We start from the raw sequence: 72,089 nt of genomic DNA on the forward strand, positions 1-72,089 counted from the left end.
ACTTTTATAAACCAATCCCCTTTGAAATAAAAAACACAAAGTTCATCAAGTTCAAAGTTCAAAGTAAATTTATTATCGAAGTACGTACATGTCACCATATACAACCCTGAGATTCATTTCCTTGCAGACAAACTCAATAAATCCATGATATAATAATAACCATCACAGAATCAATGAAAAACTGCACCAACTAGATGTTCAGCCAATGTGCAAAAAGCAACAAATTGTGCAAATACAAGAAGAAAATAACAATAATAATAAATAAATAAGCAATAAATATTGAGAACATGAGATGTAAAGTCTTTGAAACTGAGTCCATTAGTGTGGGAACATTTCAATGATGGGGCAAATGAAGTTGAGTGAAGTTATCCCCACTGGTTCAACAACCTAATAGTTGAGGGGTAATAACTGTTCCTGAAACCTGGTAGTAAGAATCCTGAGACTCCTGTACCTTCTTCCTGATGGCCGTAGTGAGAAGCGAACATAACCTGGGCAGCAAGGGTCCCCGATGATTGATGCTACTTTCCTGCAACTGTACTCCTTGTAAGTGCACTCAATGGTGGGGAGGGCTTTACCCATGATGGACTGGGAAGTATCCACTATTTTTTGTAGGACTTTCTGTTCAAGGGAATTGGTGATTCCATACCAGGCTGTGATGCAGCCAGTCAATATACTCTCCACCACACATATTTAGAAGTTTGTCAAATCTTCACCAACTCTGAAGGAAGTAGAGATGCTGCCATGCTTTCATCATAATTGCACTTATGCGCTGCCTGGTGAACCATGGTGCCATTCCACAGGCTACATACAATAGGAAAGGTACGTCGCATCCAGAGTTTCTCCAGTTAGCGGACAATTTCCCTCCACGCCTCTCTGACATAGTACGAGGCAAGTTACAGCAGTGGTTTGCCATTGCCTTCTGCCGGATGCGTTTCCAAAGAGATCACCAGCTCGTAACCCAGCACGGATGGAAAGTGTGTGGGGGAGCCGGCTGGATTCAAACTTGGGACCTTTCATCCCGAAGTCCGGCACTGATGCCACTATGCCACCAGCCGGGTCCTACGTACAATAATTCCTAATAAAAACTAGTATCAGAATCAGGTTTAATATTACCAGCATATGTCGTGAAATTTGTTAATTTGCTAACTTTATGACAACAGTACAATGAAATACATGATAAATAAATATAAAGAAAAAATAAATAAATTTTTTAAAAATGTGTATGTATGTGTGTGTATATATATATGTCTATTAAGTAGTTAAATTAAAGTAAGTAGTGCCAAAAAAGCAGAAATAAAAAGTCATGGGGTAATGTTCATGGGATCAATGTCCATTTAGAAATCGGACGGCAGAGGGGAAGAAGCTGTTCCTGAATCGCAGAGTGTGTGTCTCAGGTTTCTGCACCTCCTTCCAACAGTAACAACGAAAAGAGGGCATGTTCTGGGTGGTGGGGGTCCTTAATAATGGACGCCACCTTCCTTAGGCACCGCTCCTTGAAGATGTCTTGGATACTATGGACGCCATGATGGAGATGACTAATTTTACAAGTTTCTGCAACTTACTTCAATCTTATGCAATAGTTCCAACCCTCCCCCACCATACCATACAGTGATGCAGCCAGTCAGAATGCTCTCCACGGTACATTTGTAGAAATTTTGGAGTGTTTCAGTTGACAAACCAAATCTGCTCAAACTCCAAATGAAATATAGCCACCATCTTGCCTTCTTCATAGTGGCATCAATACGTTGCGACCAGATTAGGTCCTCAGAGATCCTGACACCCAGGAACTTGAAATTGCCCACTCTCTCCACTTCTGATCCCTCTATGAGGATTGGAATGTGTTCCCTCATCTTACCCTTCCTGAAGTCCACAATCAGCTCTTTGGTTTTGCTGATGTTGCATGCAGGGCTTTTGGTGCAACACCACGCAACTAACTGGTACATCTCACTGCTGTATACCCTCTCATCGCCATCTGAAATTCTTACAACAATGGTTGTATCATTAGCAAATTTACAGATGGCATTTGAGCTATGCCTAGCCACACAGTCATGAGTGCAGAGAGAGTAGAGCAGTGGGCTAAGCACACATGCCTGCGGTGCACCAGTTTTCATTGTATTTCATTAGATTTCCCAATTACCTGCTGTAGCCGTACACTGGCTTTCGGAATCCCGAGTACCTTTGAGCTGCAGTCTTAAGAGACTATTTAAATAATCAGCTTTTAATCATTCTCTTTTCTAAACCAAACAACTTCATGTTTTCCCACATTATTCTTCCTGTGCCAAAATTTTGGCCCCACTTAATTTATCTCTGTAAACTGATTCCTTCTCACAACACATGATACGTGTGCAATAGAACAGAGAGGGTGAAGAAGAGGAAGATGTTAGCCATAATTGTTTCACTGCAATGTATGAGAAGAACCCATGAGAGGGAGATGAGGCCAGAATGAATTCTATTCAGTCTAGTCACCTTCTGCCTCATCCCTATATCCAATTCACACCTAATCAATTGCTTCTCCATTCTCATGCACCAGTCATATTACTCTTGCCCAGTGCAGCCAGGAATATTAGTAAGTATGTTCCACACATGGGCCCATGAACCGCGTGATTCTAAGGAAAATAACGCTACCATTTCAAGGTGGTGCAGAATGCGAGAGGAATGGGCTTGGAATGAGGATGTTGCATATTCTGGATCAGCACCACTGTGACTCATCAAGGAATTATGAGCCAGGGGATTTTTTTATGGCGAGTGGTTTCAAGTGAGTGTCACCATCTCCCTGGATCTGTCCTGGGGCCCAACATATTGATGCAATTACAGAGAAGACACAATAGCGGCACCATAGAAAGCATTCTTCTGGAGTGCATCACAACCTGGTATGGAAGTTGTCCTGTCCAAGACCAGAAGAAGCTGCAGAAGATCGTGAACACAGCCCAGCACATCACACAAACCAATCTTCCGTCCTTGGACTCACTTTACACCGCACGCTGTCGGAGCAGTGCTGCCAGGATAATCAAGGACACAACCCACCCAGCCAACACACTTTTCCTCCCTCTTCCCTCCGGGAGAAGGCTCAGGAGCTTGAAGACTCGTATGGCCAGATTTGGGAACAGCTTCTTTCCAACTGTGATAGGACTGCTGAACGGATCCTGACCCGGATCTGGGCCATACCTTTCAAATATCCGGACCTGCATCTCGGTTTTTTTGCACTACCTTACTTTCCATTTTCTATTTTCTATTTATGATTTATAATTTAGATTTTTAATATTTACTATCGATTTGTACTCCAGGGAGCACGAAGAGCAGAATCAAATATCGCTGTGATGATTGTACGCTCTAGTATCAATTGTTTGGCGACAATAAAGTATAAAGTATTTCATTTGGAATTGATACGTCATCATAGGTCCTCACAGATTTGCCGTGGAGAGCATTCTAACGGATTTCAGCACCAAATGGTATAGAGGGGTGACCACACAGCATCAGAGAAGGCTGTATTCAGTTGCAAACACAGCCAGCTCCATCATGGGCACTGGCCTCTCCAGCATCAAGGAAACCTTCAAACGGTGACGCCTCATAACGGCGGCCTCTGTCATTGAGGACCATCAACCAGGACGTACTCTCTTCTCACCATTCAGGAGGATGTAGAGAAGCCTGACGACACAAAGTCTCTTTTCAGGAACAGCTTCTTTCCCTCCGCCATCAGATTTCTGAGTGGACGATGAACACTTCCTCAGAATGTTTTTTTTTAACTGCCTTTTGCACAACCAATTCAATTATTTTTAATGTATACTTCTCACTGTAATTTATTGTTTTTATCATTTTGTATTACAATATACTGCTGCTGCACAACAACAAATTCCTTGAAATATACCAGTGATATTAAACCTGATTCTGGTGCTCACCTTTTAACCTACTCCACAATAAATATAACCCTCCCCTCCTATGCAACCATAATCCTCGGGTTTTTTTACATCCATGTCCATATCTAATAGTCTCTTAAGTGTCCCAGTTCTATTAACCCCAACCACCAGAGCTTCATTGCAGTGGCATGTTTGCAAAGAAATTCCTGTTCCAGTTTTTCTAAAGTGCCTTTGCGGGGGTAGTCCCTGTCACAGACCCGACCCTGCATCCATGATAAATGCTGGGATTCCAGGCTCTCAAAATGTAAAGGATCTCCAGAGCAATTTGGACTACCAGAAATACTGGAAACACTAAGCAGATGGCTCCTGATTTAAATGAAGTCCATGAATGCCAGAAATTAATATTTTGACGAATTTTCTGCAGTCTAAAGACTTATTCAAGACATAATAACCAGATTCAACACCACATGACTGGAAGAAGAAAATAATGTTACAGAAGTATTAAACTTTTGCATGGGAGACTTTTTCCTAATGTCCTGACTATTAACTACCAACATCAGTAAAACAGTTCACCTGGTCATTCCCTTGATGTTTATGGGAGTTTGTAATGCATGAAGTCTTACGTTACAGCAATGAATGTAGTTCATAAAGTACCAATTAGCTAGAGGGCACTTCAGTTCGCTGGAATTGTGTATAGTTAGAGATTCATGCTGCTTTTTCACAATTAAATAACAGATAATTAAATGAATGTAAGCTATACAATTAATAGAATTAATCTTTCACTTTAGTGGGTTAGAATTTTCCCTGGTGAATGTTTTGAGCCAATAGCTTCCAGAGTGTAACAGCAAGCTGCCTGGCCCTTCCCTCCTTAAGAACATGCTAAAATTTACCTTTGGGATCACCTTTAGCAGTACCTCAATCTAGAAGCACGTGCAATCTAGAAACAGTCTGCATCACATTGACCTAATGAGTGGGGTACTTGTATAACAGAGAACCTCAGTTTACAAAAGGGATTTGATCAGACACTCTGGGCACTCAATCACAGGGAACACTGCTGTGTCCAGAGTAACAGGTCCATGCGTAATCCCACCCCTGAAAGAGAGCTACATGAGTGATCTTCTCTCTCTCATTTGAAATCAAAACATGTTGGTTTAGTCTAATGTTTGCTAAACCATGACTGATAGTCTTGAGTCAGGTGTTTTCTGAGAAATCTAAAACATGCCCTTTAAACAATTTTGTTGAAATGAAGATCTTGGAGTTTACAGCTCACTTCTCACAAAGCTGATGAATAGATCTGTAGCACAGGTGTTCTGAACTGCGCAAATAAGCATGGTGTTTGATGCTGCAGTTTTAATGATATCTTAATTTTGCAGAGAAGGCTTTTGGAACCTTGTCACTTGCACCTAATACCTCCCAGCTTCTGATACTATTTCCACTCTTCTTTATCACCCTCCACGGCACACTTTCTGTATCCACCTATCGTCTTCCAGCTCTTGCTCCATCCCTTCCCTCCACCTCTTTGTACTGGCTATTTCCCCTCCAGCTTACAGTCCAGATGAAGGGTCAAAATCCAAAATGTCCACTGTCCACTTCACTCCACAGCCCACTCGATCCACCAGGTTTGCATGTGTTACTCCAGATTTCAGCATCCGCAGTCTTTTCTGTCTTGATGTTTTCAGAACCTCTGACATAGGAAAATGTGATTTGCTTTTCATATGACTTCATATTATGTCACATTCTGAAAAACTCTTGGAGTTTAAACTGAAAGTGATTGTGGAGAGTCACAATTTATAATTAGCCTTCACTTACAGATTACAATGTATGCACCATGCCAAATTTGGGCTGCCTTCTCATGTAAGTGATTGTCTTAGTATAGCCATTCTGTCTGTAGAATAATTGATATTCCTGAAACCACACCATACCTTTTAATTGGAAGGTGCATTGTGTCTGCACCAAAAGCAGACATGCATTCTGGAACTTATTCTAACAGTTGAAGAAAGGTAAAATAGGAGCTATGGTTTTATTACGTGACTCTAATGCAGGAGAGCAGACAAGTAGTTATTCTTGCAGAGGGCTAGCAGGCAAGTGTGGAGATACCTAGAGTATCCAGTAGATCCAAAGGCATTTATTAAAAGTTGAAAACTGTTTGACATTTCAAAGGCATCACAAAATCATATTTTAATACCACATTCTGTCAACTGCAGCACAAGTCCCAGGTACAAGCCAAAGTACATACAGTATATCCCATATATCGGCTACCAACAATCTTGATCAATTGTTTCTCTTATTCTGCATTCATATGTTCCACCATATTTTACAACTTTCATGTATTGTCAGTTATTCAACACTGGCAGGCAAACACTCATAGATACTTTGGTGTACTTACTTAGAGACTTGTGTCAATCCTGTAGAAGAAGCTAACAGCAGATCGGGCATCAACATAACATTGCCATGAATGTCACTGTGTTCACTATCATCTGCATCCTCAAAGTTCAAAGTTCAATTACTACAATAGAATCAATGAAAGACCACACCAGCAGGGTGGACAACCAGCATGCAAAAGATCATAAATTATGCAAATACAAAATTAAAGAAAAAAAAATAATAATAGGTTAATGCCTGGCTCAGAGTTGGAGACCTCCTCCCAGAAACAGAACGGTATCCTGTGGCAGTACAGGACCAGGTGGTTAACACCAAAAAAAAATATCAAAAATACATAATAAAAGATCAACAAATTCAAGATGATAAATGTATAAAATGCCAAGAAAAAAACAGAAACAATACAACACATTACAGGATCCTGTAGTAGTTTAACACAATCTGATTACAATGAAGTGGCAAACATCACTCAACAAAATCTTGCTTTAAAATACAAATTCATAAATGAAATCACACCATACCATAAATGCACAACTGATCCAGTTACAGAGTCAGAATCCCACAAATTATATTATGATAGTTCTGTTACTACGGGTAGGACAATCTATAATAACCATCCGGATATAATATTGCAGGATAAACAAGCAAGAAAGAATTACTTAATAGATATAGTCATTCCAAACACACATAACTTACAGAAATAAGTAAGTGAAAAACACCAGAAATATGTTGAATTAAAAGAGGGAATTGAAAGTCTTTCAATTATTAACAGGGTATACACAGTCCCCATATTAATATCAACAACTGGTATCATCCCAAAGGTACTACATAATAGCATTAAACAATTAAGGCTACACAGTTATATCTATGTGAATCTTCAGAAAACTACAACACTAAACATCACTAGAATTGTCCAAAAGTTCCTAGTAATTGAAAAACGAACATGCTTGGCCATATCTGTACCATAGGTTTTACCAGCTACAGCTGAGAAAAATAAATAATAACAATGAAAAAAGGAATAAAGAACATGAGATGAAGGGCCCTTGAAAGTGAGTCTGTAGGTTGTGGGCACAGTTCAGAGATGGGGCAAGTGAAGTTAACCCCTCTGGTTCAGGAACCTGAGGATTGAGTGGTAATAATTATTCCTGTACCTGCTTGTGTGAGTCATGAGGTTCCTATACCTTCTTCCTGATGGCAACAGCGAGAAGAGAACGTGAGCTAGGTGGTGGGGATTTCTGATGGATGCTGCTTTCCTGCGACAACTCTCTGTGTAGAGGTGTTCAAAGATGGGAACAGCTTTACCCATGATGGACTGGATCATATCCATGACTTTTTGTAGGATTTTCCATTCAAGGGCATTGGTGTTTCCATGTCAGGTTGTGATACAGCCAATCAATATATGCTCCACCACACATCTATAGGAGTTTGTCAAAGTTTTAGATGTCATGCCGGATCTTTACAAACTTCTAAGGAGGTAGAGGCATTGCCGTGCTTTCGTCATTATTGCACTTACATGGAAGGCCTAGGACAGGCCCTCTGAAGTGATAACACTGAAGCATTTTAAGATGCTGACTCTCTCCACCTCTGATACCCTGATGAGGACTGCTCATGGACCACTAGTTTCCTCCTCCTGAACTCAGTAATCAGCTCCTTGGTCTTGCTGACATTGAGAACATGGTTGTTGTTATGGCACCACTCCGCCAGATTTTCAATCTTGTTCCTACATACTGATTAGTCACCACCTTTGATTCAGCTTTCAACAGTGGGGTCATCAGCAAAAACTTAAATATAGTATTGGAGTTGTGATTAGCCACGCAGTCATAAGTGTAAAGCAACCAGAGCAGGAGGCTAAGCACACAGCCTTGTGGTGTACTGTACTGATGGAGATTGTGGAGGAGATGTTCTTGCCAATCCAAACTGACTGAAGAAGGAAATCGAGGATCCAATTGCACAAGGAGGTACTGAGGCCACAGTTTTGAAGCTTATTGATTAGTTTTGAGTGTATAGTAGTATTGAATGCCAAGTAGTAGTCATTAAAGAGCATACTGATGTATGCACCTTTCCTGTCCAGATGTTACAGGGTTGAGTGAAGAGCCAATGAAATGACATCTGCAGTGGACCTGTTGTGCCAGTAGGGCAATTGGAGCTGATCCAAGTTGCTTCTCAATGTCTCATCACCAACCTCTCAAAGCACTTCATCACAGTGGATGTACGTGCACCGGACGGTAGTCATCGAGGCAGGTTACCATGCTCTTCTTAGGCATCGGTATAATTGAAGCCTGCTTGAAACAGATGGGTACCACATATGGCTGAAGCGAGAGGTTAAAGGTCTTGGTGAGAACTCCAGCCAGGTGATCAACACAAGTCTTTAGCATTGACCAGGTAGCCCATCCGCTTTCCATTGGTTCACCACCCCGAAGGATACCTCAGAGACTGAAATCGCAGTATTATCAGGGGCTGAGGGAGTTTGTGATCGTTCCTTCATGTTTTGACAGTCATTGAACTCACCTGGAAGTGAAGCCCTGTTGTCACCTATTTTGCTTGAATTCACTTTGTAAGAGGTGATAGCATTCAAGCCCTGCCACACACAGCCATCGAGCATCCTTCATTGATTCAAGTTTAGTCCAGAATTGCCATTATGCCTGTGAGATGGCTTTCCAGAGATCAATCGTGGACCTCTTGTAACTTTCTTGGTCACCAGACTTGAATGCCTTTGACCTGGCCTTCAGCAGATCGCGGATCTCATGGTTCAGCCAAGGCTTCTGGTTGGGGAAGACTTTGAATGATTTTGTGGGGATACGTTTGTCTATGGCATGCTGGATTCATGCTTAATTCTACTCCTTGCGTCTAACTCTTCCTGAGACAGCATTTTCTGCTTTTATTTACAGATCTATACCTTGGAATAAATTGAGGTATTAACCTGTTACAAATTTATCTGTCATGAAATAAAGACAGAAAGTGCTGGGAGAGCTCAGCCAGTCAGGCAGCATCTGTGAAAAGAGAAACAGAGTTAACATTACAGGTCAAAGACCCTTCTTCAGTACAGCGAAAGGAAGAAAGTAAGTTGTCAGGTGTAGAGAGGGTAATGGTGGTGGGGGAGGACAAGTACAGAGCAAACGATAGAGCTGTGAAAAAATGACTTTTGGATTGCCTGGGCTTCAGAGACATCTAGTTGATAGAGTCCTAAAAGCAGGAACAGAGAGAGAAAACAGGCAAAGGAGCATGTATAGCTGTGAAATGTGGATTAGAGTTCTTGCCGATCCTTGACACAAAAAGGGAATTGCCTAAAATTCCCATCAGATCAGAAACTGTCTGCAGAAAGAGAAAAGCAGAGTTAATGTTACAGATTGATAACTTTTCCATAGAACTGACTAGTTCTGATACGTGTAAATCTTGAATTTAATATTGTATTTCGAAGGCTCCAGCATATCCAAATTGAAGATGAGGTGCTATTCCTTTAGCTTAAACTGGGATAACTGGGACATTAGAGGAGGTAGACAGGTCAGAGTGGGAATGCAACAGAGAATTAAAAGAACTATTGGCTATCACAATCTTCATCAATTGGATATGCTATTCAGCATTCATCCACGTTCCTCCATATCTCACAGCTTTCATGTATTTTCAGTTCGTTTATCTGATTATGTGTATATATATATATACATACAACTAAACAAAACAACGTTCTTCCAGACCCCCATCGTGCACCTACAAAACATATAACATACATAGCACATAAAGCAAAATATTACCATCAATAAGTTAATAAAATAAAATTCAAAATGCATGCAGTGTACAGCACAGGTAAAGAGTAAACACCTCGTGACAAGACCTCGGTGGTGGCGGGGTATCCATTAGTCTCACAGCCTGAGGGAAGAAGCTGTTACACAGTCTGCCAGTTCTAGTCCTGCTGTTTCTGTATCTCCTTCCTGATGCTAGTAGGTCAAAGGGATTGTGAGATGGGTGATAGGGATTCTCAACAATGCTTTGGGCACTTCATCTGCAACGCTCCCAGTAAACATCACAAATAAGAGGAAGGGAGACTTTGGTGATCCTCTTGGCAGTTTTTACTACCCTCTGTAGCATCTTGCAGTGTCTGTACTAAACCATGATGCAGCCAGAAAGGACACTCAATGGTGCTCCTATAGAAAGTTGTTAGAATGGGGCAGGGTGCCTTGCATGCCTCAGTCTCCTCAAAAATGTAGTCACTGCTATACCTTTTGACCAGTGAGGAGGTGTTGAGGGTCCATATGAGATCATCTGTTATGGGCACACCAGGGAACTTAGTGCTCTCCACTCTCCCCACGGTAGAGCCATTGACGTGCAATGGAGAGTGGTCGACCCATGCCTTCCTGAAGTATACAATCATCACTTTTGTCTTGTCCATGTTGAGACTCAGGTTGTTCTTGCACCATCTAACATGCCTCTCTACCTCCTCTTTGTATGCCAACTCATCATTGTTGCCGACGAGGCCAACCACTGTAGTGTCATCAGCGAACTTGATGCTACGGTTTGGGCTCAATCTGGCAGTGCGGTTGTGAGTCAGGTGGGCACCAATGCTCACCGTGATAGAGCTTGAGATATTGCTGCCAACTCGGACAGACTGGGGTCTCTCTGTCAAGAAGTCCAAGATCCAGTTACAGAGAGGTGTGTTGAGTCCCAAAAGGAACAGTTCACCCACCAGCCTCTGAGAGATGGTCATGTTAAATATCGGGCTGATGTCGATGAACAACATACCTGTATATGAGGATTCATTTTCTAGGTGGGACAAGACAGAGGGGAGAGCCAGGGCTATGGCATCATCAATGGATCGGTTTGAGTGGTAGACAAATTGGAAAGGATCCAGTGTAGCTGGAAGGTGGCATTTTGTAAGATCCATTACCAGCTGCTCAGAGCACTTCACAATTGGTGAGGTAAGTACCACTGGGCAGGAATCGATTAGACCAGTTACCGTCACCCTCTTAGGCACCAGGATGATGGTGGCTATTTTGAAGCCTACATGGACTGTGGACTGTATGAAAGAGATATTAAAGATGTCCATTAAGACCTCTGTTGGCTGGACAGCACAGTCTCTCAGCACCTGACCAAGTACGTTGTCTAGACCCGCAGCTTTGTGTGGCTTTACCATACCTAGGCTTTACCCTCCCTAGGCTTTACTCTCCCTAGACTTTACCCTCCCTAGGCTTTACCCTCCCTAGGCTACCCTTCCAAATAGAAGCTCAAGAATCCTCCTCTACACTGATAATGGGTATTCTACTAGGTAGCCATCCAATCTGTACATGCTTCTCCAGTGTAGAAGAGACCACAGTGTACTGTAGATTGGAAGAGTGCAGGTGAATTGCTGGCTCATTTGGAAAGACTGCTGGAACATTGAATGGATGGGAAGTAAGAGATAAAAGGGCAGGTGTTGTATCTCCTGAATTTGCATGGGAAAGTTCTGCATGAAGTGAGAAGGTAGGGTGGATCACAAAATTGGAGAAAGTTTCTTCAAAACAATGAAAGAGGAGGGGAAGGGAAGTCAGGTCTAGTGGTAGAATCTCATTGAAAGTGATTTACGAGGAACTGGGAGAATGGAATGCTCACATGAGATCTGATGGGAGGAAGTTTACATAGAAACATAGAAAATCTACAACACCGTACAGGCCCTTCAGCCCACAATGTTGTGCCAACCATGTAACCTACTCTAGAAGTTGCCTAGAATTTCCTTCCCGCTTAACCCTCTATACTACTGTGTAGTGCAGACAGCAGTGACAGTGTGGGCTTATAAGATTTAAACAAAGAACAGCAGTTAACAGGACAGGCTCTTTGGCCCACAATATTCTGCCAATATTAAAGTAAGAAGGCCCAAGTATACTATTCCTTCTGCTTGCACACGGTCTCTGTCACTCCATTGTTATTGTTAGAGATACAGTACAGTAACAGACTTTTCCTGCCCTTCGAGCCCGTGCTGCCCAGTTACATTCATGTAACCATTTAACCTACCAACCTGTCCATCTTTGGAATGTGGGAGGAAATCAGAGCACCGGAGGAAATCCACGTCGTCGTGGGGAGAACATACAAACCAGGGTGGCTGGCACTGCACTGCAGGTTGTCCGTCGATTTCGACGATGACAATAGGAACCTAGGCAGAAAAGCTCTTAACATGGAAAAGCTGGAGCGCTGGGGCAGTTCCAATCTCTCAACCTCAGAAGCCCTATTCCAGTGGTATAAATGATCATTGCAACCACACCTCTTTGGCTGCAGTGGACAGAACATAGAACATAGAAATCTATAACCTTCGGCCCACAATGTTGTTCTGACCATGTAAGCTACTCTAGAAACTGCCTAGAGTTTCCCTACTGCATAGCCCTCTATTTTTCTAAGCTCCATGTACCTATCTAAGAGTCTTTTAAAACACTCTATTGTATCCACTCCTACCACCACTGCCGGCAGTGCCTTCCACGCACCCACCACGCTCTGTGAAAAAACTTACCTCTGACATCCACCTTGTATCTACTTCCAGCACATTAAAACTACTCCCCCTCCTGCCCTTGACAAAGTCATGCTGACTGTCCCTAATCAGATTATGTCTCTCCAAATGCTCAAAAAATCCTGCCTCTCTGGATCTTCTCCAAAAAATTGCCCACCACTGAAGTAAGACTCACTGGCCTATAATTTCTTGGGTTATCCCTACTCCCTTTCTTGAACAAGGGAACATTTGCAACCCCCCAATCCTCAGGTACTTCTCCCGTCCCTATTGATGATGCAAAAATAATTGCCAGAGGCTCAGCAGTCTCCTCCCTCGCTTCCCACAGTAGCCTTGGGTATATCTTGTCTGGACCTGGTGACTTATCTAACTTAATGCTTTTCAAAAGCTCCAGCACATCCTCTTTCTTAATGACTGTATGCTCAAGCATTTCAGTCTACCGTAAGTCATCCTCACAATTACCAAGGTCCTTTTCTCAGGTGAATACTGAAGCAAAGTATTCATTAAGTACCTCCACTACCTCCTCCGGCTCCATGCACACCTTTCCACTATCGCACCTGATTGGTCTATTCTCACACAGCTCATCCTTTTGCTCTTCACATACTTGTAGAATGCCTTGGGGTTTTCCTTAATCCTGCTCGCCAAGGCCTTCTCATGGTCACTTCTGGATCTCCTCATTTCATTCTTAAGCTCCTTCCTGGCAACCTTGTAATTTTCTAGAGCTCTAACTGTATCTAGTTTATTGAACACTTTGTAAGCTTTTCTTTTCTTCTTAACTAGATTTTCTACATCCTTTGTATGCCATGGTTCTTTTACCCTACCATCCTTTCCCTGCCTCGATGGAACATACCCATGCAGAACCATCGCCATGATATCTTCTCCTTCACTCCTCACGGAGCATTGCAAAACTGCCTTCACGGCCACTGGACCTCACTGGTGATCTCATCCACCCAGTCCACCAAAACTGACTTTCCATGCTAGGACAGGCGTATCCCTGTCTCACCAGCATCTGAGGCAATCTGGCTAACCTCACCTGCCTGTTGAAGTGGTGTTCCAGGGTATGGCTGTTGTTGCAGGCGAACAGCTATTTGGAGCCACGGGTGAGAGCTGAGTGTCAGGTGAGGACTAAAGGTAGATGAGCTGTCCCTTGAGGGACACGACGTGCCCTCTCATCAGAGGTTCTACCCATACATTCCAATAGTGTCACACTGTCGTGGTGTTACACTATTGTGCCACCCACAAATGTGCCTATCTAAGAGTCTGTTAAATGCCTCGGTCTGCCTCCACCTCCATCCCTGGCCGCACCTTTCAGGCACCCACCAGTCTCTGTGTAAAAAAAGTCCCACATATATCCTTTCATTTTACCCCCTCTCACCTTAAATAAATGCCCCCTACTATTAGGCATTTTAATCCTGGGAAAAAGTTACCCACCGGCTCTTGAACTCAATTCCTCGACCTATCCCTTAGATGGAAAGATCCAGAAAAGGAAGTGAAAGGACTGTGTGCAAGTGAGAATGGGGTGTGGCTGGTGAGTGGAATTGGTGGTGGTAGTTGGCAGCACAAGCAATGTCATTTGTGAATTCTGTATAAGCGCAGAAAGCAGCACTGATCCATTTATCAGTGCACTGAAACAGGAGCTGAGGGAAGTGGTTTAAATAGGACTGAAACTAGGACTGTTTGATATATCTCATGAAAAGACAGGTATAGGGCCATGTGCGTTCCCTGAACCAATTAGGCTGTAAAAAGGGAGGGGAGTTAAGTGAGAAGATATTCAAAGTGAGGACCCCCTGTCGGAGCGGGAATATTTGTTGGACCTCTGTTCAAAGAAGAAGTGGAGGCTCTCAGACCATCTTGGTGTGTGATGCTGGTATGGAATGATTGTAGTTCCATGGTGAAGATGAAGTAGCTGGGGCTAGGATAATGGAAATTCTCAAAGCGTCAGAGAACAGCAGAGATATCTCAGACGTTCAATGGAGCAAGGGGCAAACCTGAAAGAAACTTTTTTTTCTGTTCTGAAACACAGTTATTCCCAACTCATTATACTTTGTAGATCAAGAGCATTGATTCTCACTTTAAGTAAGAAAACAAAATTAGGAAAAGAGGAATCTAACTACAGGTTAAATATTATGTGTTCGGTAGACATCAGTATGAGTGAAATGGTTAAAGATTGCTGAGATGCTGTACACAGTAGCTCTGGATGCTCAAATCTTGTTATCTCTGCATTTTCTTCAGCCTCAAAAACTGTACCGAAACCACAGAGTTGGCTTGTGGTATTAATGCAATGGTCTGCTACACATTAAAAATAAAACTCCAAGAAGACAACTGAAACAGAAAACTACCAAGCGATAAGGACTACTAGAAACCATGTTAAAAAGAAACACCACTTTCTCCCCTTTCCTTTTAGTTCAGTGCAACCCTCAGCTATCAAATTTGTCCTGTTTACAGAATAAAGATGGGCACAGCCTTAGCGCAGTGAATGCATCTGAATAATTTTATAGTCACATTTCATTTTACCTTCAGTTTTCTGTGATCTGCACAAGCATGCATTCTATTGAATCTCCTATCCCCAGGACATGCCCGTTTATCTACCCCAGAACCAGAATCACAATCATAATCAGAATCAGGTTTATTACCACCGGCATGTGTCATGAAATTTGTTAACTTAACAGCAGCAGTTCAATGCAATACATAATATTGAAAAAGAGGGAAAAAAATTAAAAGTAAATCAATTACAGTATACGTATATTGAATAGATTAAAAATAGTGCAAAAAAACAGAAATAATATATATTAAAGAAGTGAGGTGGTGTTCACAGGTTCAATGTCCATTTAGGAATCGGATGGCAGATGGGAAGAAGCTGTTCCTGAATCGCTGAGTGTGTGCCTTCAGGCTTCTGTACCTCCTACCTGATGGTAACAGTGAGAAAAGGGCATGCCCTGGGTGTTGGACATCCTTAATAATGGATGCTGCCTTTCTGAGACACCGCTCCCTAAAGATGTCCTGGGTACTTTGTAGGTTAGTACCCAAGATGGAGCTGACTAGATTTACAACTTTCTGCAGCTTCTTTTAGTCCTGTGCAGTAGCCCCTCCATACCAGACAGTTATGCAGCCTGTCAGAATGCTCTTCATGGTACATCTATAGAAGTTTTTGAGTGTTTTTGTTGACATACCAAATCTCTTCAAACTTCTAATGAAGTATAGTCGGTGTATTCTTTATAACTGCATCAATATGTTGGGACCAGGTTAGGTCCTCAGAGATCTTGACACCCAGGAACTTGAAACTGCTCACTCTCTCGACTTCTGATCCCTCTATGAGGATTGGTATGTGTTCCTTTGTCTTACCCGTCCTGAAGTCCACAATCAGCTCTTTCGTCTTACTGACATTGAGTGCAAGGTTGTTGCTGTGGCACCACTCCACTAGCTGGTACATCTCACTCCTGTATGCCCTCTCATCTCCATCTGAGATTCTATCAATGATGGTTGTATCATCAGCCAATTTATAGACGGTATTTGAGCTATGCCTAGCCACACAGTCATGGGTATAGAGAGAGTAGAGCAGTGGGCTAAGCACACACCGCTGAGGTGCACCAGTGTTGATCGTCAGCGAGGAGGAGATATCATCACCAATCCGCACAGATTGTGGTCTTCCAGTTAGGAGGTTGAGGATCCAGTTGCAGAGGGAGGTACAGAGGCCCAGGTTCTATAACTTCTCAATCAGGATTGTGAGAATGATGGTGTTAAATGCTGAGCTATAGCTGATGAACAGCATCCTGACATAGGTAAACACAAAATACTCTGCAGATGCTGGGGTCAAAGCAATATGCACAACACACTGGAGGAACTCAGCAGGTCGGGCAGCATCCGTGGAGAAGGGTCTCGGCCCAAAATGTTGACTGTTCATTTCCACGGATGCTGTCTGACCCGCTGACTTCCTCCAGCGTGTTGTGCGTTATCCTGACATAGGTGTTTGTATTGTCCAGGTGGTCTAAGGCTATGTGGAGTTCCATTGAGATTGCATCTGCCATTGACCTATTGTGGCAATAGGCAAATTGCAATGGGTCCAGATTCTTGCTGAGGCAGGAGTTCAGTCTAGTCATGACCAGCCTCTCAAAGCATTTCATCACTGTAGATGTGAGTGCTACCAGGCGATAGTCATTAAGGCAGCACACATTATTCTTCTTAGGCACTGGAACAATTGTTGCCTTTTTGAAGCAAGTGGGAACTTCCGCCCATTAGAAGTGAGAGGTTGAAAATGTCCTTGAATACTCCCACTAGTTGGTTGGCACAACTTTTCAGAGCCTTACCAAGTGCTCCATCGGGACTTTCCGCCTTGCGAGGGTTCACCCTCTTTAAAGACAGTCTAACATCAGCCTCTGAGACAGAGATCACAGGGTCACCGGGTGCAGCCGGGGTCTTCACAGCTGTAGTTATTTTCTCCCTTTCAAAGCAGGCATAGAAGGCATTGGGTTCATCTGGTAGTGAAGCATCGCTGCTATTCATGTTACTGGGTTTCGCTTTGTAGGAAGTAATGTTCTGCAAATCCTGCCAGAGATGTCGTACATCTGATATCGCCTCCAACCTTGTTCAAAATTGTCTCTTCGCCCTTGAAATAGCCCTCCACAAATCATACCTGGTTTTCTGGTACAGACCTGGGTTGACAGACTTGAATGCCACAGATCTAACCTTTAGCAGACGATGTCCCTCCTGGTTCATCCACGGCTTTTGGTTTGGGAATGTACAGTAAGTCTTTGCGGGCACACACTCATCCACACGGGTTTTAATGACTGTAACTGCATTGTATTCACAATTGAATAGAACTATTATGGTTTCTCAAAGATCTTCTACAATTTAGGTCAATGCATTCCTTCAGGATTTTGTTTTACAATATGTGTGAATGCGGTGTTGTAAGTAATTACAGTGAATTATTTTGTATTCACTGGCAGTTTCACTGGATGTTTACTATCTACCCAGGCCGCTAACCCTCCATCCAATAATTACTTTCGTTCCACTGGTACTCTGAAGCTCAAACTGCTGGCAATTAATGATCTCTCCAAGTCTTCAACTTCACTTTCAATTTTCCCGTTTCCCTGAAGGTGAGCATGTCTCTGTTTGTCAGCTACACTGACACAGCTAATTGACACAGCAGGTCATCTGTGGCAATAGAAAGAACATTAATGTTCAGAACTGGGGGGGCTGACCACACAACCTATCTCACTATGACCTTGCACCCTCTGGTGTACCTGCACTGCATTTTCTCTGTAGCTTTTTATGCTTTTCAGTTATTGTTGTAACTTGTACTACTTCAATGAACAAGTGTAATGAGTTGATCTGTATGAACAATATGCAAGACAAGCTTTTCAATGTACCTGGGCTCCCAGCAGCTTGTTACTAACTTGGCTCTCCCCTTAGCAGACATCCCACCTCTCCCGGAAGTTCTGGGAGTCTCTGATAGTGGTTCCCTGATGCCCGCAAATTAATACAATATCCCGGAAATCAATTTTTTTGAGAGCGTGCGAGCGAGAGAGCACGAGAGTGAGAGAGAGAGAGCAAGAGAGAGCATGAGAGAGAGCGAGAGAGCAAGCGCAGCAGTGACCATGAGAGAGAGAGAGGGAGAGAGAGAGCACGTGCGCGCGAGAGAGAGAGAGAGAGCGCACCATGGCAGAGTGTTCCAAAAAAATATATAAAATGTACATCACCCCAGACTACACTAAAGTGTACCCCTTCCTAATAGGGGTCAAAAATAATGACAGTGTTGCTCACCGCACTGTTTGCAACAGTGACTTTTCTATTGCCCATGGTGGGTTAAGACTGTAAAAGACATGTTGAGGTGAGTTTAACAGGTGTCATTCGTTCATTAGCATAGCTAATGTTATTTAAACTAGCTGGCTAGTTGCTAAGGAGCTACTCTATTGCAGACATCCCACCTCTCCTGGAAGTTCCGGGAGTCTCCCGCAAATTGATGGTGCTACCTCCCTGAAATGAGTTTTTGCAGGGTGGGATGTCTGCCTTAGTTAAGACCAGATGTTCTGCAATCTTCTGTACTATCCCTCCATTTTAGCCATTCTCATATCGATGTCTTATTCCCAAGCTATCTTCTCTGCATTTCTCATACCGACCTCTGCAAGCCTCGCTCATCTCAGTACCTCTTGGTCTCATTATGCTGACATTACTTTGGACCACACAATAGTTTTTACAGGCTTGCCAATTGTTTCCTTTCCATCATGGTTACTTCCATCAGTGTCACAAAAAAAACACCCATACTTCCTCTGATTGTTAGCCAGACTAGCTGCAACAATAGCTTCAATACCACCCTTTAATTTCAGCCGGAATTTCTCAATGACATACTTCTGCAGTCTTTGATCAAGAGGACTGGATTTCCGAGTTAGCCATAGCTATGTGTTAATGCGACCATTTCTGTAATGCAGCCTGAGTGAGCACTAGCTGTGAGTCACTGCCTTATGCAAAAATTTACAAGGAATTACCAGTGCTAATTTTCAGGATTCTTGGTAATTACATCACCTGTGTGAGATCACACACTCATTCTGAAATGTTCACTCTGCTTCTGTCCCTGCAGCCTCAAAATAAGGGATTTGCATTTCGGATAAAACTGAAGAAATTTCTTGACTCTGAATATACTTTTTGCTTGGATTTCTCTACCCAAGAAGACTGGAAACCAAGTATATTCAAGAAACAGATGAATCAATTTTTAGGTGGCACGGGAGTCAAGGGTGACTGTAGGAGAGTGGTACAGAGGAAGAAGATCATGCATGAAGTCAGCAAAGAGCACAGCAGCCATGAGAAATAGAATGGCCAACGCCGCCTTCTTTTGCTTATGTCACATCATTTTATGCTCTCTACAGATGTCATTCAAGAACTTTCATTATTCTCCTTAATGTGTAATTTTCGATATTATTGTCAACCACGTTACAAGAATAACATCTTGGCAGGATAGACACACAGCACCATCTAGTGAATGCACTTTTTTCCAACATACTGTCTCCTATTGTCTGATCTGAGCATAGGACATTGAGGGTGACTTTATTAAGTTATCTAAAATCATGAAGGACATAGATAGGGTGAATGTTCACAGTTTTTCCCCACGGTAGGGGAATCTAAAACAAGAGGGCAGAGGTTTAAAATGAGAGGGGAAATTTAAACAGGTTCTGAGAAGAAAGCTTCTTCATACAGAGAGTGGTGGTAGGCCTTTGGAATGAGTTGCCAGCTTAAGTTTTAGAGGTGAGTATAATTACATTTAAAAGACATTCAGACAGGACCATAGATAGGAAAATTTTAGAGTGATATACAACAGATGCAGGCAAATGGGACTAACTCAAACCTGGCACTTGATCAGCGTGGACAAGTTGAGCTGCTTCAATGCTGTATAATTCTGTAATTCACAATGACTGAGCCTTTTGGTGAAATTGAGGCTACCATCTGCACAGCTTACAGATCCGCCCACACAAGGTCCCAAAGCAACATCAGGAATCCAGTCCATAGTTTCCCCTTATTTACTCAGCAGTTCTTCTTCAGGCACATGCACAGGAATGGTTCTACTCTCTCCAATAATTCCTGATCAGCCATGCCAACTCATTGATCTGCCATCTGAACTGACCCAAAACCCATTCCCAGCAACTGACAGTTCCCCAGGTTGTTAATCCCAATTCTCAACTGCCAGTTGCACCCTCCCGAACTACAACACCTCAACCTGCTCATAACACACCAAGCTGTAACTCAGGAGCCCCATCAAATACTTGTCACTTGCCGAAAGGGCAGCTCCAGAAATACTGAAGAAATTCAATCCCTTCCAAGAAAAGGCAGCTCATCCAATGATCTCAGTATTCATTCGGCCCTTGGCTTCAGAGTACATTCATCGGGTTTGTTTTTCCAAGGCCAGTATTTATTGCCCATTCCTACTTGATCTTAACAAGTGGATGATGAGCCAACTTCTTGACTTGCTGCAGTCCTTTTTGTGGCAGTGCTCTTATAGTATTCTTGGGCAGAGTGTTCCATAATATAGATCCAATCATGATGAAGGATTGGCAATGTATTTCTAAGGTACGTGACTTTGAGAGGAACCTGCAGATGGAGGAACTCTCATGCGACTGCTGCCTGTGCCAAATCTAGTGGTGGAGGTTGCAAGTTTGGTAGGGGACTAGTCTTGACTGGAGTACTATTCGGGTAGTGGGGTGGAGATACGTCTCTGCCAACTGAGGTGTAAGGTGCTCCTTCCCTCCACTAGCCTACAGGTCACTCTTGGGCAGGATGTAGCACCTGCTGAGCCCCCCCCCCCCGGATCGGGGTCACATGAAGCCACGGGAGCAGGTGCTTTTCACAAGTCCTGGTTATGCAACCACTGAGCCAGGCAGACAATCTCTGAAGAGTATTGACAATGGCTGGAGCCACCCATCTTGTAAAGCCATTGCCCAGAAGGCAATGGCCAATGACTTCTGCAGAAAAATTCCCCAAGCACACTTATGGTCATGGGATCACGATTGCCTACATCATACAACACGGCATACAATGATGGTGATGATGATGACAGACTAATAGAGCATGCTGCTTTATCATGGATGGTACAGTGCTTCTTCAGAGCTGGCTGTGTACTAACTCAAACAAATGTATAATATCGCTTCACATTACTGAATTGTGCCTTGGTGGAAACTTTTTGGGGCGTCAGGTTGCCCATCACTCAGCACTGGATACATGGCCTTTGACCTGCCTGGTTGCCACGGTGACCGGTCTCAGTGGAGTTTGTGATAGATGATGATACCCAGGATATTGGAAATACTCAGCAATGGAAATACTTCTGTATTCTGAAGGCATCTCTTAAATCAGTGATGTTAATGTTCAAGAATGGCATCAGGGTCATGGGACCAACATCACTACCTGCAGGTTACTCAGTGTTTTGACCTGGAAATGTTTCTCTTTCCCTTCATTGTTCCGGGAACAATCAGAGGGGACAATGCCTGCATTTGCTGCATATGGCTACACAGATGCTAACTCTACAGAAGTATGATGGGCAAGGACTATAGACATTTTGGACTGGTTCAGTCAACATACTCTTATACGTGTCTTGATGTGTTATATATGTGTGCCCTAAGAAGGTGGCATCTAGCATTAAGGGCCCTCAGCATCCGGGACATGCCCTCTTCTCATTACCACCATCAGGGAAGTGGTAAGGGCTGAGAGCCCACTCAACATTTTGGGAACTACTATACTGCCCCCTCCCCCTCTGCCATCAGATTTCTGAACAGTCCATGAACTCATAAAACTCATTTTGTTCTCTTTTTGGAATATTTAATTATATTTCTTATTGTAAGTTATAGTAATTTTTTCCCATGTATTGCACTTAACTGCTGCCACCAAAAAAAATTCACGATCACTGCTGCTGATAACAAACCTGATTCTGATGCTGAGATTTCTGACAGTTGATAGAAGTTGTCCTCCTGCCTTTTCTCCAGCTTCGGTGGTCAAACGAGATGGTGAGCAAAATTAAATCGTGTACAAAGCTTCTTGTGCCAGCATGGTTCTCGAAGCAATCAGAACTTGTCGAAATCTCATGACATATCCCGAGCCACATGTTGAAAACATACCACTTGCCATGAAGTAACCAGGCTGTAATCTCACAGTGTGGTTGATGGTGGGATGAAGGTCCTCCAGTAGGTAAAGACACCATAGTTACTGCAAGGCAAATAGCGGAGCCTTGCATGAGTTGACTGTCCTTTCGGTGCTGAAGGTGTAGTGTCACTTTCAGTTTACAGGAATACATGGATGGATTGCAAGATAATGTGCTCAGTCCTGTACTATTTGTAGCCTTGGGAGGTGCGGACCACAAATCAATATTACTAATCAGCTTGCCTACACATGATCACATTACTCACTGGCATGAAGCAAGCTTCCACAAGTGTCTGTGTGTATCTGTTGCAACACCTCTGAAGTATTTGATTGTCTCTACAGAGCTTAGGGCTATTCCGTAAATCAAGAAAGTTGCTTAGACTCAGGACCAAATTCAATCATATGACAATATTTTATTATTAAATGTATCAAATGCAAACCTCAACTATCACAGTGTAGAAAAAATATTAGAGCACTCCATTTAAAATTCTTTAGTACTTGTACTGTACATATACGCTTAGATCCTTTCGTAACATTGCTTTTTCTTCTGAAATTTATGTAATACGCTCATATAATAACATTCTGAACGAGTGTAAGTGCTTCAGACCAGAGTAAAAAGCTACAAAGTATAGAGTCACACAGTCTCAAAAGTAACAATACCACAAACACGGCTGGCATGCTCGTACATGAATTGGGCACCAACAGCAACAAAAGACAATAGAAGGCATGACGCCTGCGTCACTAATAAAAAATAATTGTGCAGCCTAATATCAAGGCAAGAGAGTAAGTGTTTTTTAATCCTCCCAGTTGCGTGCAGTTTATATGCAGGGCTTTTCCAAGTTCAACAGTTATTGAAACAGATGACATCCATTACGATGAAAGTGCAAAGCTCTTCTGGCTAATGAAAAGTCAGTAATGTAATAACATTAAGTTGTTCCTGTTCTTGGTTCTGGCAGGGAGACAGCCTCTGGATCTAGGATTCATTTCCTTTAGAGTTTAATTCTGTAGTGTTCCTTCTTTGATCTGTTGAATGAAAAGGTTTTTCTCATCCTCTGGAGTTCTCCCATTCTGAGCTCTGACTATACACGTAGGCCTGTGCAGGTTCAGCATGTAAATCAGTTGCTGCTTCTCAGTTTTGAGTTCCTCTATTTGTGCTTTCAGTTCTGCGTTCAAAGATTCCAGTTTTTCAGACTCCTAGAGACAAGATTTTCCTGAGTTAGGATTCTTTATGTCAATGAACAAAGACACTGTTTTAAAAGTTATTCTTCAAAAGATACTCTTTCAATAGACAGCTACAGTGGTAAGCAGACATAAATGCAAGTGACAAAACAGTTATTGAAGTTAGTATGAGTACAATATAAAGAGTGTTTGGCAACTTGGAGTGACTTACAAGAGGTGTGTCCATCAGTGTGCAAAGTTATGGAAAGACGGAACAATTTCCCAGGCTGTGCTCAGGGATATAGTAACTGATTCTTGAAAATTAAAGGTTACTTTCAAAGTAATATTCCATTAACTCCCAGGGATTGTGTCAAAACCATTATAGAGAGAGAAGAGAATGTAGCCATTGTATTTTAAAAACAGTAGCAAAACTGAAAAATGGTGTTTTCAAAAGTATAGTTCAATTAGCTCAATTTCAATTGTTAAATATTAATAGGTTGTACTGAAACAGTGTTAGGAAACAGGAATGCGAAGTGTTCGCAGCAGGTTGACAAAACTTCTTTTGGGGCTGGTAGGTAGGTAGCAAAGCTAGAGGACTGGCAAACCTCTTACATTTCAGAAATACTGCAGTGGATGGATAACTGGAGCCTTTGGCATTTATATAGAGAACTTAAAAAAAACATTATCAATGAGAAATAAATATGATTAATTTGTTTCTGACTTGCATTGTTGAATATGTGGCTCCAATATCAAATCACATAGTATAACCACCATAAATTTGGAGGCCAAAAATGGTCAGCTGAAGGTTGTGCCAGTGCTTTAGATGTTGTGAGTGCCTTATTGCCTGATTGGTGATGGATGTGGAAGACCCTTTAACTGTGTAGAAGAAACTTCATGTACTCTGAAGTATAACTCAGTCCAAAATGGCAATTTTTACACAATTATATGGTCTTGAAACAAAAAGTGGAAAATGCATTTTGCATCATGCTTGCATAGTCTCAACTTAGCTTAAAAATTGTCTATTTAACAAGAGATAATCACAAAACAATTCGTCACATATAATAATTAGACACCCACAAAGAGGGGCAAGAATTGTGCATATAAATAGTTAGTCTTAGATTATTCACTTCAAGGTTACACCAAGGTACCACTATCTTGAGAGATGCAACAACAGAACCAAGAGTTAACAGTGATGGCACCAACAGCTCTAGCTTAGATCAACTCCAGTTCAATATTAACCCTGTACATCCCAAAATAAACCACAGTTTTTCCCCTAATCTCTCAAAGATTTATCCCAAAGGAACTAATTATTTAATTGCAACATTTCCACAAAAGCAACATCAGCCAATTAAAACCAGGATTTTCCGTCTTCATATTCTGTCTAATATCACAAGACAGCTAGCACAGGACAAAGTTAATCTATTTGAGGAGTGACCAAGGATCAGCTTTCAAACCTTAGTCATTCTCATAAACATGGTACATGTTTATACTGTCCGATCAAATAGCACTACTGCTTTGGAAAATAAACATTCACTACAGCAGTTTTTGGCCACTTCACTGACACCAGCTCAGTAATGTAGCATTCATACATCAGAACAAATGGAATGTACTTATTGATTGGCACATGAACTTACTTTTTGCAGTGTGTCTGTCCTTTCCTTCTTTTTATTTCGACACTTAGCTGCTGCTATTTTATTTCTTTCCCTTCTCCTTCTTCTCCTCTCATCTTCTTGTGGCGTCAACTGCAAGAATGAACATGCAAATTAATTTTCTAAGAGGTGCCTGATGGATGTAATGCTGAAACATCAAACAGGATCATCTATACTGGACATATTTTGACAAAAGCATTGACCATATTGTAGACTTACTTTAATACACTGAGAAACATGTCTTTTTTAAAACATACCCGCCTTTCCACTGCGTCATTTGAGCTCTCGCTTCCCATCACAAATTCCATGGTTGGTGCTCCATTTGATATCCGTTTGCTTTGAATGGCAAATCGCAGCTCCTCCTTGACCAAAGGTGTAATGTTCGTAAACTCATCAAATACCAAAGACATCGAGGGTGAGGTACATGGAACAACTGCTGCTGTACTGACATCTGATGCAGATCCTTGTCCAACGTGTTGGAGCATGTTGGTTTTGTCTATTCAAAAGAACATCAAAGATTAAATTTCTTTGTGCAATTCAGTTAATGTTTCAAGTACTTCTTTCCCAGTTTTCTTTGGTTACATCCCATACCTCCCTGTCATATATCAAAGTAGCTAGCGGGCAAGTACCTCAACTTGTATCCACTCCAAGTAAGAGTTAGAACTGAAAACTCTTGATGGTTTTCAATTGGATAGGGGTTCGGGGATTCAAAAACCACAGGCCATAGATCTGGACTTCAACCCAAAATGCAACAGCTCAAGATCTTTTAAGAAGATTAACACAAACTAGGTAGCTTTTATGAAGCAACTTAAAAGAAGCAGAGGTGGAACTGCTTAGGAAGAAAATTCCAGAGGTTAGAACCTCGACTTAGCCACCAGTGATGAAGTGAATAAAATGAAGGAGTGATCACAGAACAGAATGGGAAGAGAACAGACATCCAGAAAGCTTGAGGAAATTACAGAGAAAGCAAGCAGCCAGCCCATAAATGTGAAGAACAGGATGATTGATGTTGATTGATCAAAACTGAGTTGTTGTTAAACCAGGAGTATGATACTTGAATAGAAACAACCAAAATAGAGCATGTGGTTGTGAATGGCACAAGTTTGGACAGGAGATCTAATGAAATAATCAGATTTGGAAGGTAACAATGCATGAACAGGGATTTCTGTAGATAAAATGAGATGGGGAGAGTCAGACAATGTTACCCCTGAGGTAGAAATACGCAGTCTCATTGATGCTGTATATGTTGCAAAGTTTATCATTAAAAAATGACATTATAAATGATTTGAATTTATACAATTGCCATGAGATATAGTATTGGTGTCCAGGAGTCAGAGTTATGACAAACTCAAAGCTAAAAGATTTGAACTTCCCAATATACACTCGCTGATGTGCTGGATTTAAGCTGCGGCCTGCAACTGCTGGGCTCCCGGATTGGTAGTGACTGATTTCACGGCTGTGTACTCACTTACATGAAATTCATTTCTCAATGTTACTTGCTTACTTTTATTGTTTGCACAATTTGTATTTTTTCCCTACACATTGGGTGTTTGATCTTTATACACTAGAATGCTGAAATCAAGAAATAATTCTAACCCATTTGTCTTGAAGAGGTTAAAACCTCTGCTGTTACTACACAAGCCCTGGCCCAGTATACATGGTGCTCTAATCTTATACAATTACATGCTTAGATAAAGGTTTGTAAGATAAATAATTTAACAGATGTTATGCATGGCAGCTAATTTCTTTTTTTGCAACAAAATGTTCTTAAGGTCTTTGTATGACTTATAATGCAAGTGATTGATATCAACATGGTAGATTGAAATGGCCCACGGACATAGCTGCAAAAACAAAACATAGTGCCTGGTCATACCATGCTGCAATTCTATTTCTATTAAATTTAAGAAATAGCTTTCTGAAGCTACTAAAGAGGATCTAAATTGAACTCAGCTTGGTGTAATCATATGATGTGTCCTACTATGGGGCACACCCATTTTACGGGATTTACGATCTCACCCCTGCCATTGTTAAATCCTCTTTGTGGGCAGGAAAGAGAAAGGACAGAAGTGATCCATGACCAAACAACACTCACTGTATCTCTGACCAGTTTTTCTGTGGAAAAGAATAAACAGTTGATGTTTCGAGCAGAGGACCTTTGACTGTTTACTCTTTTCCATGGATGGTGCCTGACCTGCTGAGCTCCTCCAGCATCTTGTGCGTGTTTCTTTGGCTTTCCAGCCTCTGTAGATTTTCTTGTGTTCAACTTTTTGGTACAAACTGACCACCACGGAGTCTCAAGACTCAAATTCAAGGGTCCAGTTTAGGAATGTGCACCTGGCAGTAATCAACAATTTCCCATCCATTAAAATAGGCAAGTTCCAGTTTTATGTATCTAATGAGCAAGGATGACCTTGCAATGCATCCGATATTAGTTTTATAAAGTTAAATGCATATCCCTAATAATTTTTACTATAGGGAAACAGATCTGTGTTCAGGTACAGTTATCGTACAATCAGCTACTAATAAAAGCCCCTACAGAGATTGGTTTAGAAATCCATTCTCCAGCTCCATTGTTCAAAATATTGTTTATATATGAACCTCAAAATTGAAAATCATTCTCCCTTTACACATTATTGCTTTTTATAGCATAGGGTACTGAGGCAATTGCTGGCATAACAAATTTCATTACTGGCTGAAATTAGGTTAATAAGCACAGAGCAGAGTCTTGACCATTCTGTATTTCAGCTGTTTCTTAGATACAGTAATGCCAGATAACAAGATAGCATACAGATAATGAAACTGGAGCAATGATGGATGGAAGAAATAAAAACTACTTTCAGTATGAAGTGTTTTCACATAGTTTCCCTTCCCACTCTAACCTTTCTCAGAATACTTCGAACATTCCAGTATATATTGATGGAACCTGCACTATTTCTAAAAGATCAAGTACAATTATTCTATTGCACTGGAGTCTACTCAGATTTTTCAACCAATTCCACCAGTGGGTAGAGTTATACTTTAGTCACTAATGAATGAAATCCTTTTCCAGCAGATGTTGCCAGTAAATGAATTATTCTGGAACTGACGTCATGCAAATCTGTCAAAGGACAATCTGAAGAATGTTGTATACATGAAACAACAGAGAGTTGTCAATGAAGGGACATGATGTCACACTACAAGTGGTTTTATAAAAATCTAATATAGCTAAGAGATTAGAAGACAGCTGCTCGTTGACAGCTCAACATGAACATTTGCTGGATGCAGCCCTGTCGTCACCTCGGCAAACAATTTATTACTGTTACACAAGCACCTAGGAATGTTTAGTGCCAGAACTCAGTGTTCCATTCAGTACATAGCACTTTAACCTCCATTCTTAACTATTACAACCACCAATAATCAACTACACCATACACAGCAAGAAAAGTGTACGTCATCCCCCTTATGCTAAGTTTGTGTCCTTATTGGAAGTCCTTGGAATAGAAATATGGATACTTCATATTCCAAGGAGAATGGGGTTGAGAGGGAAAATAAATCAGCCAAGATTGAATGGTGGGGTAGACTTGATGAACCACAGGGCCTAATTCTGCACCTATGTCCATGGTCTTACATTGAAAGATGGGGCGGGGGGGATAAAACAAAGAAACAAGCACATTTTCTTTCTGTTTACTTCAAAATAGAGGGATAACTCATTCAGCATTTCTGTAAATAACCCACATCCATTGGATAAAAAGAGAAAAATGCCCCCGACAATGCACACCTTAAATTTGTGGAAATAACAGGCCCATATGTTTCATTGTATGTTAGTCCTGACGAAGGGTCTCGGCCTGAAACGTCGACTGCGCCTCTTCCTATAGATGCTGCCTGGCCTGCTGCGTTCACCAGCAACTTTGATGTGTGTTGTTTCATTGTATGTTTACTGTATTACACAAGTAGCATTATTTCATTAAGTAATATTCATAGCAACACTAAGTATAGACAACAAGAAGAATACTTGGGATACATCGCCACAGATCTGTAAAGGTAAAATGGAGAGGCAGCACAGAATGTTGTGCACCAGGACCTTTACTGGACAAAATACAGAGCAATGAAGTCATGCGCAAGTTGCACAAAACCTAATTAGACCATCATTAAGAGTTTAACATGTCTCCTGTAATGTCTGATCAGAATACAAACAGAAGCACCAGATATGGTGCAGAGATTTACAAGAACTACCAGGGCTGAAGAATGTAGTTATGAAGAGAAATTAGATAGAAGTTCCTTCCTTTGATACAAGAATCGAGACGAAAAGAAGGACGTTTTATTGAGGTATATATAATTAAATATGCATCAAGTCAGGCAAGAAGTAATTAGTCACAAACACAAGAATATCTGCAGATGCTGGAAATGTTGGAGGAACTCAGCAGGCCAGGCAGCATCTGCGGAAAAAAGGAAACAGTCAACATTTCAGCCGACGAAGGGTCTCAGACCGAATCGTCAACTTTTTACTCTTTTCCATAGATGCTGCCTGTCTTGCAGAGTTCCTCCAGCATTTTCTGTGTTGCTTGCAGAGGTCATTAGAATAATGATTACAGGATTCTTTTCCCTCAAAGAAAGGTGAACTCTCCACTTGGAAGAATATAATTAGAAACCTTTTTTTAAAAAAAAGGTACCTGAATGAGCACTTGAAATGTCATAGCTGCAACACTACAGGCTAAAAGAAAGGATGTTATCTGGAATGCACTGGTCAAAGTTGGATCACTGACAGCATTTAAGAAGTGCGTAGATAAACACTTGAATCTCTTGGGCGCAGAAGACTGGGGGATGGGATGTGTCCATTCTGTATGATTCTGACTAAAAGCTAAGAAGTGGGATTTTCTATCTTCCTTTTGGCTTAGAATGACGCAAGACCCCTTCTACACCTCAACTTCTGCATTTCTCCCCAATCCAGATGTTGCAGAAGATTTAAAAAAAACAGGCAATAGGAAGCTATCTTTATGATTTGGCTTGTCAGTTGTCAGAAGAGATGAAATGATACAGAAGTATTAAAATCAAAATGAGCAGGCTGGAAAATCAAATAATGCAAGATATTTTTTAATGAATTTTTTTCATTTTTGCGCATTTTGAGTCACTTTAGGAAAAGTCAATAGACAATAGACAATAGGTGCAGGAGTAGGCCATTCAGCCCTTCGAGTCAGCACCACCATTCACTGTGATCATGGCTGATCATCCACAATCAGTACCCTGTTCCTGCCTTATCCCCATATCCCTTCACTCCGCTATCTTTAAGAGCTCTATCTAACTCTTTTTTGAAAGAATCCAGAGAATTGGCCTCCACTGCCTTCTGAGGCAGAGCATTCCACAGAACCACAACCCTCTGTGTGAAAAAGTTTTTCCTTAACTCCGTTCTAAATTGTCTACCCCTTATTCTTAAACTATGGCCTCTGGTTCTGGACTCCCCCAACATCGGGAACATGTTTCCTGCCTCTAGCATGTCCAATCCCCTAATAATCTTATATGTTTCAATCAGATCCCCTCTCATCCTTCTAAATTCCAGTGTATACAACCCCAGTCGCTCCAATCTTTCAACATATGACAGTCCCGCCATCCCAAGAATTAACCTCGTGAACCTGCGCTGCACTCCCTCAATAGCTAGAATGTCCTTCCTCAAATTTGGAGACCAAAACTGTACACAATATTCCAGGTGCGGTCTCACCAGGGCCCTGTACAACTGCAGAAGGACCTCTTTGCTCCTATACTCAATTCCCCTTGTTATGAAGGCCAGCATGCATTTAGCTTTCTTCACCGCCTGCTGTACCTGCATGCTTACTTTCAGTGACTGATGTACAAGGACACCTAGATCTCGTTGTACTTCCCCTTTTCCTCACTTGACACCATTCAGATAGTAATCTGCCTTCCTGTTCTTGCCACCAAAGTGGATAACCTCACATTTATCCACATCTGCCATGCATCTGCCCACTCACCCAATCTGTCCAAGTCACCCTGCATTCTCATAACATCATCCTCACATTTCACACTGTCACCCAACTTTGTGTCATCTGCAAATTTGCTAATGTTACTTTTAATCCCTTCATCTAAATCATTAATGTATATTGTAAATAGCTGTGGTCCCAGCACTGAGCCTTGCGGTACCCCACTAGTCACTGCTTGCCATTCTGAAAAGGACCCATTAATCCCTACTCTGTTTCCTGTCTGCCAACCAATTTTCTATCCATGTCAGTACCCTACCCCCAAATACCATTTGCGCTAATTTTGCACACTAACCTCCTATGTGGGACCTTAACAAAGGCTTTCTGGAAGTCCAGGCACACTACATCCACTGGCTTTCCCATGTCCATTTTCATAGACACATTCTCAAAAAATTCCAGAAGATTAGTCAAGCATGATTTCCCCTTTGTAAATCCATGCTGACTCGGACCTATCCTACCACTACTATCCAAATATGCCGCTATTACATCTTTTATAATTGATTCCAGCATCTTCCCCACCACTGATGTCAGACTAATTGGTCTATAATTGCCTGTTTTCTCTCTCTCTCCTTTCTTAAAAAGTGGGATAACATTAGCCACCCTCCAATCCGCAGGAACTGATCCTGAATCTATAGGACATTGGAAAATGATTACCAATGCATCCACGATTTCTAGAGCCACCTCCTTAAGGCATCAAATTTCGGCTTAAAAGAATGGCATTTAGGGTGTTTTTACTGCTGTAAGATGTCAAAACGGGTCACATTTGACTCAAACAGTATGTAAGGGATAAATATGTTATATACTTTTGAGTTTGGGAGATTCTACCAAGTCACCACCTTCAGTGTCTCTCCTGTGAATTTGACCACAGTCACAATACTAATGTACTTTTATTAGACATGTGTGGATCAGATGTCTATTAAAATTGGGAATGCTGTTCTTAGAGCACTTTGCATAATGGCTTATAATAAATAATTGAGGTAATTACAAAGATTTACTGAAACCTCTCAGACAGGGCTTCCTCAAGAAGCGAGGGCAAAAAAGTTACTCTTCTTCTTCATAATCCAAACTGGATTATCCCAATGCTCTTGTTCTTCACACTCACTATATCCTAAATACGTGAAGCTGATGGCTCTCCAATCTCTGTCCATGTCAAAAATTGGAGAGGTTGTCAGCTTCAAGAGTTTATAAATTAGACTGGTTAGGAATCAGATCAGAGAATGGTAGAAATTTGTAACATTTCATACAAATGGCAATTCATATTAGTTAAATTTATAGATGTTTGTTAATAGATGGTCATAGAGAAGTACAGCACAGAAACAGGCCTTCAGTCCATCTAGTCCATGCTGAAACAATTTAAACTGCCTACTCCCATCAACCTGCACCGGAACTATAGCCCTCCATATTCCTACTATCCATGTACCTATCCAAACTTCTCAAGCATTGAAATTGAGCTCACATACACCACTTGTACTGGCAGCTCATTCCACACTGAGTGAAGAAGTTTTCCTTTATGTTCCCCTTAAACTTCTCACCTTTCACCCTTGACCCATGACCTCTGGTTGTTGTCCCACCTAACCCCAGTGGAAAAAGCCTGCTTGCATCTATCCTATCTATACTCTTCATAATCGTGTATACTTCTATCAAATCTCTTCTCAATCTTCTACGTTCTAAATAATACACCCCTAACCTATTCAATCTTTCCTTATAACAAGTCCTCAAGACCTGGCAACATCCTTGTAATATTTCTCTGCACTGTTTCAACCTTGTTTACATCTTTCCTGTAGGTGGGTGACCAAAACTGCACACTATTCTCAAAATTAGGCCTCGCGTACGTCTTATACAACTTCAACAGAACATCCCATCTCCTGTACTCAATACTTTTGATTTATGAAGGCCAATGTACCAAAAGCTTTCTCTACAACCCTTTCTGTGATGCCACTTTCAAAAAGTTATGGACCTATATTCAGAGAACCCTTTGTTCTACCACACTCCTCAGTGCCCTAGTGATCATCGTGCAAGACCTTCCCTGGCTGGTCCTACCCAGTGCAAAACCTCACACTTGTCTGCATTAAGTTCCATCTGTCATTTTTCAGATAGTTTAAATGCAGTTAATTTATGTTCAACGATACACATTTAAATTCAAACAAAAACCTTAAAACATATTTAAAACTCAAGAGGACTTCTATCTTATAAGACTTTCAAATTGAAAACTATTTCTAAAACAAAAGGATTTCCAAACACGGAACAATTTCTATAAGCTAAAAAGACAAACCCATGGGCTGCAGATGAACCAGCTGTCTGTGGCAGAAAATGAAGGCATCATTCTGTTACCAAAATTTAGTTTTACTGGTAATCTCATCAACTGAGAAAATAAAACCTGTACTAAAGTCCTGCTCAGGGAAATCAGCTTGGACGGATCTCATGGTGCGCACCAGTTTTTTAATAAATCTCCCGTTATTTCGAACGCCTAATCTGCGTGGCTTTCAGTTTGCACCTGCAATGGCATTAAAGGAAACAGGAAATGTGGACTGCGTATGAAGTTAAATCATACACAAATCTTGATCTTGTGCTACTGGGAAAAGTCAGAATTGGAGGTTGTGCCAAAATCTTACTGATCAGTATCAAGGGAAACGTAGGCTATCAGTTCAGTACAGTTGATGCTGGGGTTCAGATGAAAGCTGAAGTAAAGAGATCTTACTGACTAATCGAGTAGGGTTTAAATAGGGTCTACCTTTTTCCAGTGAATCCATTTCCAGTATTAGTCTGCAGTTTGGTTAAATTTGAGATCAGGCATTTCTGCTGTTGTCATCCAGAATTAAAGCATCATTTGCCAGAATATTAGAATGAAAACAGACTCACAATCTTCACCCTCCTTGGCATTAGCAATTTGTCATGGAAGTCCAAAATCCTCTTTAAGAGGCACTTCTCCATCACAAGTAGCCAGTTCCAGAAGTGATGTGTATACATCAACAGGTAGCTATTGCAATCGTATCACTTTGTCACTGACTGATCAAACCCCAATCAATTTAGTATATCTTTAAAAATCAAAGAGGAAGAAAATAATTCACTGTTTGTACAAAGAAAAAGTGATAACCTTTCAAGTGACATTTTCTCGGAAATGTTCGACACAAGCTTACAGGAAGAATCAGTTTGTACAGTATCAATGTTTGGTTTGTTCATAAAGACTCACACAGCAATGAGGCAACACCTAAAAATGTTGCATCATCAGGCAAGATCAAACAGATGGATGGCAATGACTAGCATGTACATTGTGACTGGCAGTCAGATATTTCTGATTAAATGAGTGAGAAGTTACAGCCACCACTTAATACAACTGCTGGCACCTATTGCACTTGGCATTAGAACTAAGATTAATAGAAAAATGAACCATGGCACAGATACTTAAACGTTTCTTGGAGCATAACTCCGATAAGGTTTTTTGAACAGATATATAACAATTTAAAAACTGAAACACCTAACTTGTGTTAAAACATTACAAGGTTTAAAGTCAAAGAGCAAAAGCCATGACGACACACAGATGTGAAAATAAAAGCTTTCTGATGACAGTTAGAGCTTCTGCTCAGCTTTCATCGCGGAAGTACAGTAGAAGTACCGTACTCATTAAAGCTAGTTTAAAGTTCTGCCCCTTTCATTAAAAAAAAGCTTCCACTTTATTTACTGTGGGGAAACTTGTCAAATCCTTTCCAAGAAAGTTGACAGCTACATGGCGTTTACGGTTGGAATGGTTTGCACTGAAAAAACTTGCTAGGTTTCAGTGACATAACTTTGATGACAATGTCACATTAACTCTGATTGCAGGCACTATTTGCTCCTATTTCACAGGAGACAATAATAAAGACCTGCTCTTAATTAGTTCTATTACATTAGTGAAACAGTCTGACTATCAAAGCCTCTAAAACCTTCGGTAGAATAATCATGATTATTTGCTTTCATATAATGACACTGGACCTCAGCACTGTAACTGCATAAAAATACTCACGGCTTCTTTTAATAGCAGAACTTTGTAGGAAGAAAGTTAAATTTCTTCTGTGCAATACTTTAGATTAAATGTTTCTGAAATTAATTCAGAAGTTCGGGCTAAGTTTTTTGAATTCCAAGATCAATACATTGAAAATCAATAGACGCATTTAACCAACAGAAATGCATTGATTTTTTTCCAGTAACATCCTACCTTAATCATACAAACATTGTCCATATTGGTGCTCAGAGTGTAAGACAACAAAAGCAGCACTCTCAATACGGTGATAGGTATTGATCAATACCATCGGGGGACCTCTTTAAAGTTCTCATCTTATTGGTTCCCATCCATAGCAAAGCCACATTGGTAGACAATTTTTGCAAGCTGTGTGCAATTGAGGTTACTTCACTGCTAGATTTACCCTAACAGCCAGGTTACTCAGCATCAACAAAACAGTATCTGAGACCAGCCTCAGATTATTCCAAACCCTACACTTCCGGGGCTGATAGAAGCACCTCCTACTCCAGGTAGGACTACAACCAGAAATACAGTGACCTTACTTTCTGCAAGAAATTCTAACTGTCAAGCCTTTTAAGCCTCTTTGCCATTGATGCACATTTGGATCATGCGATTTCTTCCCAAAAGAATTTAATAAATAAATATAAGTTTAACATATTTTGGGAGATCAGTTTAAAGGTGGTATAACAATAATAAATAATAATTCCATAACCCAAAATACTCACTCCTACTATCCCCATTATTTGGCAGGAATAAAAAGGGTTGAAATGCTTTCACATTACATTTGATGTAATCAGTATGTCGACAAGCTTTCATTTGCAATAATCAGAGAATGAAATGGAACATGGTGAAAATCTCCCATGCTGTTTCGCTTTCTTTTAAAACTGCAACAAAATTGAAAGCATAACCAAAGAATCATTGATGCAAGTTTTGTCAAGTCATGGATTTGTCATAAGTTTTCTGTTAAATAACTCTATTAATATTGAATAATGCTTCTAAAATGGAAAATTGAGGACAGTTAGGGCATGTGTGAAAGGAACAAAGCCTCTTCTTGAAATATGGCCGGATAACCATGATGACTAATGTGCCTGTGAAATACAAATAGTCTGACATGGCCTCTGATGAATAATTTTCTTCCTGGAAAGCCCAGTAAATTCCATTTCCCTTAAGTTTAAACGGAATGTCTTCTGTCCAAATAGTATGCTTAATGCTTGTACAAAATGAAAATTCAATAGTTTTACAAATTCCAAGAAAAAAAATTAATTTACAATTCTTAAGTTTAAGATTTCCTAATACAAATAGGATCAATTTGCGCCTATGTTTCCAGATATAAAACTGTAGATGAAAATTACAGATAGAAATGATTTTGCAGGGTTTGAAATGTTAATACCCTATTCCTGTGGAGGTCCAGCCCATTATGAAATTGTCTATTGCTTGCTCCCAAACAATGCACAGCAATAACCACTACATACTGCCAGGAAATACACAGGTAGCATTCTAAAGCCACCCCTAAATAGAGAGAGAACCATAATAAAAATTCCTTAAAGCAAGTATGTCCTAACTTTACAATTTTTATGGTGATTTCTGATTTGGCATTAGCAGAGAGTACAAAAGAGATATATAAAATAAAGGCTAAATCAAATTCCTAAGTGGGAAAATAATCGAGGATAGATCAGTTGTGGTGATTTGATGAAGAACATAAAACTTTGATTTTGTCACACTGCAGGAAGTGAACTAGCCAGCCGGTAGCGTAGCGGCATTGGCAATGGACTTTGAGGCGAGGGGTCCCGGATTCAAATCCGGCTGACTCCTTGCCCGCTTTCCATCCATACTGGATGGAATAACTTCTTTACAGTTATAAGAATGGAAACATCTACACCTCAGTGTAGCCACATCCAGATTAATCAAGTATCAAAGGGATAAAGTAATAAAAGCAAGAATAAGTGGAAGAAAAATTCTTAGACTGAATGGCCCATTTCTTGTGCTCTCTAGAATAGTCTTCATATTATTGCTGCAGAGTATCACGTGGTCAGAAATTGAATGTGTTCAAGTTGCTCATATAAGCAAGTTACATGAACAAACTTGTACACACTTGTCAGTGTGTTGACACACCATTGCTAAAAATGCCCATGCCTTAAACTCAGGAGTTCAGGACAAATACCTTTTTGACACCAAGGGTATATTGGAATAAAATCTTGTTGCTAAGGCTCCTCAGTCAGGTGGAGGAACAGATTTCAACAAGGACAAAATTTTAAACCTACAAGTTTAAGATAAACTTTAATGCACAGGATATATTTGACAGGTATGCTGGACCATTTGAGTGCTTCTGCTGAGTAAACAGAAGTTTCTTCAAGTGAGAGTCAGAAACAGAAAGTGGCTTAATATTTGATCTCAAGAAAACATGTGGGCTGTTTTCCTCCTTCACCATTACGGTGGTCTTTCCCCCAACTATAAATACACATCTTACCTCCCACCCATGCATGCAAAAGCCTTAAATGCCTTTGTTTTTAAAGTAATATCAAGCACAAATTTTAAAGTTTTCTATTTCCATTTGAAGAAGAATTCCACACTTCTTTGAAATTTACCACCTGAGGAAGTTATTCAATCATGGTTTGCTACAACAGTGAGTGGACTTTAGGTTAATCCCACCTCTCATCTCATAGTTCATCGCTCCTCAAGTGCATGTAACAGTGGATCTTCCAACTCTTGCCAGAAAGGTATTGTTTTTGTCTGTGTTTAACAGGTAAAATAAGAGAAGGAAAGCAATATCTATAATATACGTGAGTATTTTAGCCAATAGCATAATACTATGAATATACTATGAATATGAAATATGAAAGCTTGTTGCTAATGCTTCTCAGTCAGGTGGAGGAATTAATTTCAGCAGCAAGAGTGAAATTTTAAACTTACAAATTCAACATGAAGTTTAATGTACAAGATATATTAGGCAAAAAGCAAGAGATTTCATGATTCTCCAACTGAGATAGCAAGGCACTATAATTTATTATCTTAAATGTTCACTTTTCACTTTCTAGCTCAGTGCAACCCAAGAATGACTAAGTACATTGGATTTTCCTCTCATTTTAATCCCAAAAGGGTGATGACAATACATTGTGGAATTTCCTCTTGAGAACAATTAGCTAAGTAGAAAATAGGGACTAGTATTTATCATCTTTAACAATGACTAATCAAGATTAACCCTGCCCAAAAAAAAATGATGCCTGTCCCTAATTTTAATAATCGAAGCTGCATTACAAGCAATTATAGTTTTTCTATACACATGTAGACTTATAGTGGAGAATCACCCTCCTGCCATGCCTACCCATTCACCCCCTCCCTCACCTGCACTCAAGGTCTCAAACAGTCCTTCCAGGTGAGGCAACACTTCACCTGCAAACCTGCCGGGGTTGTCTATTGCGTCCGGTGCTCCCGGTGTGGCCTCCCCCGCAATGGTAAGACCCATGGTAAATTGGGGAACATTTCATCAAGCACCTCCGCTTCATCAGAACTTCCCGGTGGCCAACAGTTTAATTCCACTTCCCATTCTGACATGTTGGCCCATGGCCTCCTCTTTTGCCAAGTTGAGGCCACCCTCAGGATGGACGAGCAACGCCTTATATTCGATCTGGGTAGCAGCTAACCTGATAGCATGAATGTTGATTTCTCCTTCTGGTAATTTTTTCCCCTCCCCTCTTCTTCTATCCCCACTCTGACTTTTTACCTCTTCTCACCTGCCTATCACTTTCCCCTGGGTCCCCCCCTCCCCTTTCTCCTATGATCCACTCTCCGCTCATATCAGATTCCTTCCTCTGCACCCAATTGGATTCACCTATCACCTTCTAGCCTTCCTTCTTCCCCTCCGCCACGCCTTTTTATTCTGGAGTCTTCGCCCTTCCTTTCCAGTCCTGAAGAAGGGTTTTGGCCCAAAATGTTGACTGCTTATTCATTTCCATGGATGCCACATGCCCTGCTGAGTTCCTCCAGCATTTTGTGTGTGTTGCTTTAGATTTCCAGCATCTGCAGACTCTTCCATGTTTATGAGTTTGTTATTGATTTTTCTGTTCTGCTCTGTTCAAAGCAAGAGTTAATGCTTTGTATTACATTAATTAACTCCGCCATGGACAGTCCCAAGCCCAGCTGCAGAAGGAAGAGGGTTGGGCATGTGGCTAGCCATCGCATCCCATAAAAACAATGATAAAGAAACACCAACAGCAGTTCCAAAGACCTAAACCCTGGGAGAGAAAGGATACACCAAGGAGATGGGCTACAACTTGCAAGACTGACCCAGGACAGAGGACTCTGGCAATGTACTGTTGGCTACCTGTGCCCCAAGGGTGATGGGACTTAACCACTACATTAATTACATCAGACAACTTCCTAATTAAACCTTCTCCAAAATGTACTACAATTACTCTGCAATTACAATTGTGTGGTAGTATCTAAGGTAATGACCATTCCCCCCAACTTCCCGAATGATTTAGCCAAGAATTTTATTTCCCTGCATGACTTCCGCATCAGTGCCGTGGATCTAACTCAGTTGTCCAGCATTACGCTGCAACAGGCACTACCAAAACAACTATGTTTCAAGTTGAAGATCCTCCTCTGCAGTCCATCTCTGCACCCTATCACATACATTCCCTTTGTTCTCTCTGCAACCTGTAACATGCATGCCTTCCCCTTCTTCCAATTCCGAAGAGGGTTCGGCAGTCTGTAATTTTGCTGGCTGACCTGCTAAGGAATTTCGGTACTTAGTACTTCCATTTTCTAAATTAAGTGCCTGGTTAAGTTTCACAACTGGCATAATTTGTCATGAAAACAGTCTAAAGAAAAAAGGAACAGTCCTGGTTCATTCAGTGTTCAGCTGCATACTGCTAAAAAAGTCATATGATCTGAACTTTTAGGGAAAGCGAAGTACCAAATAGAAAGCAGATGCACATTAAGCAATTAAGGGTAAAATGATACAAAGCTGAAACATTATGCAATTCAATTAAGCCATTTAAGTATTTTGCATTGCTGTTTTTCCATTATAGTGCTATGCATGATTACATATTTATAAATACATATGGCAATATACACATAAAATACCACAATGGAAAAGTGATCTACTGTCATTGCTCTTAATATTTTAGCTCACTACACAGGAAAATATTGGTGATCTGAGCATGAGGCAAGATTTTTTTTTTGCCTTAAGAATACAGAATGTATCAGTCATTCTTCCTGTTATTGATGTTGACACAATGAAAGCCATCTGCCCCTTGACTAAAATAGCAGGACACAACTTTAAAATCTCTATTTTGAAAACTTATGTCCAATTCGTAAGACATATGACACCAAAGATGAGAATGACCTCTGACTTTTTCTTAGTGGAAAGTAATAGTTCTTTTGCATTCTAGCCCACTCACATCTCAACACAAAACACCCTTTTTGAACCAAGATTGCATTTTCACAAGAAAAACAATCATTTAAGTTATTTATCTTTGAATTCCTACCTCCAGAAAGCTTTTCCCTTAAAATTTGCACTTTAAACATGTTTTATTTGATAAATCTTTCATTTCATGAGCACATGGTCTCACATAAACTTGCCCATCGCTGACTTTGACCCTGAGGAGCACTGACTACATGCTAAAATAGATGTCAGCTCTTCACCCAGTTTTCCTTTCCACAGATGCTGCCTGATTTGCTGAGTTTTTCCAGCAGTTCTGCTTTTATTTCAGATTTCCAGTATGCAGTTTACTTTTACACATGGACTCATCATTCAGAATATTAAATGCTAATCGGAGGGTTGCTAAATGTTTCAAACATTCCTAAAGAAGAGTCTGAGCCTAAAAAGTCGAAACATTCATTGCCATAGATGCTGCCTGGCCTGCTGAGTTCCTCCAGCATTTTGTGTGTGTTGCAACTGATCCAGAGGATAACCCTTAATCCTGAGCAACACACAAAAATGTTGGATGCATTAAACTTAAGAGCACATATGGAATTTATTAAAGGGAGAATTTGTTCATCTTTTACACTAACCCCAGCAAGCATCTCCGGAGAGGAATAAATAGTCGACACTTCCGGCGAAGATCCTTTATCGGGACAATCTCTTGTGTCTAAATACTGAGACTGTTCACAGATAATACAACTAACCATAACCAGGAGCTACACATGGGCCAATATACAGTATTTACGTAAGAGGAGTACATTTGGTAGTTATTTCAAATGAGGAGGATGTTGTGAATAGACTTTCTGGAAGGGACTGACTATCTCTCCAGGAGGCAAATAGATTTTACTGAAGCCTGCCTTGTTTGGAATCTTCTTGATAAATCTGCTCCCGTATGTCTGGACTTAGTGGCTCTGTTTGCCAGAGTCAGAGTCAAAGGTGGACAAGTTCACCCTTTAATAAACTCCACGCCTGCTCTTAAATTTAATGCCACTGGTTTTGATAGGCAAAGTGCACGATCAGGCATGAAATAATATATAATCATCAGTGGGACATAACCCCCCCGCTCTCGTCTACCGCCCTCACACAACGTCAGATCGGACATCCTCAGTGTTTCCATCATGCGAGTAAATGGAGGCACTGCAACTTCAGAACTTTGCAACTAACTGCAGCAAGGCGGAGATTGGAAAACTTAGGCGCTTTTTACAAGAAACTCTGCCGTGTCATCTGACAGTGACGCCGCTTCTCGGTGCTCTGACTAAGCAGATCTCGACTGTTGGTTAACCCTGTATGGGTTGGGGGGGGGCGGTGGAGGGGTTGCCCGATCACGAAAATTCTGTTGCTTTTACAAACGGTGATGTTATTAATGGGGCGGAGGTGAAGGAAGAAGGCGGTCGGACGTGGTGAACCGATGGCGAAGAGTCGCCATGATCATACTCATTCAATAAACTCTACAGGCGAAGTAAAACGATTGTAGCGATTCAGCGGGACCCGTAGACAGCAGATATGTCCACAGCAGACCTTTGAGTATTCTACAGCCCAGAGGCGGCTGGAAAGGTCGGGCAGTAAGCCGGCTCCGGGACGGGATGAATGATTCTCCGGACCCGGACGGGGTTGGGATTCCAGTCGGGCAGTGTTTTTTTTGGGATTAGGCATCAAACCAAACAAAACCCGCGGGGAAGTAGCGTGGCCCTTTAACAAAGTCTCAAAGCAGAACCAGTCGGGGCAAACCGCTGTACGTCTCCCTGAGAAAAGCGGGCTCAGACAGCCGAGGCTCCCCGGGCCGACTTACCTCTGGTGCTAGTTGGCTCCGTACGCGGGCAGACAGTGCTTCACTCTGCGATCAGCGGCGCTACTCTCGGCGCTCGGCCGCCCAACCTGTACAGTTTCTGAAAAAGTTGCGGAACACCGTTCGAGGTTGCATCACTGCCCTTATATAGTGAGTCTGAGCTTTGGTATTTACAAGCCTTGGCAACTGACGTCATTCTATTTATAGAGCGGGGAAGCTTTCCATGTGATGATGCAACCAGCTCCGCTCCGAGGGAACTGAGCTCTGCGCACCATAACAGGATCATATCAGTTTGATTAAACCCAGAGATGGCAGAGTAGTGAGCAAATGTGGCTCCGAACAACGAAATGACCGTAGACAGCTGGCATCTGATGAGAAAAGGACCCCAACTTCGATGCTTAAGCTGTTTGTCTAAAATAGACAAGTCATCTTCAGGACATTTTTTTTAAAATGTATCTCATTTTGAGAAATACAAATTATAGATTGGTGCTAACTGTGCTGGCTTTAATATATATGCTTTTCCCCATAAAAATTAAACATATACATAATTATTACCTGTCGTTAGATGGACAAATCGATACCATTAAGTCCACTGTAGAAACTGGTATCGCTGATACTCTTCCGTTGGAAAACTGACAAATTTAGAGAAACAAAATCCAAAATTACATCTCGGCTTTTAAATCAGGCTAGACGAATTCGACTGTGATGTTTGGTCTTGAGAAATAACGAACTCTTGCCGAAAGTGTAGAACAAGCCCTGAAGTCAATATTACATGCAGTCAAATAACTAAATGCTGTAGTTTAAACTCACGGCATTGTTAATAATACATCTTTCAAACTTTCTATATCCAATAATCAAATAGCTTCGTCTCTTGGTAACATTGTAATATGTTTCGTCGATCTGTCTTTGATCGAATGACTACCATAATCCTCAAATGTATTTGTTTGCTTCAAATATGAAAGTTGAAATAATCATTACTCAAAAGGAACAACTTGCTGAAATGTATTATCTCGTTGAACACCGAGAAGTAGAAATATGACGTTGGCGCCAGGTAAGAATGGTCTATCCGCCAATCATGGACAAGTTTGAATCTCTTCAATCCTTATTCATAGGTTTTAAACGCGTAAAAATATAAATGTCAAATGATTGTAAGTAATTGGCATCCGGTGGTCAGTAACGCATGCGATCAGTGAATTAACTCGTTTTCGATGACTACGAATGCCGGAATTTGCTTCACGGTGTTACTCTCTCAATCATTGCCCTGTTATTAGTGTTTTTATTCAGCGGGCAGATTTGTCTCACACAATAAATTCACCCACTCTTACTTGACTAACGAGGGCTCAGTTCTCATTTCTCCCTGCCTACGCGGGACCACAAAATTGACCACCGATTTAGCTGTCTCGATACTTGAAAGAAGTTGGATAACATTGACTCGTACCGATGTGAACCAGTATTGTACTTTGAAATTCCCGAATACAGCAACGCTGGTAATTGACGTCTGGGAGCTGCGTAAAAGATGTTTTAAAAAGGGAAAAGAAACCTGAAGCCTTCACCTTTCGGATCCTTTGCACGTCAGGTCTGGCTTGGTTGTTTGGTGACATGTTTTCGACCTAACTGAGCTTTAGCAACTTCTTTATGTACATTGGGTATAGTATTTTCAATTTATATTTCTAATTCGAATGACTATAATACTTGAATATAGCTTAAAATTTCCTGGTGTAATTTTGACGTTATTAGCAGTGTAGGTTATAGAGGTTTATTTTAGTTCACATAAGAATATAAACTGAACGGACATTTGTTTGGAAGTATTTTCATTGGAATACTGTTCTTTACCCGTATGTGTCTTCATGAAATAATGTCCTAAATGTTTGTAGCCCTGAAATTACTTAAATGTTTTCGTTTTTCCTCTGTAATACAGAAACTTTAACTTCTCGGCTAATCGATATAGGGAACAGTGGCTGAGTAAAGAGCCGTAGAGCAGTCCAGTAAGTTGGTTTTGTAGTTAGGATCAAAATCATTGCCTAAGTAGTTTGGAACCGATGTCACGCAGGTGAACTTTGTCACAGAGCTGAAAAGTAAGCAGTACCATAAGGGCGGTAAACGTTGTATTGAATCATAAATTGTAAGGTTGCACAACATAAATAATATGAACAATTCTTCACAACAAGCTTCAGAAATCCAAAGATCTGGCTGACTGCTCTTCCAGATAAAGTACAGCAGATACACTATTAGAAATTTAGCCCGGTTTTAGGCAGCGTCATATATATTCGACCTGAGTATCGTTCTCCAAGAATATACTGTACGCCTATATTTCTCAAATTCTGATTTCACCTAGCCTTCTTCCATTCATTTCCAGTCCTAAAAATTCTACCAAACCTCTTTCCCATCTTCTCTTTACCTTCAAAAACTCTTTAAAACTTGTTTTATGATTACGCAAACAACAGGAATTCTGCAAATGCTGGAAATTCAAGCAACACACATAAAAGTTGCTGGTGAACGCAGCAGGCCAGGCAGCATCTCTAGGAAGAGGTGCAGTACTTTTTTCTTTAGTTCTTAAATGATTTATCTTTCTAATTATGCTCTTATTGAGAGGCAAGACATATTATTCAGTAGCCAGTAGGCTGTCAATCGAGTAAACCTACTCTGGCAAGTTCTCTTTAGTTTATGTGTAGAATAGATAAAAGCATTGCCTTCAAAGATATCTTTTGTATGCTGGCTAATCATATTAACAGAAATTTCAATAAAGTTCCAAATTGCCAGATTGGAAATTCAATACTTTTATAATTATAGTACAATTTTATGTCATGGACTGGGGGTGTGTTAAAACAAGCTATAAATTATAGCTAAGCCGTTTTGTAAAGTATTGGGTGGTATCACAACAAATGAGAGATCCCAAAAATAGTCAATGTAGATTTGCACAAATAGTCCAAAATCCAAGTTCAAGTTTATTACAAAAACAAATGCATTATAATTTTGGAAAATTGTTGTCATTCAAAGGAACCCTTGGTGATGTTACCTGGATTAGGCACTTCATAACTTTCACTGTATAAAATTAAATTTATCTTCTCATATTATATTCTGCATTAAATTATATAGTTTCATGTTCTGAAAATCAGTTTCCTTAAGAATTCACTTTGGATAGTATAGATTTCCAAATCAATTAATTAAAATTATTAATATTTTCATTGAAATAAAGACAGGATTGTGTTCAAGACTAATTTTATACCCTCCTTGCTTGTACACTTTGACAACAGAGACTAAAAGTTAGAGAGTTCTAAATTTTGCCTTCCATCCATTCCCCTAAACCTCTATTCTAAGTAATATGGGAAAATGATACTTTTTGGGAAAATGGTAGAACATTGTTTTCTATGTCTTCCGTCCTTTAATCTCACTCTGAGTTTAAAACTAATTGACACACTTGAATGATGTGTATCTTGATAAAGGGTCTCGGACCGAAACGTCGACCATTTACTCCTTTTCATAGGTGCTGCCTGATCTGCTGAATTCCTCCAGCATTTAGTGTGTGTTGCTTGGACTTCCAGCATCTGCAGATTTTCTCTTGTCTGTGATACACCTGAGTGAGTAGTTTGACAATTCCACACAACTTTATTGGTATATTTTGAGAGAAAGGCCACAATACAGACATTCTAGAAAACTAAGCAACACACATAAAATGCTGGAGGAACTTAGCAGGTCAGGCAGCATCCATGAAAATGAACGAACAGCCGACACTTTGGGCTGAGACCCTTCTTCAGCACTGAAAGAATTAAGTTTTGAACTTTGGAAAGTTGAAAACTTAGAATACAGCCTATCATTTTGAATTTCCAATAACACTAGCACGTATTCATAATTAATTTAATATGAATCATTACAGGATGGATACAGTGTAGAAGAGATATCCAACTCACTCACATTATCTTAATCACAGGTTCCAATGGTGAATGGAACAGATGACTGATACACGGTATTTTTTTTTACAACTTAATGCATGCTCTAGTGATGAAAAATTATATAAGGTTTTACATTAATGTCTGCATACTCAAGAATTCATGACAGTACCACTGACTGAAAACTGTGTCGAAAGAATGTGTAGGTGCCTACACATTCCAGATATCCTGCAAGGAAATTGTACAACATTTCCTGGAATTGCAACTTAATTGAAGAATATTTCCACATACTTCAAGTTTTCAAAGTTCTATGTAAATTTATTATCAACATACCTATGTGTTGCTATCTACTATCTTGAGATTTGTTTTCTTGTAGGCATTTTAAGGAAAAAATAGAGTTTCACAAAAAAACTATACAGTACATCAACAAAGACTGACAAACAAGCCGTGTGCAAAAGACAAACTGTGCAAACAAAACTAAATAATACTGAAAACAAGGATTGTAAAGCGTCCTTGAAAGTGAGTCTGTAGATTGTAGAATCGGTTCAGAGCAGTGGTGAATGAAGTTGTCCCTGCTGGTTGAAGAGCCTAATGGTTGTAGGGTAATATCTGTTCCTGAACCTGGTGGTGGGAGACGCAAAGCTTCTGTGTCTCCTGGTAGTAGTGAGAAGACAGAATAGCCTGGATGGTGGGGGTCTTTGATGATGGATGCTGTTGTCTTGTGGCAGTGCTCCATGTAAATGTACTCAACAGTGTGGAGGGCTTCACTTGTGATGGACTGGGCTGTATCCATCACTTTTTGTAGCCTTTTCTCAGTTTGCATTCATTTTAATAAATAGACAGCATGCAAGTAAAAAGCCATAGGATTCATGGGTACAAAATAGCAGCAAAACAGAATAATTTGTGTAATTATAGTAATATAAATATTTTCCCTATCCTCTCACCTGCTGAAAACACTAGTATATTGAAATATTTTACTCTTGCAATATGTAGTTTTATAGAAAAGAAATATTAGTTGTGTACCTAACTGTGATATTGCTTTCATCCTTCATTTTGTTTCTCATTTGACTGGCCATATTCTTGATGGCACAATGGGGATAATACAAACACACCAGTTTTGTGCCTACCAGAACATGGGATGATGGTTTAACTCTACCAACCAGTATATTATTGCTTCACTGAGGTCTGGCAGGCTCCTCGGACAAAGTAATCAGATCTACTGGACAACATATTTTGGAGGAGAAGACATTATCTTCTTTAACCAGCGAAACAAGTCCAAATTTTCCATCTCTTTCTCAAAGTAGCCTTGAATACTGAGCTCACCAAAGGCAGCAATCCATACTTTCCTGGAGATTCACAGTTGCACCTACTTTAGCATTCAATCAATAATCTCCTTAACTCTATCAAATACTTATTTTTATTTGAGTGAATACAACATACACATATCAGACACTGCTAATCTTCACTTTCCCTCTTTCAGGGGTCTGTTTGCAGTGCACCCTTATGTCTTCATCACTGGTGGAGACCCAGGCTGTCCAGCCTGCAGCTCTGGCAGTTCATACGCTCCTTGGTCAGTGCCCTGAGTTTGGGGGTTCACAGTGATCTCTGCAAAGACTGTTTTTGTGATGAGGCACACTTGTTACATAAGACTGTTACACAAAGATTGTTTTTGTGATGGGGCACACTCATTACACACGGTCTACTCAGATACTTTCTAACGGACACTTTTGGATGCTAGGCCAGAGTAAATAAATCTGTTGATTTTTTTTCCTCCTCCCTATCCGCAGGTCTTAAAGTACTAATGTAGGATAATGTAACTTAGGACAGTCTTAACACTCCTGTACAGCTGGAGAGAACAACATACACAGCTTTATCCACTTGTTCATTTTGAAACTTTACATATATTTACTATCACTTCCATTTGATATTCATTGAATTGAGTTTTATTGCTTACATTGGGGAGGGGAGGGAAAGAATGGAATTATATAACTATTCTACAAATAATAAACTGAGCACATCAAGCTGATACTTGAATAGAATTACTTGAAAAAATTATAAATTTCTCTAAAATTGTTAATAGGAACCATCCTATGACTATGTTAGCAGAAACAGAACACTTTTGGAAGTGAATCAGAGAGACAAAATGCAGTTGATTTAAAAGAAACCATGTCTGCACATCTATAAGATGAATCAATTGGTCATGGGTTTTCAATTATAAGCTGTGGTTAGCAGACTGTTTTATGCAAGGAGTGCAAAATGACTCCTGAAGGATAATGAGAGTATTGTTGACAACTTTGATGATGGTTCTCTTATTCCACCACATCAGTTCTCTTGGCCGCAACCACATGGGCAACCACAAAGAACTATTGCCAATGAAACTCACACATTCAATGTATTCTGACAAACCAGAGAAACAATTTTGCTATATATTTTAATCACTTTTTTAGATGTTATTAATCAACTTCCTACAATGATCTTTTGAGTTACATTCCAAAATAAGTCTCTGCTGTAAAATATATTTGATGTTTAAATATATCTATGAAGGAAAATAATCAAGAAAAATGGTTACAAAAGAAAAGCATTACTTACATTGTGTATTATTAACAGTTACAGGTAAAAAAAACAGGTGACATTGCTTTGGAAGCTGAGTTTTCCTGTTAGAGTCGTGGAACAGAAACAGACCTTTTGGCTGATCAAGTCTGTGCCAAACCATTAATCTGCATGGTCTCATTGGCCTGCTCCCAGACCATAGCCCTCCATACCACTCTCATCCATGTACATATCCAATTTTTTCTAAAATGTTGAAATCGACCCCGCATCCACCACTTCCGCTGGCATCTCATTCCACACTCTCACCACCCTCTGAGTGAAGAAGTTCCTCCTCATGTTCCCCTTAAACACTTCCTCTTTCACCTTCAACCCATGACCTCTATTGTAGTCTCAACCAACCTCAGTGGAAAAAGGCTGCTTGCATTTGCTCTATCTATACCCATCATAATTTTGTCTACCTCTATTAAGCCTCTCTTCAACCTTCTGCATTTTAAGGAATAAAGTTCTAACCTATTCAACCTTTCCCTAAAACTCATGTCCTCCAGTCCCAGAAACATCCTTGTAAATTTTCTCTGTGCTCTTTCAAACTTATTTACATCTTTCCTGTCGGTATGTAACCAAAACTGTATGCAATACTCCAAATTAGACATCACCAACATCTTATGCATAACATCCCAACTCCTGTACTAAGTATTTTGATTTAAAAAGCCAAGGTGCCAAAAACATTATGACCCTATCTACCTGCGATACCACTTTCAAGGAATTATGGATCTATATTTTCAGATCCCTCTTTCCTACCACAGTCCTCAGTGCCCAAGTATAAGACCTATCCTTGTTGGTCTTTGGAAAGTGTAAACCCTCACAGCTGTCTGCATTATATTCCATCTGCCATTTTTCAGCCCATTTCACCAGTTGGTGAAGATCCCACTACAAGCTTTGCAAGTCTTCCTCACTGTTCACTACACCCCAAATCTTAGTGCCATCCACAAATCTTCTGATACAGTTTACCACATTATCATCCAGATCAACAACAATAGACCTATCACTAGGAAGCCTTCCCACTATGATGTTAGTCCCCTTCCAATTCAGGTGCAAATGATCTCTTCCGTACAGCTCACACCTACCTGAAAGTGAGCCCAATGACGCAAAAATCTCTGGCTGCTCACTCTCCCACTTAAGAATACTGTAGACTCAACCTGAGATGTCCCTGACCTTGGCATCCGGGAGGCAACAAATCATCTGGGAATCTCGTTCTCATTCACAGAACCTCCTTTCTAGTCCACTAACCAACAAATCCCCTATCAGTACAGCTCGCCTCTGCACCACCCCTCTCCTTCCTTCTGAGCCACAGAGCCAGAATCAGTGCCTGAGATCTGCTCGCTGTGGCTTCTCCCAGGTAGGTCCATCCCCAAAAGTATCCAAAGTGGTATATTATTATTGAGGGGAACATCCACAGGGGTACTCTGAATTAGCTGCCTATTCCCTTTCCCTCTTCTGATAGTCATCCAGGTTCCTGTCTCCTGCAACTTAGGGGTGACTACCTCCAAGTTCTTGTCCTTGTGAAAGGGAAAACATTATGAGTAATCTTATCCAGACAAAATATAAATATTAAAGAAAATTAACTTCATAGTCTTACCCCTTCTCCCTTACCATACATCCCAGCAGAAATTCAAGTAATTTAGTCAAGCAACCATTATTCACTTCTAAATGATGACCATGCAATTCAGCAGGCTAGAAGACTGCCAACCATTCCTCTCCTCACTTTTGAGCAAACTACATTCAGGAATTGCCAGAAAGCATTTAGGAGAGGAACCTTCGGGTGACTTTTCCCAACGTAACTCATAGCTCTGGAGACCAATTGTATTAAATCAAATCACAGTAAACAGCACCTACATCAAAATGAAGCAGATGGATTCAGGGTAATGTACCAGTATGGACTTAAAACTGGATACAAAATAAGGATTTGGAATAAATAACTAACTCGTGTCAGAAGGGGAACTACAGGGATTGATTCTTGCGCCCCAGCTATTCAGGATCTATGTTTGGCCGGGGAACAAAATGATGTCCTCACGCTTGCCAGTGTTATTAAACCAGATGGGATTATGAGTATGGTGGAGGATATGGAATAAAATGTGGTAAAATGTGAGCCCATTCACCCCGATGCACAACAGAAAAGTATTTGTTAAATGGTGATAAATAGTGTAGAGCTCAGGTGTGCTCATAGACAGGTCTTTGAAGGTGAACCTAGCAATCAAGAGGGGGAAAGATATAATAGCCTTTAATACAAAAAGGTTTATAATTGCATGAGTCAGGGAATTTTATTGCAATTGTACTGGATCTTATTGAAATTTCGTCAGGGGCATTGTGAATCTCCTCACCTAAGAACAAATGTATTTACCTTAAAGGGACTGCCCTAAATGTTGACTGTATTATTTTCCCCATACATGCTGCCAGGCCTGCTGAGTTCCTCCAGCAGTTTATGTGTGTTGCTTGGATTTCCAGCATCTGCAGATTCTCTCTTGTTTGTGCAGCAATTATTCAATAGACTTGTTTCAGGTGCGGTAGGTTTTCCACATGAGGAGAGATTGAGCAATTGGACCATAATGTGTAAATTAGAACTATACTTACCTCCTAAGTGTGCTTTAAAGTTCAGGAGTATAAGGTGAGACCTCACCAAAACTTTGAAAATTCTAAATTGCTCGACAAGCAAAATACAAGAAAGATTTTCCCTCCAACTGAGGAATCTGCAGGTTTTTTTGACACAATATGAGAGTAAGGAAAATATAGAAGAGAAATAGAAATCATTAAGTTTTGAAAATTAAGGGAGTCAAAGGAAGCTGGAATGACACTGAGGTGGAAGATCAGACATGATCTTGATGAATAGCAGAATAGACTTTAAGGTTCGGATGGGGAGAGGCACAGACGCCTTCGGTTCTACACCACCAGTTCAGGAACAGTTATTACCCATTAATTATCAGGCACCCAATCCCAGTGGGGATAACTTCAATCGCCACTACTCTGAACTGATTTTACTAGCAACTAACTCAGTGTCAAGGACTCTTTACACTCATGTTCCCAGCATCATTTTTATTTGCACAGACTGTCTTCTTTTGCACATTGGTGTTCTATAGATATAGATATAGTTTTGTAAAATAATATTGTATTTCTTATTTTTTTCCTGTATGTGCCAGCAAGAAAATTAATTTCAGGGTAGTATACAGAAATATATATGTACTTTGATAAGAAATTGTCTTTGAACTTTGCTTCTATTTCTTATCTCTTTAAGTTAGTTTTGTTTCCACCCCACCCACCCAAAATAAGTAAAAACATTTTATTTGTACATATTCTCTCAAAGCCTTCAGAAATTTAAAGAGACCTCCAGCATATTCAGCCCTTGCTGACAGTGGTAATATCTGCACCGTCACTGTAGTTTTCACTGCATTATTTCCAGTGCTTCTACATCTTTTTTATATATGTAAATAAGAACTCTACCCATCTACCAAAATGTGCTTTGAAGAATTCTGTACATTGATTGCAATTTCTCTTCATTTGTATTCCTTTAGAATTGAATCCCAGTGGTAGTTTTTCTTTTCTATGGCCCTTTTAAACCCGTCACCTTGCTTTTAGTAGCCGTTGAACCTGTATTCCTACGTATCATTGCCCTGCTGCTCAATTTAGACTATTACTTTCCGAGTGAAAAGGGCAGCTCATACTGATTGACAACAGAACCTCCCTCCTTCTCCTTCATCCATATCTAGCTGTAACTCCAATGTCAGAAACAGTAAAATAATTATCACCGGAGAAAGGAATCAGAAAATAACAAATACATTACATTGGGAACAAATTTTGTAAGAATCTGTGGGAGAATTGTTGTCATGAACATTATGGTTTGTTACTCTCCCGAGCAGGTCATCGAAATGAGAAACTCTTGCAGGGCATGTAATCTGTAGGAAACGAGCTATGATGTTGAGGTTTCCATGATACCTCACATGTAATCACAGAATTACTCCGTCATATGATAGTTCACCAACATAGTTCGACCTGTACAGGACCTCTGCTCTACCCTTTCAAAACAAGCATTCAAACTTAGTGATTGCATTTTTACATAATAAGTGAAGTAATGCATTAGATTCAGACAGAACGTGTGGCTGTGTTTGACATGAACACCAGGGTTTTAAAAGCACTACCTAAGAATTTGTGGTGTCAAAAAGAAATCAGTATTATGCTTGGGCTCTTATTTTGCTGCTGATCTATTTTTGTTAAGACTTCAAATGCATTGAAATACAGCAACCAGATTCATTAATTATTTCCAAGGCAATGCACTTAAGCAATTTACACACTGAGACTTCAAGCTGACAGAGTGAATATTCCAGACTCTTTGTGACTTGGCTCCAAATTTGCCAGGTCACATGACTCTGCTGTCCAATAACATCAGATTATGAACAAACACATGAAAACAGAGGAAACAGTATATATACCATGTAAAGATACCCTTCCATTTTGAATAATGCTGCATACTGCACCAGAAATTCACTGCAACATTATTTAAACATAATAAATAAATGCTGTATCTAAATATGTAAAAGTGTTCATAATTGAAACAGCTACAAAAACAGAACATTTGCAACATTCCAGAACATTCCAGAGCAATTGCAAGGAAGATACATAAGTGATAGTTTGTTGGAGCACAAGCAAAGCTGAACATAATGAATATATGAAAATAAGAAAAGTACACAAAACATAAGAAGTGAGAAAAGGGAAGATGAAGAAAATGGTAATGGGAGGAGAACTGGTAGAAAAATAGAAATGAGCACGGGGAAGAATAGAAGATGAGAAGCATAAAGTTATTAAAGTGTGCAATCAGGAGTAGTTAGACTAAAGAGAAAATTAAAATAAGTACAAAGTGTATGGTTGGAAAGGGAGTATGAAATATTGGAACATTCAATATGGCCCTGAATAACAACCTAGCAAGGATTCCCTGGAACTATCCAGCCAGCTGGTATGAAGCTACATACACAAACCACAATTGTTGTTTGAACCACTGTCTATAATGAACCCATGCTCAACAACATGAGTTTCAAATCATTCATGAATTTAGACAACTGCAGGAAAGTGATAATTAGCAAAATATTTTCTCCACTTAAAATATTATTTTAGTCCTGCAAAAAAAAGGTAATTTTTAAAATAGAGAGAGGCAGCAAGGTCCCATGTGAATGTAAGCTGTAACTTCAAATGCTCAGGTGTCAAAAATAGATTTTCTAAACCTCATCATCCATTCAATCCTGCATCTAATTTTTCATTAGTCAAAATATCTGAGAATAAATTTTTGCTCATCAACAATTTTCATTCCACTTGGTGTACTGTCTGCATTCTGATGATTGTTTTCCAGAACGTTTACTGCCAGTTTCCCATAGACCAATTGCAAATATACTGACCTGTTTGAAATCCTTGAAAGTAATTTTATCTTCATCACTCTAATTTGGAATAGGGAATTCGAGCTTGGCCTCAGAATTTTTTATGAATTAATCCACTATTACATCCTGTTGAAATAGAAACATAGAAAATAGGTGCAGGAGTAGGCCATTCGGCCCTTCGAGCCTGCGCCGCCATCCAGTACGATCATGGCTGATCATCCAACTCAGAACCCTGTACCTGCCTTCTCTCCACACCCCCTGATCCCTTTAGCCACAAGGGCCTTATCTAACTCCCTCTTAAATATAGCCAATGAACTGGCCTCAACTGTTTCCTGTGGCAGATAATTCAACAGATTCACTACTCTCTGTCTGAAGAAGTTTTTCCTCATCTCGGTCCTAAAGGCTTCCCCTTTATCCTCAAACTATGACCCCTCGTTCTGGACTTCCCCAACATCGGGAACAATCTTCCTGCATCCAGCCTGTCCAATCCCTTTAGGATTTTATACGTTTCAATAAGATTCCCCCTCAATCTTCTAAATTCCAGAGAGTATAAGCCTAGCCGATCCAGTCTTTCATCATATGAAAGTCCTGCCATCCCAGGTATCAATCTGGTGAACCTTCTTTGTACTCCCTCTATGGCAAGAATGTCTTTCCTCAGATTAGGGGACCAAAACTGCACACAATACTCTAGGTGTGGTCTCACCAAGGCCTTGTACAACTGCAGTAGTACCTCCCTGCTCCTGCACTCGAATCCTCTTGCTATGAATGCCAGCATACCATTCGCCTTTTTCACCGCCTGCTGTACCTGCATGCCCACTTTCAATGACTGGTATACAATGACACCCAGGTCTCGTTGCACCTCCCCTTTTCCTAATCGGCCACCATTCAGATAATAATCTGTTTTCCTATTTTTGCCACCAAAGTGGATAACTTCACATTTATCCACATTAAATTGCATCTGCCATGAATTTGCCCACTCACCCAACCTATCCAAGTCACTCTGCATCCTCTTAGCATCCTCCTCACTGCTAACACTGCCACCCAGCTTCGTGTCATCCGCAAACTTGAAGATGCTGCATTTAATTCCCTTGTCTAAGTCATTAATATATATTGTAAACAACTGGGGTCCCAGCACTGAGCCTTGCAGTACCCCACTCATCACTGCCTGCCATTCTGAAAAGGTCCCGTTTATTCCCACTCTTTGCTTCCTGTCTGCCAACCAATTCTCTATCCACATCAATACCATACCCCAAATACCGTGTGCTTTAAGTTTGCACACTAATCTCCTGTGTGGGACCTTGTCAAAAGCCTTTTGAAAATCCAAATATACCACATCCACTGGTTCTCCCCTATCCACTCTACTAGTTACATCCTCAAAAAATTCTATGAGATTCGTCAGACATGATTTTCCTTTCACAAATCCATGCTGACTTTGTCCGATCATTTCACCGCTTTCCAAATGTGCTGTTATCACATCTTTGATAACTGACTCCAGCAGTTTCCCCACCACCGACGTTAGGCTAACCGGCCTATAATTCCCCGGTTTCTCTCTCCCTCCTTTTTTAAAAAGAGGGGTTACATTAGCCACCCTCCAATCCTTAGGAACTAATCTAGAATCTAAAGAGTTTTGAAAAATTATCACTAATGCATCCACTATTTCTTGTGCTACTTCCTTAAGCACTCTAGGATGCAGACCATCTGGCCCGGGGGATTTATCTGCCTTCAATCCCTTCAATTTACCTAACACCACTTCCCTACTAACATGTATTTCCCTCAGTTCCTCCATCTCACTAGACCCTCGGTCCCCTAATATTTCTGGAAGATTATTTATGTCCTCCTTAGTGAAGACAGAACCAAAGCAGTTATTCAATTGGTCTGCCATGTCCTTGTTCTCCATGATCAATTCACCTGTTTCGGACTATAAGGGACCTACATTTGTCTTAACCAATCTTTTTCTTTTCACATATCTATAAAAGCTTTTACAGTCAGTTTTTATGTTCCCTGCCAGCTTTCTCTCATAATCTTTTTTCCCTTTCCTAATTAAGCCCTTTGTCCTCCTCTGCTGGACTCTGAATTTCTCCCAGTCCTCAGGTGTGCTGCTTTTTCTGGCTAATTTGTATGTATCTTCTTTGGAATTGATACCATCCCTAATTTCCCTTGTCAGCCATGGGTGCACTACCTTCCCTGGTTTATTCTTTTGCCAAACTGGGATGAACAATTGTTGCAGTTCATCCATGCGATCTTTAAATGCTTGCCATTGTATATCCACCGTCAACCCTTTAAGTATCATTTGCCAGTCTATCTTAGCTAATTCACGTCTCATACCTTCACAGTTACCCTTCTTTAAGTTCAGAACCTTTGTTACTGAATTAACTAGGTCACTCTCCATCTTAATGAAGAATTCCACCATATTATGGTCACTCTTACCCAAAGCGCCTCACACAAGATTTCTAACTAACCCTTCCTCATTGCTCAATACCCAATCTAGAATGGCCTGCTCTCTAGTTGGTTCCTCAACATGTTGGTTCAGAAAACTATCCCGCATACATTCCAAGAAATCCTTTTCCTCAGCACCCTTACCAACTTGGTTCACCCAATCTATATGTAGATTGAAGTCACCCATTATAACTGCTGTTCCTTTATTGCACACATTTCTAATTTCCTGTTTAATGCCATCCCCAACCTCACCACTACTGTTAGGTGGCCTGTACACAACTCCCAACAGCGTTTTCTGACCCTTAGTGTTACGCAGTTCTACCCCTAGTGTTACGCAGCTCTACCCCTATCGATTCCACATCCTCTCGGCTAATGTCCTTCCTTTCTATTGCATTAATCTCCTCTCTAACCAGCAATGCCACCCACCTCCTTTTCTTTCATGTCTATCCCTCCTGAATATTGAATATCCCTGAATGTTGAGCTCCTATCCTTGGTCACCCTGGAGCCATGTCTCTGTGATTCCAACTATATCATATTCATTAATAACTATCTGCACATTCAATTCATCCACCTTGTTACGAATGCTCCTTGCATTGACACACAAAGCCTTCAGGCTTGCTTTTACAACACTCTTAGCCCTTATACAATTATGTTGAAAAGTGTCCCTTTTTGATTTTTGCCCTGGATTTGCCGGCCTGCCACTTTTACTTTTCACCTTACTACTTTTTGCTTCTACCCTCATTTTACACCCCTCTGTCTCTCTGCCGTTGTTCCCATCCCCCTGCCACATTAGTTTAAATCCTCCTGAACAACAGTAGCAAACGCTCCCCCTAGGACATCGGTTCCAGTCCAGCCCAGGTGCAGACCGTCCTGTTTGTACCGGTCCCACCTCCTCCAGAACTGGTTCCAATGCCCCAGAAATTTGAATCCCTCCCCCTTGCACCATTTTTCAAGCCACGTATTCATCTGAAATATCCTCCTATTTCTACTCTGACTAGCACGTGGCACTGATAGTAATCCAGAGATTATTACCTTTGTGGTCCTACTTTTTAAGTTTATCTCCTAACTCCCTAAATTCACCTTGTAGGACCTCATCCCGTTTTTTACCTATATCGTTGGTACCTATGTGCACCACGACCACTGGCTGTTCACCCTCCCACTCCAGAATTTCCCGCAGCCGCTCAGAGACATCCTCGACCCTTGCACCAGGGAGGCAACATACCCTCCTGGAGTCTCGTTTGCGGCCGCAGAAACGCCTATCTCCTCCCCTCACAGAATCAACATTTTCATGATTGCACTTCGTTAAAGAAGATAGATGAAGTGATGATAGCATCAGGAACTGATTCACAGAGATGCCAGACTATTTTACTTTAAATTAAAATTATGTCAGTGCTAAATATGCTTTTTCTTAGCTGTACATGAAAGCATTGCAACCTAGCAATTAGGTGTTTGAGAATGGGAACTTTAAACCGTTAAAGTACTATTTGACAAGTGTAAATCGAACTCTTCAGGAGTATTTAAATCAGCAATATATGGTAGAAGAAGCAAGTAATGCAATAAATTGTAAAATTATAAAGAAGTCCTTAGTATCTAAAATAATGGTGCATCAATCATGGTTACGTCTCTGCTCTATGGAACTAAGCACAGGTTTTTTGTCCTACCTCTTTCATTCAAAGAGAGTGAATATTGGGAAACCAAGCAAGTAAGTTGAGTTGGTCATCTTACTGATTTAATGGTTGACTCCAGAGTTGACCAGCTAAGGTGTGGCTGCTGAGTAACTGATTTTTCCTGCCAGAAAGCCAATGGGAACATAAAGAAATCGGATGAAAATGCCAAACAAACATCTTTTTTTAAAAACAACAACTTTTTAAATGGAGATACACAAAGCCTTCTTTTCAAAGAGATGTTTGTCTCTTGTTGTTATTCAGCTCCCCTCTGGGACCCAAACCATGATATGCACATAGCACCACTTTTTAGATATATTCTAAAGTAAACTTCAACCTTTTTCACCTCTTTATTTTCAGGTAATGAAAATTGTCTGAAAATTGCAAAAACACATGATGTCCCAGGAATAGCAAGAACAGCAGAACAACACACAGGCTTAATCAGTACAAGAAAACCTTTATATCAAGTAGCTTAATGACATAAACTGAAAAGTCTTTGTAGCCTTTACATCATACTTAATATTCAAAACGATTGTTGTGGTGTGGATACCGAATATAAATATTAAGCCTGTATCTTTTATTATACACATCTCTCTGGATGTTGTTTTATTTCTAGCAAGTCACAGATGACAGGGCTAACGTGAGGATGCTGAAAAGTGTTCTTAGAATGATTCAGAGCAGAAACAGGCAACTTATCTGTCTAATTATGAACGAGCTGTCGTATAGTTGGTTTCACTTTCCTTTGACAAGAGGGCTGTGCTATCACAAGTAGCTAAAGAAACTATTCAGAGTTTAGAAGAATGAGAGGTGATCTGACTGAAACATATAAAGATTCTAAAGGGATGTGACAGGATAAATGTTGAGATGTTTTCATTAGTGGGAGAATCTCAGACAAAAGTGACAAAGTTTCCAATAGTTTGAGGAAGAGGAGGAATGTTATCCTCAAGCCCTAGCTAATACTCATTTAGCAATTCCAAAAATCAATATTTGGCCATTATCACATTACTGCTTATGAAAGTGTGCCATGCACAAATTGACTCCCATGATTCCTACAAAATAAAACAGCTTAGGACCTTTTGAAAGGTGTCAGGCCCACACAGGCAGACAACTCAAAATTTCCAGTTAATGGGAGTCACCTGCCACTCATTTCTAATGCATCACCTGCAGCCTATTTAACCCCAACTCTCAGCCATAGTCCTTGCTCACCAACCAGCTGCTCTTAGCCTTCAGTTACCAGGATGCCTATTGTGTTTAGTGTCTGTTGTCTCTTGTTTTGTGCCCCCCCCCCCGGCTTGTTATCTTGCAGTCTGTTATTAAAGTTATCATTCACTGCTGAATTATTTCCACTGCTCTGCTTTTTGGTCAAGCCTCCTCTACATTTCCTGACAGGATGAGTGAACTTAAATAATAGACTGCTAAATAACAAGCCACAAGGGGCCACAAAACAAGAGACAACAGATACTAAACACATTAGGCAACAAAGTAACTGAAGGCTAGGAGCAACTAGTTGAGACTGGCTGGTTCAAAGCGTGAACAAGGACTGTGGATGAGACTGGGGTTAAGTAGGCTGCAGATGATAAGTCTGAAATGAGTGACAGATGACTCCTATTAGCCGGGAGGTGTCTGCCTGTGCAGGCCTAACAAAAGGAAGTGAATGCTTCTATTTGAATGCAAAATTTTGATATTAACATTTTGTGAGCAGTTTGATCCACAGAAGCAATCATGAGCTGATTAGCACAGAGGTTAACATGTAAGCTCTCAAGTACCTACTATAGTGATATTGCAATAATAATCAGCAGTGCTTCATCCACAAGATTACTGCAGTAGGCTACATTATCTTGACGGCAAACCATCAAAGTAATTTCAGGAACAAGTTCCTTAGTATTCTTTGCGAATTGTTGTTTCAATTTGTGAAATCCTAAACTCTTATTAGAAGAAAGAAAACCACTGCTACAAGATGAACTTCACTACTTGGAAGTAAAAATCAAAAAAAAAATACAAATCCTGGCAAGACTACTTGGAATGTATTATGCTTCTTAATCCAAAAATGGGATTGAAAGTGCAGATCCTCTCAACAAAGTCAGCCCATTTCTATATCCATAACACTCTTACCTTAGCAGAAGCAACGGGCAGAGCTTTTGTTACCTGCAAATTTGTTTGACCTACTTCACTATGGCTTCCCTCACCCACCCATGTTTGAAAAACTGTCCTCATCCATGAATGAGCTGCAGAATTCTGTACTACACCTGTATTATCACCAATACTCTTCCTGAGGACATCTGACCATTGTCCCTCAGTACCTCCAAATCAAATACCACTTTCTCTAATCTCCTCCATCCAAAGAACCATCTACTGTCTGTCCCAGACTCAAAGGCACAACAAAAACTGTACTCTTCATTTTCCATCTAAACAGTTATACTCTGCTGCACCCTGCACCAAGAACTGGGAAGTGAGCATAACTTGATATCCATTTTAACAGTATGAAGGGTTGGGCTGAATGGTCTCCTGTGCTATAAAGTTTTACAATTCAATAATCTCTGGTTTCTTGGATGGCTGCCTCTGCACCTTACCAGGAGTGCCCAACTAAAGCCAGCACATTATCCTCCGCAACTTCCGCCACCTTCAACAGGACCCCACCACTAAGCACATCTTTCCCTCTCCACCCCTCTCCGCTTTCCACAGGGATCGGTCCCTCAGCGACTCCCTGATCCACATGTCCCTCCCCACAGATCTCCCACCTGGCACTTATCCCTGTAAGCATAAGTGCTACACCTGTCCCTACACCTCCTCTCTTGCCACCATTCAGGGCCCCAAACAGTCCTTCCAGGTGAGGCAACACTTCATTTGTGAGTCTGTTGGGGTCATCTATTGCATCCGGTGCTCCCGGTGCGGCCTCCTCTACATCGGTGAAACCCGACGCAGTTTGGGGGACCGCTTCGTCGAGCATCTCTGCTCCATCCGCCACAATAGCCAGGATCTCCCAGTAGCCACCCACTTCCTCTGCTTCCCCTTCCCATTCAGATATGTCCGTACATGGCCTCCTCTACTGCCAGGATGAGGTTAAACTCAGGTTGGAGCAGCAACGTCTCATATACTGTCTAGGTAGTCTCCAGCCCCTTGGTATGAATATAGAATTCTCCAACTTCTGGTAATTCCCTCCCCCTCCTTCCCCTATCCCTATCTCACTCTGCCCCCTCCCCCAGCTGCCTATCACCTCCCTCATGGTTCGCCTCCTTCTACTACCCATTGTGTTTTCCCCTATTCCTTCTTCACCTTTCCTGCCTATTATCTCCCTGCTTCCCCTCCCCCACCCCTTTATCTTTCCCCTTACTGGTTTTTCACCTGGAACCTACCAGCCTTCTCCTTCCCACCTTCCCCCCACCTTCTTTATAGGGCCTCTGCCCCTTCACTCTTCAGTCCTGACGAAGGGTTCCGGCCCGAAACGTTGACTGATCGTTTCCACGGATGCTGCCCGACCTGTTGAGTGCCTCCATCGTGTTGTGAGCAAAGTCTCACCACCTTCCTGCTCAAAACCCATTATTTTTGACATCGGTTTCATGGCCCTCATGTTACACTTAGGATCTTTTTGTTTTGAATTGCCTTGGCAATCTTTCCTCTCTTAAGACCATTGCTATACGAAGTCTAGTTGTAAATTGGTATATTATTGTCACTTATGCCAATATACACGGAAAAACTTATCATTCATACAGATTGATTCATTTTAACAGTGGATTAAGATTGTACAAGTTAAGAGTGCAGAATAAAGTGTTACATTTACAGAGAGAGTACAGTGCAGGCAGGCAGTGAGGTGCAAGCTCATTACATGGTGGGTTGTGAGATCGAGAGTCCATCTTACACTGGGGAACTGTTCAATAGCCTTATAACCAGGCAGTTCTTGACCCTGGTGATACATGTCTCTAGGCTTTTGTATCTTCTGCCCAATGGCAGGGGAAGAAGAGAGAATGTCAGGGGTGAATGGGGTCCTGGTGAAGGATCGCAGCCCAAATTGTCAACCGTTCACTCTTCTCCATAGATGCTGCCTGGGCTGTTGGGTTCCTCCAGAATTTTATGTGTGTTTCTTTGATTATGTTTACTTAGGCAGCAAAAGGAATGGAGACAGACAGTGAAGGGGAAGCTGGTTTCTGCCATGTGCTGAACTATGTCCACCATTCTCTGCAGCTTGCTGCAGTCATGGACAGAGCAGATGCCATACCAAGCCATAATGCATCCAGATAGGATGTTTTCTGGGAGCATGATAAGAAATAGTGAGGGTCAAAGGGGACGTGCCAAATTTTGTTTGCCTCTTAAATAAGGTTCATCCCTTGAACCTCGAACCTCTCAACCTTGTGCACCTCAGTACCTTTGAAATAAACACTAGCGAAAGCACCGCCCCCTTCCCGAAGTCGTAACCTTCTCTGTAATTGCATGTTTAACGCGGTTGCAAAAAAAAAACCAGATGGCTAAGAACACGCATACACATAGGACCTTCCGATATTGCAGAAAAACTGCATTTTTAAACTACTGGATTCAGTGCTCGAATTTGGGGCACAGTGATGTTTTCAATTACTGTATTCGCCGAACTGTTTGCTAGTAAGACGGTAATAACAACAGTGATTTAAGACCTTCATTAACTCGTGAAATAGTCACGTAATTCCAGGAACAGAATGCGTTCCCTTGGGGAATTATCAGCAAGTAATAAGAAGAGATGATTTACAGTGATAATCGAATTCCCATTTTCACATGATCTTTACATTTAATGAAACTGACAAGAAACTGGGAGCAGGGTAAACCAAGGATACGACACCCTTCCTACTTTCGATACGACACGCAGATTTCTGGTAAAACGGATTACTCATCCTGCACCGAGCCTTTTTCAGATGACGCAACTGCAGCCCAGTGAAGGCATTGAGATCTGTTGTATTGATCCGAAGGCAAGGCCGGGAACGAATGTTGTCATGGCTCGAATCGAAAATAACAAATAAAGCATTAAAATGCAACAAGGAATGCCACGTGGTGCGGGAAGACCGTGCGTGCTGTAATCGAACAGATGGACATCGCAGACTTTCACTAGACAGTTTTACAGATGGGGGAAAAATCAGTAAAACATTGGCTTACGTTATTAAAATCTAAAGATCCAGATTTAATGCCGAATAATGTAACTCCACTCAGAATAATACTTTGGTGTCCATCAGCACAGGATTCAGAGATTCTACGTTTATATGTGAATATTATTACTGAAAAAAATAATTTTATATCAATATAAAGTTGCTTATCTTTGTTTCTTTCAAGGTGTACTGGTTACCAGTCAGATTACATCAGTAACTTGCTGACTCACTGTTTGTGTTTCCACGTGGTAGTGACTTAAACCGAAACTGTGAAGTATCAGATGACTTCTACCCCTCTGATTAATCTCTCAAGAGTAAACAATTTAACAGTGAGAAGAGTATTTGTTCTAATGGTGCTTCAGGAATATTCTGGAAATAAAAGAATATGAAACTGTTGGAAATAAATTTTACGATAATTGTTTAAATGTTACAATGACAGAGGGAGCAAGTGGTTTGAATTATGTGGTAAACTCTGAAAACAGACTCCTGTTATTTATAATACCAGAGGCACTATTCGCCATAGATCGAGTATGTGCAATATATTCATGGCAAGGGCTTCCATTCTGGATAGAACACAATCCAATGTTTTTTTTAATCATTGGAGTCGGGCATTATGGGAAGATCAGTATCTATTGCTGTTGTATGATTATTTTTTTCCAAAACCAGATTTTAGTTGACTTCACAAAAACTATGAGTAACACACACACACACACACACACACACACACACACACACACACACACACACTCACACTCACTCACTCACTCACTCACTCACTCAATGCTGGACGATCTCATTGGTCCTGCTGAAGGGGTTCAGCCCAAACCATCAGTGGATGCTGCCTAATCTTGCTGAGCTCCTCCAGCACTTTGCGTGCGTAACTCTGGATTTCCAGCATCTCTTGCGTTTATGATTTACTGAGCTCTGCTTTCCACTCATTGAATTGAGTCTCACGGTGCTTAGGTAGATGGTTGCAGGATTTTGGCCAAATAGCTAATTTCATGTTGTGACTTGGAAGGGAACTTTATTGTGATGTCATTAGTCATAGAGTCACAGAAAAGCACAGCACATGAACAGGCCATTCGGCCCATCTAGTCTGTGCTAGACTGCCTAATCCCATTGACATGCATTCAAACCATAGTGCTCCATGCCCTATACTATCATAACGGGACATTGGGGGCAGACCCAAATGCAAGACTCAGACACTGAAGTACTAGGAACAGGACTAGGTTTATCGAGATAGCAAGATGAGTAAGGAAGAAATAACGCTGGAACTTCACAGACCCTGGACAAGACTAGGATTCAGGACCTGGGCTGAGACCTGGACTAGAAACACGAGACCCAGACGGGGAACTAGGAACAAGGAGCCTGGACTAGGAACATGGAACACTCCAGAACCAAAGCCTGGACAAGGACCTGGAACCTGGGTCCTGACTCAGAATCAGAACCCGGGTCTAGGCTAAGACTAGGGACTAGGATCTTGGCAAGGACAGGATGTGGCTACGGGACAGGACGAGGAATCTCTAGCACCAGGCTAGGCAAGGCACTCCTGGGCTGGGCGAGGCACCGGAACTAGATGAGGACACGAAGCTCAGATTTGGACAGGGCTGGAACACGGCGCCTGGACTTGGTCTTGGATCACAGGAACACAGAGCCTTGAACTTGGACTGGACGCTCAGAGCCTTGGACTTGGATTGGACGAGGTACTCCAGGGCAGGACGAGGCTTTTGGACTAGGTTTGGCTCGGCTCTTGGACTCAGCTTGGTTAGGCTCTTGGGTACGGAGCCAGGACTCCTCCTTGAAGCACAGGGCCAGGACCCTTCCTTGGACACAGGACCGGGATGACTGCAGAGGACACTTGCCGAGGGACTCCTGGACTGGACGAGGCACATGGACAGGATGAGAACATGAAGCCTTGACTTAGACAGGACTGGAACACAGCACCTGGAACTTGGAACACAGGAACACGGAACACAGAGCCAGGAACCCTCCTTGGGAACAAAACTTTACACAGAGTCAGGACCCCTCCTAGGGAACAGGACCCAGGGTCAGCACTCTTCTTTGACACAGACACTAAGCACAGGGACACAAATAAATAGTTCCAATCTCAACAATAGATAGTTCCTTATCTTTGAGTGGCAAGGCTCTGGGCTCACTCCAGCAGTTGAACTTGACAGGGGTGCAGGCAAGGCTTCAGGGGGAAGGGGGACAGTCCCACAGGGAATACTTGGTTTGAGAGGTATTTATGTGCCAGCCCAAGACAAGAATCAGGTGCCTCAATTAAGGCACCCAGTGGAACAAGGAAACCTGCAATAAGAAATCAACAGACTGGACCGTGAACGGGAATGCAGACCTCACAGACCGGACCATGACATATACCTATCCATATCCATGTACCTATAGAAACTTCTATTAAGCATTGAAATCAAGCTCGAATGCTCTACTTGTGCTGGAATCTCTTTCCACACTTTCATGACCCTCTGAGTGAAGAAATTTCCTCATGTTCCCTTTAATCTTTTCACCTTTCACCCTTAACCCATGATCTCTAGTTGTGATCCCACCCAATCTCAGTGGAAAAAGCCTGCTTGCATTTATCCTATCTTTACCCCTCATAATTTTGTATGCCTCTATCAAATCTCCCCTCAATCTTCTATGTTCCAAGGAATAAACTCCTAACCTAGTCAATCTTTCCTTTTAACTCAGATCCTTCAGACCTGGCAACATCTTTGTAAATTTTCTCTGTACTCTTTCAACCTTATTTACTTCTTTCCTATAGGTAGGTGACCAAAACCGCACACAACACTCCAAATTAGGTTTCACTAATGCCTTATACAACTTCAACATAATATCCCATCCCCTGTTCCCAGTAGTTTGATTTATGAAGGCCAGTGTGCCAAAAGCTTTCTTTATGATCTTATCTATCTGTGATTCCCAGATCCCTTTGTTCTACCACACCCCTTAGTGCCTTACCATTCACTATGTAAGACCACCCTGGCTGGGCCTCCCAAAGGGCAACACTCACACTTGTCTGCATTAATTTCCATCTGCTATTTTTCAACCCATTTGTCCAGCTGGTCCAGGTTCCACTACAAGGCATGATAGCTTTCCTTGCTGAACACTACATCCCCAATCTCGGTGACACCTGCAAATCTGGTGATCCAGTTAACCACATTGTTATCTAGATCATTGATATAGATGACAGCCAATCCCTGCGGCACTTCACTAATCACAGGCCTCCAGTCAGAGAGGCAACCATCCACTATCACTCTCTGGCTTCTCCCACAAAGTCAATGTCTAATCCAATTTACTACCTTATCTTGAACGCCAATCGACTGAATCTTTTTGACCAACCTCCCATGTGGGACTTTGTCAAATGCCTTGCTAAAGTCCATGTTGACAATATCTACTACTGTGCCTTCATCAAGTTTCCTGGTAACTTCCTCTACAAGCTTGGTTCAACATGACCTACCATGCATGAAGCCATGCTGACTATCCCTAATCAGTCCATGTGTGCCCAAATATTCATATATCCGGTCCCTTAGAATACCCTCCCATAACTTTCCCACTACTGATGTCAGGCTCTCCAGTCTATAATTTCCTGGTTTATTTTTAGAGCCTTTTTCAAACAGTGGAACAACACTAACTATCCTCCAATACGCTATTATCTCACCTGTCGCTAAGGATGATTTAAATACCTTTGCTACCTTCGGTTTCTGCACTTCCCTCCCATAGGGACTTAGGGAATACCTTGGGATTTATCCACCCTAATTTCAAGACAGCAAACGCATCCTTTGTAATCTGTATAGGTTCATAACCTCACTGCTGTGTTACCTCACTTCTATAGACTTTGTGTCCACTTCCTGAATAAATACGGATGCCAAAAAATACAATTTAAGATTTCCCCATTTCTTTTGTCTCCACGCATAGATTACCATTCTGAGCTTCCAGAGGATCAATTTCGTCCCTTGTAATTCTTTAGCCCTCAACATATCTGTAGAATTCCTTTGGATTGTCCTTCATCTTGTCTACTAGGGCAACCTCATACCTTCTTTTAGCCCCCTGATTTCTTGCTTAATTGTTCTCATGCATTTCTTATATTCCTCAAGTATCTCGTTTGTTCCTACCGGCCTATACCTTTTTTTACTCAGCCAGGGCCTCAAAATCTCTTGAAAACCAAGGTTCCCTAAACCTGTTATCTTTACCTTTTATTCAGACAGGCACATGCAAGCTTTGTACTCTCAAAATTTCACTTTTGAAAGGCTTCCTCTTATGAAGTACACCTTTACCAAAAACCAGGCTGCCCAATGCACACTTGCAAGAATCTTTCTGATACCATCAAAATTGGCCTTTCTCCAATTTAGATCTCAACCAACAGACCAGACCTATCCTTTTCCATATTTACTTTCCATGTTTAATGGCATTATGATCACCAGACACAAAGTGTTCCCCTACACAAACTTCTGTCACTCCTGTCTCATTCCCTAATAGCAGATCAAATATCACACACACCCTTGTTGGGACTTCTATGTATTGATTAAGAAAACTTTCCTGAATACATTTGACATATTCTATTCCATCTAGTCCTTTTATAGTATGGGAGTCCTAGTCGAAATATGGAGAGTTAAGATCAACTAATGTGGCAACCTTATGTTTCTTGCAACAGTCTGCAATTTCTCTATATATTTGTTCCTCTAAACTCCATGGACTGTTGGGTTGTCTATAATATAGACCCATTAATACAGTTATACCTTTCTTATTCCTCAGTTTTGCCCATAAAGCCTCACTAGACAGGCTCTCCAGTCTGTCCTGACTGAGCACTGCCATGACATTTTCCCTGACTGGTAATGCCACCCCTCCCCATTTAATCCTTCCTGTTCTGTCATGTCTAAAACAATGTCCAACCGCTGTTGTTGGGAAAATGCTGGAATCCATTATTAACTGGTAATTGCAGGATATTTGGAAAATTGAAGGGAACAGACCAACAATCAACCTAATTTGAAGAGAAGTGGGGTTTGAAAGATTTAGTCATGTTCTTTGAGGATACAACAAACAGAGTGAATAAAAGGGAATCAGTGAACATGGAACGTAGAACATGGAACATGGAACATGGAACGTAGAACATGGAACATCACAGCACAGTAAAGGCTTGTCAATCAATGTTTCCCACCCACATAGCTCTCCATTCTTTTTCAGTCATATTCTTTTTCATTTAAGAATCTCTTAAATGTCCCTAACGTACCTCCCTCTACCATCAGCCCCAGTTCCACTTACCACTCTCTGTGTTTAAAAAAAAACTACCTCTGACATTTCCCTGTACTTTCCTCCAACCACCTTACAATTATGCCCTCTCATACTAGGGGTAGTGTATTTGGTGTTTCACTTGACTTTTGATAAGGTGACACCTATGAGGTTACTGCACAAAATAAGAGTGCATAGGTCTTGGGTGATCAGTTGACATAAATAACAGAAAACAGGGAGTCAGGATGAAAGGGTCATTTTCAGATTGGCAGACAATATATAGTTGAGTGCAATAGGAAACAGTGCAGGGACTTCAACTATTTATAATCAATATTAATAACTAGGATGAAGAGACTTGGTGTCCTGCAGCAAATTTGCTGATAATACAAATAGGTAGGTTATTAAACTATGAGGAGGATATAAGAAGCCTGCAAATGGGCGTCAAAAGGTTAAATCGGGGGTTAAGAAGTTGGTAACTAGAGAATAAATGTAGGAAGATTGAATTAACTAACTAAATCTAAGAAACAAACCTCAAGGTTGTATATGGTGTCATACAGTATATGCACTTTGATAATAAACTGATTTTGAACTTTGAGAATAAGATTATCCACTTTGGAAGGAATGAGGAAAAGAAAAAACAAATGATTTTTTAAATAGAATATGTTGCAGTATGAAGTGATCTGGTGCCTTGATACATGAAATAAAAAAGGCAGCAAATAATCAGAAGAGATAGTGGAATATTGACCTTTATTGTGGGAGATTTAGAACATAAAATTAGGAAAGTATTGGCATAACTTTGGAGAGAACACTGACTAAATAACTCCTGGTGTTACTTGATTTTTCTTTATTTACATTGGAGACAATATAGAGTAGGTTCATTAAATTGAATCCTAGGATCAGGGCATTGATATTTAAGGAAAGATTGGACAGGTTGCACCTAAACTTGGTGAAATATCGAAAAATAAGAAGTTTTCTCACAGAAACACGTAAGATTCTGAGGACAATAACAGGTGGATGTTGAGAGTATGTTTGCCCTAAAACCAGGGACACAGTTTCAACAATAGGGATCATTCATTTCTGGACTTTAGAAGAATGACGGTGGATCTCATTGAAACCTATCATATGTTGAAAGGCCTAGATAGAGTGGATGTAAAGAGGATGTTTCCTTCGGAGGGGGAGTCTAGGATCAGAGGGCATGGTCTCAAAACAGAGGCATGTCCATTTAGAACAGAGATGAGGAGAAATTTCTTTATCTAAAGAATGGTGAATCTGTGGAATTCATTGCCACAGCTAGCTGTGGAGGGCAGGTCACTGGGTGCATTTAAGACAAAGATTGATAGGTTCATGATTAGTCAAGCCGTGAAAGGTTGTGGAGAGAAGGCTGGAGAATGGGGTTAAGAGGGAAATGAATCAGCCACGGTGAAATAGTGGAGCAGACAAAGTGGCCCAAATGGCCTAATTCTGCTCCGATGCCTTATGGTCTGACAGATCATTCACTTCAGATGGAAATGAAAATGAATATCTTCTCTCAGAGGGCCATGAATCTTTGCAATTCCCTAATCAGAGAGTTTTACAGGCTAAGCCACTGGGTATAAACAAACACAGATTGTTGATTGCATTTAAATGTCAGGGTGTCAACAGGCAGTAGAGAGAGAGAGAGAGGGGTGGCGTTGAGGCCAGGATTGGATTTGTTGTTATGTTATCAAATGACAGAGTGGGTGACTGGCCTGCTCCTGCTCCTGTTTCTTATGTTCACGTGTTCCCATGCACCTGCTACATCATAACAACCTTAACTCAGTGAGGTGCTTCTGAAGATTTAGGGAATTTGGTATATAATGAAACCACAGCATGCTGTTGATGGATGGAGGGAATATTGAATGTTTAAAGGTGTGGGAAGATTGTCGAGCAGAAGAGATGCTTGGCCTAATATCATGATAAAAACTTTGTCTGATTAGAACTGCATATTCCTAGGCAAATCTGAAGTATTTCATCTTCTACCCTAGACTCTACTGCCTATCCTATCAAACTGAAAATATGATTGAAAATCAGGCTGAGTGGTGCCACAACAACAACCTCTCTTAATGTCTCAAGACCAAGGAAGTGATTATTGACTTCAGGACGAGGATACTGGAGATCCATGAGCCAGTCCTCATTGGGAGGTGTAGATGGCAACCATCTTTAAATTCCTTGGTATTATCACTTCAGAGGATCAGTACTGGACCCAGCACTTAAGTGCAATTATGACAAACTTCTATAGATGTGTTTGGAGAGTATATTGACTGGTTACATCACAGCCTGGTTTGGAAACACCAATGCCCTTTGATGGAAAACCCTACAAAACGTAGTGATTACAGCCCAGTTCATCATTGGTAAAGTTCTCCCCTCCAGCGAGGTTATTTACATGGAGTGATATAGCAGGAAAGTAGCATCCACTATCAGCAGCCCCTGCCACCGAGGTCACACTCTCTTCTCACTGCTGCCATCAAAAAGAAGATACAGGAGTCTCAAGACACACACTACCAGGTTCGGGAACAGTTATTGCCCCTCAAGCACCAGGTTCTTGAAGTTCATTCAACTTCACTTGCCCCATCACTGAAATGTTTCCACAACTTATGGACTCACGTTCAAGGACTCTTCATCTCATGTTCTCGATATTTATTGCTTATTTATTTAATATTATTATCATGTCTTTCTCTCTTTGTATTTGCACAGTTTGTTGTCTTTTGCACATTGGTCTTTGCTCTTTCGGGAGTGGTCTTTTATTGAATCTATTATGGTTTTGGGATTTATTGAGTATGCCTGCAAGAAAACGAATCTCAGGGTTGTATATGTACGGTACTTTGATAATACATTCAGGCCAGAAAAAACTCCACTTTTGATCTTCCAATGGCATAGATAACCTGAATAAGTTGCTGATGAGTTAGCAGTTAGTCTGTACCTTGGTCTTTGAAGTGCATTAGTTAGCATTTCTCTGCTGCTGCGGGTTTAGCTGGATATCTGCTGTCAAGATCTCCTATAAGCACTGTCCAGCAGGTATCAGAGTGTGGAAGGCACGTGCATCCCTGCAACATACAGGGAATCTCAGCAGTTGCTGCATGCCCTCTTGAAGATGTAGAGGCCACAAGGCCATCTTTCACTTCCTGTTGACTGACACTTTGAGTGAAAGAGATGTGCTAAAACCTAAACTGGTTCATCTCCACTAGATTGATTAAAACTGGACTCTATACTCCATAGGCTGTTTCTTGGGAGATGTTTTCTGTAAGGACCAACAGGCCAAGTCCTCCAGTCTGCCCGGAATACACTGGCAATCCAGAAGGTGGTTCTGCCCGTGGTGGAGTCTTACCAACTGCCAAAAAGGATGTACTCAAGCAAGGTGCAAGGTAAGCAAAAGAGCAGAAGAAGGGAAAGTCAGTTCATACAAATAGAGACCAAGAGGGATAAACAAACATGGAGGCATAGAATGATCAGCTGAATGCAGATCAAACCTTAGCCAAGGACAAAAT

At 40.9% G+C, this 72,089-nt stretch overlaps 1 protein-coding gene across 1 annotated transcript; it reads right to left on the reverse strand.

Moving 5' to 3' along the window:
• Positions 1-22,746: 22,746 nt before the first annotated feature.
• Positions 22,747-42,434, reverse strand: atf3 (activating transcription factor 3). The gene is made up of 4 exons (XM_063055045.1): positions 42,296-42,434; positions 25,376-25,614; positions 25,104-25,211; positions 22,747-23,505 (listed from the first exon to the last, which is right to left on the reverse strand). Exons 2-4 carry the CDS (start codon positions 25,601-25,603, stop codon positions 23,308-23,310), a joined length of 534 nt encoding a protein of 177 aa, XP_062911115.1. The 5' UTR covers positions 25,604-25,614; positions 42,296-42,434; the 3' UTR covers positions 22,747-23,307.
• Between the last annotated feature and the right edge of the window lie 29,655 nt (positions 42,435-72,089).

This window comes from Mobula hypostoma, chromosome 8 (genome assembly GCF_963921235.1).
Source record: "Mobula hypostoma chromosome 8, sMobHyp1.1, whole genome shotgun sequence".
In the NCBI taxonomy this organism is placed as follows: Eukaryota; Metazoa; Chordata; class Chondrichthyes; order Myliobatiformes; family Myliobatidae; genus Mobula; species Mobula hypostoma.

What these genes read in the sequence shown, in the direction of transcription:
- atf3 (XM_063055045.1), bottom strand. Translation starts at nt 25,603, where the DNA reads ATGCTCCAACACGTTGGACAAGGATCTGCATCAGATGTCAGTACAGCA. An exon ending in ATGACGCAGTGGAAAGGCGG is followed by an intron (nt 25,212 to 25,375) that starts GTATGTTTTAAA and finishes TCATTCTTGCAG; the next exon opens with TTGACGCCACAAGAAGATGA. An exon ending in GGACAGACACACTGCAAAAA is followed by an intron (nt 23,506 to 25,103) that starts GTAAGTTCATGT and finishes TCTTGTCTCTAG; the next exon opens with GAGTCTGAAAAACTGGAATC.